Source organism: Alternaria atra, assembly GCF_907166805.1.
Source record: "Alternaria atra isolate CS162 genome assembly, contig: 26, whole genome shotgun sequence".
Lineage (NCBI taxonomy): Eukaryota > Fungi > Ascomycota > Dothideomycetes > Pleosporales > Pleosporaceae > Alternaria > Alternaria atra.
In genome coordinates this window covers 69,039-139,049 of record NW_025091324.1, presented here as the reverse complement: position 1 = coordinate 139,049, position 70,011 = coordinate 69,039, and the positions used below count along the sequence as shown (strand labels likewise).

General features: G+C 48.3%; 13 protein-coding genes across 13 annotated transcripts; 8 read left to right on the top strand and 5 right to left on the bottom strand.

The window, feature by feature from the left end:
* Positions 1-16,982: 16,982 nt before the first annotated feature.
* Positions 16,983-17,330, top strand: ALTATR162_LOCUS7013 (uncharacterized protein; the record flags this gene model as incomplete). Its single annotated transcript, XM_043314639.1, has 1 exon — positions 16,983-17,330. One exon carries the CDS (start codon positions 16,983-16,985, stop codon positions 17,328-17,330), a length of 348 nt encoding a protein of 115 aa, XP_043170574.1.
* A 489-nt stretch (positions 17,331-17,819) lies between these two features.
* Positions 17,820-18,410, top strand: ALTATR162_LOCUS7012 (uncharacterized protein; the record flags this gene model as incomplete). The annotated part of the gene is made up of 2 exons (XM_043314638.1): positions 17,820-17,858; positions 17,925-18,410. 2 exons carry the CDS (start codon positions 17,820-17,822, stop codon positions 18,408-18,410), a joined length of 525 nt encoding a protein of 174 aa, XP_043170573.1.
* Positions 18,411-21,596: 3,186 nt separating this feature from the next.
* On the top strand, positions 21,597-21,953 carry ALTATR162_LOCUS7011 (uncharacterized protein; the record flags this gene model as incomplete). The annotated part of the gene is made up of 1 exon (XM_043314637.1): positions 21,597-21,953. The coding sequence occupies one exon, from the start codon at positions 21,597-21,599 to the stop codon at positions 21,951-21,953; it is 357 nt and encodes a 118-aa protein (XP_043170572.1).
* Positions 21,954-21,998: 45 nt separating this feature from the next.
* On the top strand, positions 21,999-22,751 carry ALTATR162_LOCUS7010 (uncharacterized protein; the record flags this gene model as incomplete). Its single annotated transcript, XM_043314636.1, has 1 exon — positions 21,999-22,751. One exon carries the CDS (start codon positions 21,999-22,001, stop codon positions 22,749-22,751), a length of 753 nt encoding a protein of 250 aa, XP_043170571.1.
* A 290-nt stretch (positions 22,752-23,041) lies between these two features.
* ALTATR162_LOCUS7009 (uncharacterized protein) lies at positions 23,042-24,167 on the bottom strand (the record flags this gene model as incomplete). The annotated part of the gene is made up of 3 exons (XM_043314635.1): positions 23,042-23,622; positions 23,681-23,923; positions 23,984-24,167. 3 exons carry the CDS (start codon positions 24,165-24,167, stop codon positions 23,042-23,044), a joined length of 1,008 nt encoding a protein of 335 aa, XP_043170570.1.
* Positions 24,168-27,459: 3,292 nt separating this feature from the next.
* On the top strand, positions 27,460-28,249 carry ALTATR162_LOCUS7008 (uncharacterized protein; the record flags this gene model as incomplete). The annotated part of the gene is made up of 2 exons (XM_043314634.1): positions 27,460-27,535; positions 27,588-28,249. The coding sequence occupies 2 exons, from the start codon at positions 27,460-27,462 to the stop codon at positions 28,247-28,249; spliced, it is 738 nt and encodes a 245-aa protein (XP_043170569.1).
* Positions 28,250-28,510: 261 nt separating this feature from the next.
* Positions 28,511-31,154, bottom strand: ALTATR162_LOCUS7007 (uncharacterized protein; the record flags this gene model as incomplete). Its single annotated transcript, XM_043314633.1, has 6 exons — positions 28,511-29,213; positions 29,263-29,607; positions 29,658-30,027; positions 30,074-30,231; positions 30,284-30,962; positions 31,016-31,154. 6 exons carry the CDS (start codon positions 31,152-31,154, stop codon positions 28,511-28,513), a joined length of 2,394 nt encoding a protein of 797 aa, XP_043170568.1.
* A 663-nt stretch (positions 31,155-31,817) lies between these two features.
* On the top strand, positions 31,818-34,979 carry ALTATR162_LOCUS7006 (uncharacterized protein; the record flags this gene model as incomplete). The annotated part of the gene is made up of 4 exons (XM_043314632.1): positions 31,818-32,219; positions 32,293-32,773; positions 32,829-33,104; positions 33,157-34,979. The coding sequence occupies 4 exons, from the start codon at positions 31,818-31,820 to the stop codon at positions 34,977-34,979; spliced, it is 2,982 nt and encodes a 993-aa protein (XP_043170567.1).
* A 780-nt stretch (positions 34,980-35,759) lies between these two features.
* Positions 35,760-36,565, top strand: ALTATR162_LOCUS7005 (uncharacterized protein; the record flags this gene model as incomplete). Its single annotated transcript, XM_043314631.1, has 2 exons — positions 35,760-36,238; positions 36,298-36,565. The coding sequence occupies 2 exons, from the start codon at positions 35,760-35,762 to the stop codon at positions 36,563-36,565; spliced, it is 747 nt and encodes a 248-aa protein (XP_043170566.1).
* A 165-nt stretch (positions 36,566-36,730) lies between these two features.
* Positions 36,731-37,237, top strand: ALTATR162_LOCUS7004 (uncharacterized protein; the record flags this gene model as incomplete). The annotated part of the gene is made up of 1 exon (XM_043314630.1): positions 36,731-37,237. One exon carries the CDS (start codon positions 36,731-36,733, stop codon positions 37,235-37,237), a length of 507 nt encoding a protein of 168 aa, XP_043170565.1.
* A 991-nt stretch (positions 37,238-38,228) lies between these two features.
* On the bottom strand, positions 38,229-38,709 carry ALTATR162_LOCUS7003 (uncharacterized protein; the record flags this gene model as incomplete). Its single annotated transcript, XM_043314629.1, has 4 exons — positions 38,229-38,315; positions 38,388-38,397; positions 38,458-38,500; positions 38,601-38,709. The coding sequence occupies 4 exons, from the start codon at positions 38,707-38,709 to the stop codon at positions 38,229-38,231; spliced, it is 249 nt and encodes an 82-aa protein (XP_043170564.1).
* Positions 38,710-43,739: 5,030 nt separating this feature from the next.
* Positions 43,740-44,336, bottom strand: ALTATR162_LOCUS7002 (uncharacterized protein; the record flags this gene model as incomplete). The annotated part of the gene is made up of 1 exon (XM_043314628.1): positions 43,740-44,336. One exon carries the CDS (start codon positions 44,334-44,336, stop codon positions 43,740-43,742), a length of 597 nt encoding a protein of 198 aa, XP_043170563.1.
* Positions 44,337-67,206: 22,870 nt separating this feature from the next.
* ALTATR162_LOCUS7001 (uncharacterized protein) lies at positions 67,207-68,039 on the bottom strand (the record flags this gene model as incomplete). Its single annotated transcript, XM_043314627.1, has 2 exons — positions 67,207-67,633; positions 67,696-68,039. 2 exons carry the CDS (start codon positions 68,037-68,039, stop codon positions 67,207-67,209), a joined length of 771 nt encoding a protein of 256 aa, XP_043170562.1.
* Positions 68,040-70,011: the final 1,972 nt, after the last annotated feature.

Here is a 70,011-nt window from a genome sequence, read left to right as displayed (position 1 = left end):
AGTAATAGCCGGGGCTTGAACTTAAAATGATCAAGACCGCCGATATCAACATACGCACTCTACTCCAAATATTGTTGAAAAATGCATTTCAAGAACTTCATTATCTTCCTTGCAGTTATAACCGGGGCATCTGCTGATTGCACGGGATGGTCAAGCTGCCAGAAAACATGTACTTGCAGTTGCCCGGGCACAACCTTGAACCATAACGGCAACTCTGGTTGTAACCTGGGGTCACTCGGGGGTCTCGGAGTTACCTGTCCTCCAGGCCAGGGACCTATAACCAATACCGTGTCTTGTAATCAAGACTGTCCTGCTTGCACGTGCCCGAATACACCTACTTGCAAGCCAGGAGTGGGTCAGGGGTGTACAAACGCCATCAATAGATGCCAAGTCACTTGTCAGTGTCAGTAACAGTGGTAGGTGTTCAAGAATTTACTTGCAGATCCCATTCTTAACTAATATCACTAACACATCCAGACTTTTTCTTTCCAATCGTCGGCTTCTAGCTATGGCGGGCATTCCAAAATTGGGGGCTGAAAAGGAGGAATGCGATAATCATTTTTTAGGTCGATCCTGGGGACATTGGACAGGCCTAAGGCATTCAAACCATGCAATTATTCATCACTGCGCCAGGAAATAAAGCCGCTTAGCCGGTTTATTCAGAGATCTAAATCACTGGCCGCAGCCTGCTCAAAAAAAGTCTTTACATTTCAGCTCAACTCGGGTCAATAGTTATCAGCCACTATTCTAGCCATCAATTTAGTTTTTCAAATCCTTCTAGCCAAGGGAAGCATCGCTTGTTCTATTTCGCAACATGCCCTAACCAATTTGATGCAGGACAGCCCTACTCAGGTATTCCGTGTCGTGATACCCACTTTTACGAAACTAAACTCTTTTAGGAAATTCCAATTTGCGCTCGGACTAATCCGTAGAAAGTTTACTTCTCTCCCACAGTAGGTTGGGGCTCACTGAGTCTTTCCTCACGATAAGGCTTCTTGCCTTTTAGGTTTCTTCTTGCCATGGGCAAGGTGGAATGATCCAAAGTCGCCTGAACATAGACAGTCGATTCTATCCAAAATCGGGAGACCGAACGATAGATTGTTCGATTTTCAGGGTTGAATTTGTTAGGGACGAGATCTACGAGAACCTGCCGTACCGTGCGTGATCCCCCGACGACCCACCCCGCCATGATCACAAATCCATTCACCCTCCCTCTAGCTCACCATAACTCCACCAATATGGACCCAATTCAAGCTGTGATTGAAGCAATTGAATCGCGCGCTCCTCGTACATATTTTTCGTACAGAAAAGTCGCAGAACAATTCAATATCAGCCGCGCAACGCTATCTCGCCGGCATCAAGGAGTAACGCGCTCAAATGCAGGGGAAGCTCAACAACGCCGAAAACTCAGCCAAGAACAAGAATCTGAGCTTGTAAAATATTTCGAAGCTCTAGTTAGGTATAGTAAAGTTAGACTTTTACCGCCGTATAGACAGCATTTTTTATGCAGCCGAGCGCGACCTCATCTTGTCCTAGTTCGTTGATAATGCCACCCTGACCAAAGCCATTTGAACTGCAGTAACGATGGGCCGCAGCTAAGCAAGCCGCACTCTGGGCTGCTGCTGGAGATTTGCGGCCAGCATGTAGCTTTGCAAGCTCAGTGATCTTTACAGTATGATACCATGGCGTCGGAACGCAAGCCAATCCCGCAACGTTTCTCCCTAGCTCTTGGATCATGCTAGCACCACTATGACCAATGCTATCGCAGTAACGATGAGCCGAAGAGAAACAGGCAGCTGATTGAGTATTGCTGGATGGGCCAGCACAATTAGGGATCTCTGAATATGCTACATCGCCGTACCATGTAGCCGTTGTACAAAGAAGGCCGATTTCATCCGCTCCAAGCTCCTGGGGGTAAGCCGCTGAACCTTTGCTAGTGAGATAACAGTAACGATGCATCGCAGCTATACAGGCTGGCGAACGTGACTGGTGCACACTTGTGCATTCGGTGTGATAAGACCTTAATGGCCGATTCTGACTATACATCAACTGCAGGCCTTTAATGTCTAAGACGCTGAGTGATCCATCTCCATTCCATTGAGGGTTGCAGTAGTTCATTACAGAGTGCATATCCCAAGTTGTCACCATGAAATCTCCGTTGGTCCCTTGCGGTTCTTCTGTACAGACATCGCGTGGAGTATCTGGTCGGTTGTGTTCGTGGGAGAAGCTGAGAGCGTGACGGAACTCGTGCACTGCGATCGTCTTAATGCAGTATTCTTTTTTAGCCTGGCAACTAGTACTCTAGGTGCTGAAGTCGAAGTTCAGCACCATTCCATTGATGAGTCCGTCGAGTTGGTTTCCAAGGCCCTTAGTATGCGGATGAATGTCGGCAATTTGAATGTGGATCCCGCGATCACCAGGCCGACAATTGCTCCACCCGTTGAATCGCACAACAGAATTGGCCTCCCAGGTTCTTTCGATGGCGTCGATCACCTAGGTTCGTTCAAGTTGAAATTGATTCCCGGCAGCATTTTCCCAGCAGACAGGAATCTCGTTCTCCAGCCAGATTGGGGATTTTAAGACGAATAGACGGAATCCATCGTCTAACGGCCCAGGAGTTATTTGAGCCTGAACTACGGCGCCAAAAGCCGTACATAATAGAACACCTGTTGGTAGCAGCATCTTTATCAAGTCGTTTGAAATGCAAAGAATGAGGAAAGATCTGATGAGCTTGCGGATTGATTGAGCTAGGTTTAGCAAATATCATGCGGGTATACACGCATCTATAGCCCGATTGCTTTCCTATCCTAATATGGCTTCCGATCATCTAGGTTCTGCTATAGCTGAGAAATCATATCTAGGCAACGAGTTAACATGGTTGGCAAGCGAGCGGCCCACCCCACCAACTTTCTGCGCCTTGTGAACTCCTCCCTATTATGGCTCCTCCAATTCAAGCCCTACTAACCCCTACTAAGGCTAATATACACCTTGCAATCTTAGCTATTAACAGAAGCCAAATTCAGTCTGTAAGAGATGCTGCGCAGACATTTGAAGTCCCCCGAACAACGCTCCGACGCCGACGCGCTGGAAAGCCTGCCCGACGCGATTGCCTACCTAACTCGAGGAAGCTCACCCAGTTAGAAGAGGAGGTGATTATTGGCTATATAATCGATCTGGATCAACGTGGATTTTCGCCTACGTACGCAGCTATACGTGATATGGCTGATAAGCTGCTCGCTGCGCGCGGCGCAGGCCAGGTTGGACAGAAGTGGCCAGCCAACTTTGTCAAGCATACAGACAGTCTCACGACGTGTTTCAACTGAGCGTACGATAGGCAGAGAGCTCTGTGTGAGGACCCTGTGCTGATTAAGAGCTGGTTCGATCTAGTAGAGCAGACAAAGGCCAAGTACGGCATCTGTGATGATGACGTCTACAACTTTAATGAGGCTGGCTTATGATGGGCAAGATCACGACTTAGCTTGTCGTGACAGCGTTAGAGAGGAGACGCAGGCCAAAGGCTATCCAGCCAGGCAATCGCGAGCAGGTAACGGCGATCGCTGCGATCAACGCTGCTGGCTAGTCAGTACCGCCGTTCCTCATCTTTGCTGGCTAGTATCACCTGTCTGCCTGGTACGAGGAGGATATCCCACGCGACTAGGCTATCGCAGTTAGCGACAACGGCTAGACAACTAACGAGATAGGAGTTGAGTGGCTAAAGCACTTTATTAAGCATACTGAGGGCAAAGTAGTTAGAGCACGTTGGCTGCTTATCCTTAATGGCCACGAGAGCCACTAATCGCTTGAGTTTCAAGAGCTCTGCAAGGAGAACAATATCTACACGCTCTGTATGCCACCTCACTCATCTCACCTACTTTAGCCTCTTAACGTTAGCTGCTTCTCGCCATTAAAGCGCGCGTACAGCCGTGAGGTTGTGGCCCTAATCTGCCACTACATCAACTACATCACCAAGCTCGAGTTTCTGCCAGCGTTTAAGGCAGCGTTTAATCGATCGTTTACGTCAGCTAATATCTGCTCAGCTTTTCGAGGCGCAGGCCTTGTTCCTCTCCAGCCAGACGTTGTCCTATCAAAGCTAGACGTGCAGCTCCGTACGCCTACACCAGCTGCTCTACCAGAGGCTCCCTGGGAGGCTCGTACGCCGAGCAACGTACGTGAGCTTGAGGCTCAATCAACGTTAATACGTGATCGCGTTCGGCGGCACAAGAGTTCATCGCCTGCCTCTATTATTGAAGCAATCAATCAGCTTAAGAAAGGGGCTAAGGTTATGATGCTCTCGGCTGAGCTAATGCGCGATTGGATTACCAGCCTTGAGCGAGCTAACGAGGCAGCGTCAGCGCGTAAACAACGTAAGAAAAAGCGTATACAGAAGCAAGGGACCTTAACAAAGGGAGAGGGGGAGGATATACTCGCTCAACGCGAGGTTAAGCAGCAGATTTCTCGTGAAGAGCGTTAAGGAGGAGCGCGATCAGGCCTTAGCCGCTAGGTGTCAAAAACTTGGGGGGTGTAAGAGTTATCGTATTGTCAAGGTGAGACCTGGGACTAAGTACTGACGCTAATTAGTCATGCAACATCAGTCACATGATCACTGTCTTCATCGCCTATCTTGACACCAGGCTCTGGCGCGCTGCACGCACAGTCCGCAACAAGCAATCCAGATTGGTTTGCTTGCTTGACTTGCTTGACTTAATCAATTCAATCAAGTCAATCTGAGCTCACCTAAATTAGCAAGCAAGTCAAGCCGAGAAGTGATTTTTGATTGACTTGCTTGTCTTGCTTGTTAACTACAAGAGATTTATGAGGTTTCTAGAGTAGCTAGAGAGCCTATCTCACGATACCTTCTTGATGTTGCAGTTAGCCCCTGAAGTCTATCCTAAATTAGACTAGACCCGTCCGTGCACTCGTACTATGCTACATTACACAACAACGTGCTATCGTCTGCAGTACGCTTTTAAAGCTTCTACTGTTGTTATTATTGCCTATATTAACGCGTTTTTTTTTAGTGTTTTTAGTCGCTCGTAATAGCTAAGCGCTCTCGAGCCCTCTCTACTAGCACTGCTGCTACGCCTCCTACAAAACGTACGCGCCTATTAGAGCCCTTATCTTAGCGCTCCTCTTAACAATTACTATTGCTACAGCAAGCCCTAGCTACTGCGAGTTAGGCTACAACGTTTAAGTCGCAGTTCTTGGAGTCGCAGCTAGAGGCGGAGATCGTTGCGCCTACTAAGGGCAGTTACGCTAGGACGGCGGCAACAGCTAAAGCTGGCAGTGGCGATAGAGATAACGATAGTAATGGCGATAACTTTAACGGCATTGACTAGGAGCGGTTACGGCGCTTTATAAAGCCTCTTTTAACCTAGCGGCGCGTTAAAAGCTAGATATATTAATATAGCTATCGCGTTGTTAAGCAGAAGAACCTAAGTTAAGTATAGTTTGTATGTAAGTACTGCTATGCTTACAAGGCTATTAACGCTAGCGGCAGCGGCATGTTTAACGTCTTAAGGGCTACGACAGCTGCTGCTACTTATCTTAGCCTGCAGAGATAGGGCTATAGGCTTACAAAGAGCGGCATACAACAACAGCAACGGTCTAGTAGGCAGCTCTCTCTCTAGGAAACTCTAGAGGCTAGTGTTAAGGTCTCTCAAGAGGCCGCTAACGCGATAGGCAACTTTAATATACAACAGTTTCGATAAGCAGCTGTACTCTGCCTACTTGATAACAACCTACTAATTGTCACGGCGCTGACCTAGATAGCCTATTAGAGCGCGCTAAGCTGCTAAGCGAGCAGCTGCGCGATCGCTGAAATTCCTGCGCGAACGCGCCCTGTCGTACGCTCCTTGAGCTACGTCCTTGTCTTAGCCTGACCCCGTACTATTAGCGATATCGTAGTGAATATACTGATCACGTGCACCTACCTTCCCTGCCTGCCGACCCCGTGACATTACGTAGCTCCTATCTATAGGTGCCCGTCCCCGCGAGGCCCGCTATGGATCGCCCTGAACCTCCCGCAACCCTAGACTCAGCCGAAGCCCTTGTGGCTGAGGTGCAGAGAGACCCTAATGCCTGGCTGCTGTACCTGCGCAATAACTACTAGTACCTGCAGAGCCTCGAGGGCTCCCTAAGCGACGCGCGCACTACTGAGCAAGAGCTCTAGACCTCTGTTATCGAGCGCGATGGAATTATCCGCTACCAGAAGGAGCAACTCGCCGCCGACCAGAAGCAGATTACCCAGCTCGAGATCGAGAAATCTTACCTCGCTGCTGCCGCAAGCCCTGCTGTACAGACCCCCCGCGCCTCTACCCTATCCCCTCGAGCTACTACTGAAGCTCGTGCAGATAACCTAGCGAGACCGCCTACGCCTGTTACTGCCCTACATTCTAGAACCGCCAGCCTTAGCGAGAAAATACCTGACCTAAAGGAATTTGATGGAACTTAAGACGACCTTCGGCGCTTCGTCTAGCAGATCTATGGTAAGATGACTGCTAACGCTGACCGCTTCCCTCTAGCTACAAATTGGATGACCTACGTTGCTGGACGCCTAACTGGAAGAGCCTATCAGCTTATGCTACCTAAGATCTAATACGGAATCCCCTAGTTCGTGGACTACCCGCAGATGCTTGAATACCTAGAACAAGCGTTTGGGGACCTAGACCGTACCTAGAACGCTTAGAACAAGCTTTTTAACCTAAAGCAGAAGAACCTTGATTTTAGCACCTACTTCGCGGAATTCTAGCGCCTAGCACTAGAAGGAGAAATGTTAGAGAGCACCCTAACGCCCCTGCTATTCTAAGGGATATCTCGCGAGCTGCAGGATATGCTCCTGCACAATCTACCGCCCTCGCAGGAGTTCTCCGTGTATGCTAGCCACCTCTAGAAACTTAACAACTGCTACCGTTAGCACTAACAGCAAGTCTCCCGTAACCGCACCCCTATAGCTAGGGCGTTCCCGAGCAGCTACGCCGCAGCCGCTAAGCCTACTGTCTACTTAAACGTAACCGCTAAACGACCTAGCTCTCCCTGCTCCGGCCTACTAAGTCTAGCTCTGATGTACGAACCTATGGACCTCTCTTCTTAGAAGACGTTCGCACTAGGCAGCCGGAGGGAGAGAGGCGAATGTTTCCGCTGCGGATTAAAATCCCACCGAGTCGCCTAGTGCCCTGAGCCTAACACCTGCTAGTCCGCGGGAACGATTACTAACTAGCACTAACGCTACCCCAGTCCGCTAGCTGCCTACTAGGCTCTCCGCTCTGCGTCCCCGCAGCCTTACCGCCCCGCTAGCCCCCCTAGGTCTCTACTACTCCGCTGTGCCGCTAGCCCGCCCTCTGAGACGAACTACTCGTTAAATGGAGTGAGCCTGAACTAAGTCGCGTGTAGGCTCCTGAACGGCGCATTAAGAAATTACTTCCCTTAGTCTAATTATCCGCTGCGTCTATTAAGGGACTATTGGTGCACGAGGAAAGTGACCAGAGGTCTAACATGATTATCCTGCCTATTACGCTAGAGATAGGGAAGAAGGCGATACTAACGTACGCTATGACTGATTCTGGAGCAGAGGGTAAAGGATTTATAGACTAAAGCTGGGCTGATAGCCACGGGCTACCTCTAAGGAAGCGAAAGAACCCCTTTGGCATTGTTACGTTTGAGGGCGACATGTCTGTTAAGGGGATAGTAACGCACTATATAGAAACCACTATGCGGGTAGAGGACTACCTAGAGACGATCCGGCTGAACGTGACGCAGCTAGCGCACTACCTAGTAATCCTAGGAATGCCCTAGCTAAAGCAACATGACCTGAAGATTGGCTTCGCTAGCCACACGTTGACGTTTGAGAGCGAGTACTGCCAGAAACACTGCAACACGCCTGGAAGGCCAAACAAGATCCACGCTCTGCACGAGCTCCCGCCAAAATCCCGCCCGATTGACCTGCCCGACCACCTAAAGCTGCTGAGGAATTGAGATATCGCGAAGGTATCGCTGAACGCTTGCGCTGCGTACGCCTGAAGAAACTACCGTATGTTTACGATCACGATCGAACAGATAGATCGCTATCTGTCCTAGCCTAACACGCCTGAGTTACTAGACCCTAAGTCCCTACTGCTAGAGGAGATAAGGGACTTCTGGGACGTCTTCTCGCCTAAAGAAGCGGAGAAGCTCCCTCTACACTGCTCACACGACTATGACATCCGCTTACTTAATGGCAAGACGCCGCCCTTTGGGCCGCTGTACCCTATGTCCTGAGAAGAACTTAAAGCCTTAAAGGAATGGCTAGAGGAGAACCTGCGGAAGGGCTTTATCCGGCTAAGCTCTTCGCCTGCCGCCTCGCCTGTACTGTTTGTTAAGAAGCCGGATGGAGGCCTCTGGTTCTGTGTCGATTACCGAGGACTAAACAACATCTTAGTAAAGGACTGCTACCCGCTGCCGCTTGTAAAGGAGAGCTTAAATAACTTAAAGGGAATGAAGTACTTCTCTAAGGTTGATATTATTGCTGCCTTTAACAACGTACGTATGAAGGAAGGCTAGGAGTATTTGACTGCGTTCCGAACGCGATTCGGCCTGTATGAGAGTCTAGTAATGCCGTTTGGCCTATCTGGAGCACTAGCTACCTTTCAGAGGTTTATTAACGATACCTTGAGGGAATACTTGGACGTTTTCTGCACTGCCTACCTAGACGACATTCTGATCTACAGCCGAACTAGAGGAGAACACGAAAAACACCTGCGCCTAGTACTAACCGCGCTGCGAAAAGCCGGACTGTACGCAAAGATCTAGAAGTGCGAATTCTTCAAGGAAGAGACTACCTTCCTAGGCGTTATTGTTGGACGCGAAGGGATTCGCATGGACCTACAGAAGGTCGAGACAATACAGGAATAGAAAACCCTGTCCTGCCTGACTGACGTACAAGCGTTTATCGGATTTAGTAACTTCTACCGTCGGTTTATACAAGACTTCTCGAAGATTATCGCCCCGCTAGTCGCTCTTACAAGAAAGGGTATTAAGTTTGTCTGGAATAGTGACTGCTAGAAGGCCTTTGACTGTCTGAAAACCGCATTTACAGAAGCCCCGATCCTGGCCCCGTTCGACTGGGAAAGGGAGATTATCCTAGAGACGGACGCATCCGACTATGTATCCGCTGGAGTGCTATCTTAGTACGGAGACGATGGGATACTTCGACCCGTAGCGTTCTTCTCTAAGAAACACTTAACGACTGAGTGTAATTATGAGATATACGATAAAGAACTGCTCGCGATTGTACGCTGCTTCGAGGAATGGAGACCTGAGCTGGAAGGAACCGCATCGCTAATTAAGGTTATTACAGACTACTGCAACCTAGAGTACTTTACAACTACTAAGTTGCTGAACCGACGACAAGCCCGCTGGTCTGAATTCCTGTCCCGCTTTAACTTCTGGATTACATACCGCCCTAGCAAGCTGGGTGCGAAGCCTGACGCGCTGACTAGGAGGTTAGAAGATCTGCCTAAGGAGGGGGATGAACGCCTGCAGCACTAGAGCTAAGTCGTGCTAAAGAAGGAGAACTTTGATCTGCCTCCAACCCCGCTGGACACGCCCGCTACAACCCCCGTACTAGCCGCTGCCTGCCTTGTTAATGTACCGCTAACACCACCAGCTTCCCTAAAACCTAAGAAAAAAGTCTGCTTTGCCGTTGACTACTTCGTCCGCCTGTTCCCTATTACACGCGCCTGTGCGATAGGAAGTCCAGAACTAGTAGTGCTAGAACTAGCCGCTGAACCCGCCCGTCCGATACTACTACCTAGGAGAGCTGCACTGATACTACCGCTGACTATAAAGGATCTGTTTACGAAGGGATATAAGAACGACGAAGAACTAAGTTCTATACTAGAGGCCCTCCGTACTAGATAGAGTCGTTACAAGAGGATTACACTCGCCGAGTGTGTAGAGCGTGAAGGCTACCTGTATTATCGAGACCGCCTGTACGCGCCTAATGACCCTGAGCTATATGCTGAGCTACTACGGATGTACTACGAGAGCCCTGTCGCTGGCTACATGGGCCGATCCTGAACCTACGAGGCACTGTCCCGAGAATACTACTGGCCTGGAATGCTAGACTACGTCGAGTAATGGGTTTGGAACTGTTACACTTGTAGACGAATTACGACGTCACGAGAAGCAAAACAAGGAGTCCTAAAACCGTTACTAATACCTAACCGAGCCTGGCAAGATCTGTCTATGGACTTTATCACGCACCTGCCTAAGAGTAGTGGATTTGACGCTATCTTAGTTGTAGTAGACAGACTCACTAAGATGAAGCACTTTGTTGCTTGCTAGGGTACCTGCGACGCCGAGGAGGTATCGCGCCTATTTACGAAGTACGTCTGGAAGCTACACGGCCTCCCTAAGACTATCGTATCAGACCGAGGACTACAGTTTGTATCTGAGTTCTGGAGCTACCTAACCCGACGCCTAGGGATCCAGTCCATCCTGTCTACTGCGTACTACCTAGAAACTGACGGGCAAACGGAGAGAGCGAACTCCTTCCTAGAACAGTACTTGCGAAGCTAAGTTTCGTACCTGCAGGATGACTGGGCGAGATGGCTACCGCTAGCTGAATTTGCGGTAAACAACGCTAACAACGAGAGCACCCGCACAACGCTATTCTTCGCGAACTACGGCTTCTACCCCCGCCTAGGATTTGAGCCTGTTGATCTAAGCCGACAGCTAGCGGCGCAAGACGCCGAAAATCTAGCCCTAAAGATGAAAACTGTCTACGAGTACTTGCGCTCTGAGATCTGTGTCGCACAAGCCTAGCACGAGAAGTACGCTAACAGGAAACGCAAACCTGCCCGCTAGTTCTTTGAAAACGACCTAGTGTGGCTTAACGCCTGGAATATTAAGACCGCCCGCCCGCAGAAAAAACTAGACTGGAAATTCCTAGGACCCTACAGGGTCACCAAGGTCGTTAGCCCGTATGCTTACCGCCTAGAGCTGCCTGCTTTAATGAAGATCCACCCTGTGTTCTACGTGAGCCTGCTCCGCCTAGCTGCGACTGACCCCCTGCCTGGGCAGCGACAAGACCCGCCTCCTCCTGTCGAAGTCGAGGGAGTTGAGGAGTGGGAGGTCGAGGACATCCTAGACTCCCGCTGGGACCGCCGCGGCCGTGGAAGCCGGCCCTGACTAAAGTATATAGTGAAGTGGGTTGGATACGACGAGCCTACTGAAGTACCAGCCGACTACGTCGAGAACGCCTAGGAGATTGTTAAGAACTTCTACTGCCGTTACCTAGACAAGCCCCGTTGATCGCGTTGTCGGAGCTCTGCCTAAGGAGGGGAGTACTGTTACGGCGCTGACCTAGATAGCCTATTAGAGCGCGCTAAGCTGCTAAGCGAGCAGCTGCGCGATCGCTGAAATTCCTGCGCGAACGCGCCCTGTCGTACGCTCCTTGAGCTACGTCCTTGTCTTAGCCTGACCCCGTACTATTAGCGATATTGTAGTGAATATACTGATCACGTGCACCTACCTTCCCTGCCTGCCGACCCCGTGACACTAATAGAGCTGCTTACAAAGCCCTCCTTCCGTAATATGATTAAGTTTTTAAATCTAGAGGCAGAGGCAGCGTTGTAGGTAAGTTCTCGCAGTGTTACTACATACGCAATGCGCTTATTCTGTTCTATACAGCCTAAAGTTGTCTAGGCCCTGTTAGAAGCTGCTAGTAAAATACACGTAAGCTTTAACAGCTAGACGACAAAGGGTAGCAAGCGTAGGTTCTTTAGGGCCGTTGCGCACTTTGCTAACGCTTTAGGAGTAATACACGACTTGCCTATCGCTCTACTACAACTTGTAGGCTCTTATACAGGCGAAGCTATTGCACGTACGATAGCCTAAACGCTTAAGGTGTACGGCATTACTAGCGACAGGCTTAGTTACTTTGTACTTGACAACGCTATAAACAACGACACCGCTGTCGCTGCGCTTGCTCGCGTATACGACTTTAATGCTACTTATTGACGCCTCTGTTGTAGCCCTCACACGCTTAATCTTATTAGCTAGGCAATAATATTTAGTAAGGACTGCGAGGCTTACAACAACGCTACTAAACAGCTTAATACAGAGCAGTTATACATGCGCGAGTAGCGTAAAGATAGGCCGTTAGGCGTACTAATTGACGTTATTAACTTTATCAAAACACTATAATAGTATAAGCTTTTTAGAGAATTTTAAAGCGCTGCTAACGCTAAATTGCCTGCTAGAGAGCGCCTCTAAACGCTTAAGCTAGTTAAGCCTGTTGTTACTCGCTAGAACTCGTATTACGCCTCCTTTGCACGTGCAACTTGACTTTAAGCTGCTTATAACGCCTACGCTAAGCACTATATTAGTCGCATCTCTCTTAAAGATAGACGCGCAAATCAAGCTAGCAACAAGCCTTTAGACGCTCTAAGTTGGATAAGATCAGCTAGCCTTACAGCTGCTGATTAGGCAGTAATAACAGAGTACTAGGACTGCCTTAAGCCGCTTAAGGTTGCTACGGAGCGGCTTAAAGGTCGAGGCAAAGCAGGCAAATTTGGTGCTATATACGAAGTTATACCTGTCTTTAAGTACGTACTCACCTCACTCGAAGCTCGTACGCGCTAATACAAGCAAGTCGATTTTAACCACACCAACGCGCTAGAGGACTACCTTAATATCAACCTACGCGCTGCTTGGCGTAAGGCTAACGAGTACTACGATAAGCTTAATCGATCGCCTGCCTACTACGCTGCTGCCTGCCTCTATCTATACTACAAGTACTACTGCGAGAACAGCTAGGTTGACAAGCTAGAGTAGCTCACCGCCGCTAACGCTAGGTTTCAGCGACTCTGGCAGTCGTATAGACCTTAGCGTATACGCCCCTAACCTCCACTGACTTCAACAACGACTGCGCGTAGTATAGATAACGTAATTAGCGCCTTTATACGCCGCAACAACACTATGCATAAAGCAGCTTACGACGACGAGTACGAGCGCTAGAGGACTTAAGAGCTAGAGTGGAGCAGAGAGCAGTACTTAGGTAATAGTCACCCTGTCGTTTACTAGATACAGATGCGCTCAAAATACCCGTGTTTAAGCTAGTTTGCGATCGATATACTAACAATTCTAGCATTAAGCTGCGAGTGTGAGAGGCTCTTTAGTAAGCTTAGCGACCTACTTAAGCCTAAGCGACGAGCTATTAGTAGTGAGTTGCTAGCTGCTCTTTAGTTAATACGATCGTGGATAAGAGCAGGCTTTAAGACTTATTATAACGACGGGGACGACGTACTAGATGAGGATATTATACAAGACTATAATATAGACGAGTGGGCTGATAAGCCACTGTAGCTGTATACAACTTGATCCTTTAGCGTCTAATCTAATTAATCTACTAATTAAGTCGCAATTAAGCTGCCCGAAAACACTAACAATCAAGCAATAATTAAGCGACGACGACGTCGCTAACAAGCAAGTCAATCGACGACCTCAAGATTGCTTGACTTGCTTGTTGCGGACTGTGCCAAACAGTATTCAGGTCGCCTCTAGATAATCACTCGAAGCCTCACGATCCGTTTAACAGCGATCCTCTTTTGCTAACACTAGTTACTACACTCTCTCCTAATTTAGATACTAATTTACTTAATTAAGCCTTATTAGCTACTCTTAGTCGCAGCCCTACACTAGACCTCTAAACTTCTACTTAAACATTAAGGAAGCGTAAGCGAGACAACGCAGTTAACACGAATTATTTAAACGCTGCACGAAACCGCGAGCTAATCGATAGCAACCTACACGAAACGCATATCCTTCCTAAAGGATCAACACGAGCTTAAAAGCCTTCTCGCAAAAGCAGCAGCTTCTTCGTCAACAAATATTAGTCTGCCTTTGTAGCGGCATCCACTACAGCTTCTAAAACGCGATTTCATCACACAGATCTTCCCCCTAAACCTCGATTCTACTAGGATGTGATGAAGCTACTAGCCTAACACAAGCAAGGCTTTATAGCAGCTATGCACCGCGAAATATCTGACGTTAAGCGCAAAGGTACCTACAGGATTATCAACTGGAAGGACTTCAACGCTTAAGACCACGAGGTCCTGCCACTGCTCTAGGTATTCAAATACAAGCTTGACAGTGAAGGATATCTTACTAAGTACAAGGCTCGAATCTGCGTACGAGGCGATCTTCAAACCACGGCTGAGGATACGTACGCTGCCACACTAGCTATCCGGATATTTCGAGCTCTGATGGCTATTGCAGCCTACTTCAACATAGAGGTTTGATAGTACGATGCAGTAAACGCCTTCACGAATGCTCAGCTTGCTGTACTAGTATACTGCTATCTACTAGAAGGCTTCTCTAACCCTAACTATCTCTGGAAACTGCACCGTGCGCTGTATAGCTTGAAAACCTCGCTACTCCTATAGTACAAAGAACTTACAAAGACTCTTAAAGAGCTTAGATTGTAAGAAGTTAAAGATGCACTATGCCTATAGAAGAACGACAAACTAATAGTATTCTTCTACGTTAACGACATTGTTATCCTCGCTAGACTAGCTTACACAGCTGCTCTTAACGACTTTGAACGCAAGCTGCTGCGACGCTACGAGATTTGGTCGCTTGGGGAGCTAGCCACCTTCTGCGGTATACAGACGCATCGCTGCAGGTTAACTAGAACAATGTGGCTATTACAAGCAGCATACTTTGACAAGCTTAGTGCTAAGTATCTATCACTAAAGTCATTCAATCGACCTCTAGCTACTCCGCTTCTACTTAACGAACTGCTTCCTTTAGACGAACTAAAGAGCGATTCTAACAAACTTAGATACGCACAACTAGTTGGATTAATTAGCTATGTTGCCACTGCTACTTGACCTGATGTTTCTAAAGCTTACTCAAAATTGGCAGAATTTCTAGTTAATCTAGGTTAGCTTTACATTAACGCTGCTTACTAGACGCTTGCCTATCTATACGCAACAAAGGATTAAGCGCTCTACTACGATGCTTCTATATCTACCGACATCGCTTACATCGTTGATTACGATGAGCTAGACTTCTTTGGTGCAACCGACGCCTTATACGCAGACTATAAGGCTACACGGAAAAGCTCTTAAGGCTATATATTCTTCCTGTTTGGCGGCCCTATTAACTAGAAAGCGACACTTTAACGATGTGTTACTAAGTCTACTACTAAAGCTAAGCTTGTTGCTGCTTTATTAGCAGGCACTGAGCTTCTCTGGTGGTGGAGACTCTTCAAGGACATCGAATTCGATCTAGGCAATGAGCAAATACTGTTTTGTGACAACTAGCAGACAATTTGTCTAGTTACTACGGCTACGCTACGACTTAAGACCTTACTGCGACACGTCGATATACATCATCACTGGCTTCGCTAGGAAGCACAAGCACACAACATTAATCTTTCATACATATAGACTAAAAGCTAGCTAGCAGATGGTCTAACTAAACTGTTGCCTCGTTAGAGACACGAAAATTAGGTATCACTTTTGCATTTCAACACATTTCCTAAATTATGAGCTCTACAATGTACAGTACTCTTCCTGGTTTTTCCTACACGGTTTTTACAGGTTTAATGAGGCTGTACTCCTTACGCTCTTTACTTTTATGTTTGTTAGGGGTACTACTAACCTCTATACAGAGCGAGAGGCAATTAGATCTTATATGCTTTTGAGGACGCTCATCAGCGAGATCAACCAACACCGCGACGGCGGACGATCCCCACCTGGAACTGCTCTAATCAAGCGGCTACCCACCGCACTCAAACAAGCAGCTCTACCTGAACAGGGTAGGGGGTGGCCTATGATCACATCAGCTTCTACATACGTTCGAACCTGAGGGAGGTGTGTAAGCCCAGGGTACCTTGCATGGTCACGTGGATTATCCAGCGACCAATCAGCCCACTACTCTATGTATATAAGCTTAGATCACAGACCTCTCGGTGATGAAGAAGAATACACACAATCTACTTACAATGTACCTACTCAAAAGGATGCCTAGTCGATGAGTTGTTATTTTCACCCTCAAGGTACAGCAATCGACGAGTCTCTTAATTGCCTATTTCAGCTATCATCTCGAGTTGTATGAGACTGCGCGGTGACCATGTCATATGGACGTGTTTCCCTTCTATTGTATCCACTCTTCACTCTCAACATCAAGTCCAGCTTGACGTCATCAAGAAAGGGTTGAGTGTCTTCACCATAACCCTATCGTCTTCGATGGTTGATCGAAGTTGCCTGTTTGGGTAAGCCAAGATCCGAGCCATTAGGAGACGACCACAATCTCCATCCCCATATTTCAGTCGGGTGAGGTCCCGTCTCGATTTGCACCACGCGACACAAGTCATCATCATCCGTCTAAGCCATGAATGCTTCGCAACCATTATCTCACGGGATCAACCAACCCAATTCTTTGGATGATGTGACACAGAATCGACCACTGTTATTCACGGTGCGGAATGCTCTACCATCTAATAGCCCAGCCCTATTCATGCTTCTTTCTACTACGGCATCTCAAGCACTTCAACAACATCAAACAAGAAGAGGTACTCTTCGTACTGTCGCCATGTAGAACGGTGAGATCGCACCTCCGCAAGACGTTCCTTAGAGGTCTTTGTGGTGTGTCACATACCCCTCAAGTACAATGCGTAACCCCACCAGATACCTGTAGCGTAGTCTTTACAGTTTAAGTACAACCTATCGTTGTAAGAAAAGTGAGGTTGCACAGGCAGCTGCGAACCTCTTAGCTTACTGGAAGGTGAGACATCTTGCCGGCATGAGCCTCAACCGCACCGCGTGACCTGATGATCTGGGGACGTACACACGACTCATAACCAAAAAGAACACAGCACGAGCTCACATCACCAGCCCAGCTGATCGGAGACTTCTCATTGCCCAAACAGATCACTTATCCTTATCACTATCATCCAAAAACGTTTCAACAACCTTCACAACCTCTTCTCACACATTATGGCACATACTTTTCGGCCCGCGTCGCCTGCCGAACAACTGCCTGCATACTATCAAGACACAGGGGACGAAAACATCCAATACTGTTTCCGTGACTTTGACTCAGAACGTAACTTCGATCTCTTCGATCGGCAAACACGAGAGCACAAAAGCAGTAATTTCTGTATCGACTTTGGTGAGGATGACGCCTTTTGCGCTTTCGACCTCGACGCACAAGCATACGAGAAACTTTTCAACTCGCCACGACCGACCGAGCTACACACGCGATGGATCAATATATGGATGCCTTACAACCAGAAAGACCTCATTCGGACGCTGGCCTCACATTTCGACTTCACGCCACGATAACTGGGCATGATGCAGAGTGACCACATACCGCCCAGAAACAACTCAACATTGCGCATGAAGAAGAGCTCCTCAACATTGAGATCGATGTTGTCGCACGCATCTAGCAAGTCCAGCTCAATCAAGGAAAAGGTGAAACGGGCAAATGAAGAGGTTATGGACTCAGAGTCAGTGTGTCCATCAACCAAGTAAGTTACTTGGTTGACACCAGGGCTCCAAGAAAATGTGGACCCTCTGGACCGGCCGGTTCAACCGGTTGCTTTAACGTAAGCAGATCGTCTTGAAGTGATTGGGCGGTGTTGCACGTCGGTGCTTAAGGTTCCAACTAATTTAGTCCGGCCCACTGTAGTGCTCTAGCGCCCTGATGTCAACCAAGTAAGTTACTTGGTTGTTGGACACACTGCTCAGAGTCGAGTATCGGCATGACTGAGATGATGCAATCCACACAGCTAGAGTTGGTCCGGGACTTGAGTCACTACCAGCTGGTCGACAATGTCTGGCATTGGAGCACAGTGGACTAAGGTCGAAGATGTAAGTCGCACCTGGCTGACCCGAGGAGACAGGCTGATATTGCACAAGTTCTAATCACCGCCCAAGAGCTCTGCTAACGGTGCCACAGATATGTGCATAGGCTACAACTCACTTCACAACGTTCACAGTAAAGAAACGAATACCTACCCTCACATCGCAGACAGAAGCCGAGATGTACCCCACGGCAAGCGCGTATGGAACTGGCTTCTCCTCTGCGAAGACAAAACCGTAATTTTAATCTCCGAAGATCCCTTCCCCTTCGCTAACGGTCCCCTAAACAAAGACGACCTCAGGACGCTCTTCACATCCCGCCGCAACCTAGTTAACGTCTTCCGCCAACTAACCAAAGCACTAACCCCGCTCCGCGACGTAGCCCTTGCACAACTCCCCATCTGCCAACGCCTGGGCAGCAGCGACGAAGAGACAGCGCACCGTCCCACCGACGCCCCCGGCCTCCTCTTCTACTACCTCTTCGAAGACTGGGGCGCAACCTTCGATCTCATTTCCCGGCGCGACCACGGCTATGCCGCCGAACTCGACCGCCTCCGCTAGGAAATGCTGCAAAAAGCGAATCTGACTCACGTCGACCAACTCCACCACATCGGCTGCCAACTTGCTGTCTTGAAACGCGTATACTAAAGCTACGAGCTCATCATCGAGCGCGTCCTCAAGAAACAAGAAACTACCCTGGCTAGCCTGAAGAACTCTCGTATCCTCTCCGGCAACGCGTCACTCGTGTCGTCGCACCCTGTAATCAACGACGCGCCTGGTCCGCTCGTACCGGAAGCTGACAGTTTACTCGGCGTCGCACTGAGTTCCGCAGCGCGCGTCCGGTTTGAACGGCTAAAAGACCGTATCCTGCTGTACGCACTTTCCGAAATCCAAGAATGTCTCGACCAAAAGGAGTCGCTGGTGATGATGAACTTCAACTTCATCGCCATCAAAGAGTCCTTTTCCGTCGAACGCCTTACCTGGGTCACGCTCCTCCTCGCCAAGATAACAATCTTGTTCACGCCTGTGACGCTCATGACGGGGTACTTTAGCATACAATTCAAGGACCTGGAGTTTGAAATGAGGAGTTATTGGAACAGCTTTGGGATTATTTTCGGATTGAGTGTTGCGTTGCTTGTGTTGTTTAGCTGGGTTAGTGGGACGTTTGAGGGGAAGATTATTACGAGTTGGACTAGGGCGGTTTATGATGTTGGGAGGAGGTGGGTTGTGCATAGGCGGAAGAGGGGGAAGATGCTATGAGGGGTGTGCGCGCTTTAGTGATGGGATGAATAGATGGGCGGAAGGATTTTCGTCCATCTGGAAAGGCGCGTGGTATGTGTATGGATTTACAGCCTGTGAAGCCAAATGGAAAATATCGCTCCCTCAAGTCTCGATGATCCTTAGCATCTTCGGCGTAGTTTCGTCGTTCAATAGTCGAAGGTACCGCTCTGCACACCATTAAGATCGCGGACCTAAATGAAAACGAAGAAAAACCCGTCTGCTCACCTCCAGCTTGCCATCTTTGCCCCATCAACCTCAGATATTTACGCAGACCCCGGAGCCTCGTTAGGCTCTGCTTAGGCTCAATATCGCACTGTGCTCTCTTCGTCAAAACAACCGCAGTCCTGTACAGCAGGTAGGCGGCAAATGGCGAGACAGTTTGCCCCTCGCTAGCAATCCCATCCTGACTGAGCCTCCCCACGGACTCCAGGAGGCTGTCGATCAGACCTTCTAAGCGGGCAGCTGACCCGATACGACAGCGTTCCGTAGCATCGTTATATCCGCTTGCCATGATGCCGTTCTCGAAAAGGAGAAAAAGGCCACTAATAGAATCAGCGCAATGTACTGAGGAAAAGGACATGAGGAAGGGGGATCTGACGTATTAGCCAACACCAGACCGCTAGGAAAAAGTCCTGGCACTCGCGGTACCTCGCTCTCAACGACACGGATGAAGGAATCCAGAGTGCCTATTATGAGGCTTGCTTCCTCGATGTTGAAGGGCTGCTCGCCTGTAGGGTCGAAGACGGCTGTGTGGGCTTTGTCTAGGTGGCTCGACGCTTCGAACGCCCTGTGAAACGACAACGCTGCTGCGTTGGTATTGCTACTGGTGTGGATTTGGAAGCCTGGACTTGGACGGCCTCGCGTAATGGGCGGCCATTTTCCGTGTTCAATGGCTAGATACCTGGATTTGCAATCGCGGATTAGCGGGTATGGAACGCTACACTCTCACAGGTAACGGTAGCTGGTCATCCGGCCGCTCCACGCACCTGTCTAATATCGTAATGGCACGCCAAAGATCCGTATCATCCTCGCCATCAACATTAACTACCATGTCCAACGAGGACTTCAATGAGACCTCTTGGTTGCCGTAAATAGCTAACGCGTCTGCAGCTCTGATTGTAGCAGCTATCGATAGATAAGCCGCAGGGTAGAATCCATGAACCGCCTCAAACAGGGTGATCAAGACCCTTGATCTAACAATATTCGTCGAGATAATTCCAGCGGCCTCCAGCAAGCCAAACCAAGATTTGCTCAGCAGATACCTCGAAGTCACATCAGGCGGGAGTCTATTCTCCTTTCCTAATTGTTCTGGACGAGCCCCGAAAAGTAATATTGTAACCGCGAGAAAAAGCGAACTAACATCGGCATCACACCACGCTTGCGATATCTGATCACAGAGCGTGGATTCCGGTATGAACGCAAACCACGGATATACAGCTCGGCTGTATATCGAGGAAACCATTCCCGGCTCGAACTTTGTCAGCGCACGCATCATGGCTAATCTCACGCCGGCCGGCGAGAGCGCGTTCTCAACGTCTGGGACTGAAATGACCTGCGGCGCAGGACTTGTATACCGGCAGTTTTGAGAAAGCCTGCAAGCAATAAGTGAAGGCAATGGGTGGCGTTGGCCATACAGCGTAATCCGCCTTCTTACCGCTTGCATATGGAACATTGGGGCTGTGATCTGTCGCATCTTCTCTTATGGGCTTTGCAGCGCAAGCACGCCTGCCTTGCCGGATGTGGTGGTCTCGCTGAGTTGTTCATCCCGAAAGTCAGGACACGTGCTGGAGTGGTGCGGGAGGCGGAAGTCAAGATGCGGACGCAGGTGCGGAGTCAAGTGCGGAGGTGCGGGAGGGGCGCGCGGAACTTGAAACGTCATCAGCGGCGCCTGCTCGGTGCTTCCCTCAGACTACTCTTCGGCGACATTAAGGCGTGGTCGTTACAACAAAATTTGTGCCTTTTCGGAGCTACGCATGGTTAACAGAATTTCTGCCTTCTTTTCTAGCGGCATGGGTTGGGTTGGGCTCTGTAGGTTCTTTCTGTCATATGAAACGGGTTACACAGTTTTTGCCTCTTCGCATGCCCTCTCTCCATCGCGAGAACCAGTCAGCACTAGAGGCGACATACTGCGCTTGATGAATCACCTCTCCTGCACGTAACAAGACCCTCGCGATGGAAGTAAGCCGGGCGGCGCCTAACTCATCTAGTTTGTTCGGTCGTACCTGCAGCACAAGCCTACCCTTGTTTTGATGTATCCTCGTCCTCCCTCTAGGCCTGCTTCGAGCCAGACATCCAAGCTTCCTACCTACGAGGCACATTACTAATAGTCTTCGCATATTACATTCAGAATATTATAAAGAGCTTTTCGCAGGATGTTGAAGATGCACGCTTCCAGCTCTGAACTTCAACACCATTACTAGACCCGCAATAACACCATCGCCCCCACCCTCCAAACCAACATCCACTATGTCGACACACAAGGCCCTAGTGCTGGAAGCTCACAGCGCACCGCTTGTTGTCAGAACTCTACCCGATCCCCCAGTCACGATGGGTTCAGCTCTCGTCAAAATTCTGTACGCAGATCTCTTTCCCTACTCCCGCGACATCTTCAAAGGAAAACCTCCATACCCAAGCAAGACGCCATACACGCCAGGTACTGCTGCTATTGCCCGCATCCTGGAAGTCGGGCCAGATGCTACTTGTCTCAAGGCGGGGGACGTCGTGTGGGTTGATTCGACCATCACCGCCCGCGACGATCCAGAGACACAAGTCTTGTTGGCTCTCATTGAGGGTTCAACACCCGGTGCAAAGAAACTGAGTTAAGAGATCTGGAGCAATGGTTGCTACTCCGAAAAGGCTCTTGTTCCGATGGAGAATTGCTTTCAGTTACCTCCGTCTCTCTTCCAAAGCAAGGAGGAAGGTGGTCTTGGCTATCACTTCAAAGACCTAGCGATGCTGCACTTGCACCTCGTAGGCTTCGGAGGCCTTGAAGCTGCAGGTGTCGGACCGGGCAGCACCGTCATTGTTGCGCCTGGCTCTGGCAAGTTTTCCGGTTCTGCCGTCTTCACTGCCTTAGCGCTGGGCGCGAGGGTTGTTGCCGCAGGTCGGGACCTGCGGAAGCTTGAGCACTTGTATCAACTTCCTGGAGCAAGGCAGCGAATCAAGCTGGTCGAGCTTGTTGGCGACGTGGCCAAGGATCAACAAGCCCTACTGCACGCGACAGGCGGTAAAGGAGCGCACGTATACATGGACTTCTCCCCACCAGCGGCATCAGGACCGACGACAGCACCACACATCACAGCTGGTATCAACGCGCTCAGGCGGGGGGGTCAGCTTGTCCTTGAAGGCGGCATTTATACGGATATTGCACTTGACTACCGCACTATCCTCTTCAACTCTCTCACAGTAAGGGGCCAGATGGGATACACTAGACAACAGCTCGAGGCATTTATTCGCATGATTGAAAACGGCAATGTCATCCTGGGGGATGCGGTCGGTTTGAAAATTGCAGGGACATTCGGACTCGAGCGGATGGAGGAAGCGATGGATTTGGCGGAGAAGGGGACGGGGTGGGGCGGAGATGTGCTCTTGGCACCGAATGGAGAAGATCATAAGCTGTGAAATGGTGAAGTGGTCAATTGTATATTACGCCTGCTCGGTCATACGCCCAAACGTCAGTAGTTTGACCCATACCCAAAGGTTGTACATCAACATGATAACAATAGAATGTAGTTTCTTCGTCATCTATAACTCGCTACCTTGCATTGCCAACATAAGAAACAGACATAAGAAACCGGAAAAACCATCTAACATGATGACTCCAACAAATTTATAAGATATGGCAAACAACACAGCCCTAGTGTAATCAACTCCCAGTCCTGACGCTGATCATTGATGGTACTAGCGTAAATCTACACCATACTTTGGACTGTTGCTTTAGGTTTACTGTAGCTGGTATCGTGCTGTCCGAGAGATGACGCAGACATTCGAAGCTCGACTAACGAGGCCGCTTGACGTCTGTTGTATAGATCCGTGACCTCACTTGGGTGAATCCAATTGAGCAAGCACATGACCGTCAGCATGAGCAAGGCGTCGAAGATGTATAGGTAAGCCTCGTGGCTCAGAAGGTGACCGGCGTTCCCCTCAATGTACTCCGCGATCCTGAAAACGTTTCGAACAAGGATAAGTGCGCTTGTTCCATACAAAACATAGATGTGGCGCTTCCAAGGGAGTTCGTTGACGGCAGATCGTGGGAGGAGGGCGACGGCAGTGAATGAGGAGTCGACGCGCGAGTTTGGGCGGAGCTTCTGGAGAAGTGTCCGTGGACCATATCGCTTCTTGACAGGTATGTCGTTTATGAGTCGACGGTGGAAATCGCCGGCGACTACGACGAACAGGGTGAAGAAGATCAGCTGGAAGATCAGACCACCGACGATGATCTTTTCACCCTTGTGTACATCCTCCATCGTTCCCATTGACTGAATGCTACTACCTGTGACTGTGTTAGTATACCAATTCAACTAGAATTGCGAGGTTGTGTCTTAACTCACCAGCACCTTGCATAAAGAAGCTAAGAACATCTCCGGCGACAAAAGTCCTCGTTAAGCGCTTTTGCCGAACAAGAGAATACCTCTCGCCATCTACCATAAGCATGATCCGACCGAGGATGATGTATATCGATGCCGCAAAAAGAGCAGGAGCGACCAGGATGAGTAGCGACTGCATGATGTAAGGTCCCAGAGCCCAAATGTCCTTGTTCGAAAGAAAGCGGCCAACAAATCCTACAGTCTCGACTAGATAAAACATGTCAGCTTTTTGTGTATGGAATCAGAAAGACAGGGATATTTTCTCACAGATACCGCCGATGACCAAAGGTAGAAAATACCAAGTCCTCCGCCTAACGAGCTGGAAGACATGAAGACATGTCGTAAGGCCAAACGCAATGACGAAGATTATTGCTGCCACTTTCGAGGGCACATATCGATACAGGACGTAGGCGTTTGGGTCGTCTATTGAAGGATGGGGTTCATTGGCCATGATTGCGGATTACGGCGAGCAGGAGCGGCGGTGCAGGAGAGAAGAAGAAAGATGCAAAGAGAAGAAGATGGAAAGCCCTGATTTTCAGGGTCGTGGTGAAGAAAGTATGCTTTGATCGAGAAAAGACTTCTCTGTCCATACATATATATGTACGTGGTTTTGCCGTGCCCTACCCGAGACGTTGGGTGTATACCGCATACCCTAGCGCACCTCGCCGCACTAGTAGAGTGGAGGTCTGTGTACATCGTATCGTATCCTATAGCGTCCGAATCTGGAGGTTCTTTCGAGGGTTAGCGTGCAGGAGTCAGGTTAGACGCTAGAGAAAATACTCCAAATATACGCTTTCCGAGATCACGGCTTGCTCCGTGACGCATGTCTGTCGAGGCTGGTATATTTTCGTGTATGTCCCTTTGCGTTTGTGATCTAAATGGACGCACTGCATTCTTAGTAGTTTGACTACGAGGTTTCCAAGCCTCTGCAACTTGTACTTGGCAATCCTTTCTCGATTCATGCGACATTTACGACCCCCAAGCTCACACGGCATACTAGGAAGCTCGAACTCACGAATAATGATCGATTTTGTCTATGGTAAACCTGTCGATGCTAGTCTACGGATAGCTATGCAGTGAGAAAAAATCTGCTATACAACTCTGGTACCGTGGAAAAAAAAGTGGCTATGGGATTGAGAGTCCTAGGCGACAGCAGCCTGATATTCAACCATTAAGGTGGGGTAGGCATCGGTGCGACGCTCAGTCTTTTCGAATGTATGACTTGCCGTGGCCAATCTAGCCAATGCAGTAGTTCTGGTGCCGTAGTTGTCAACAGTCTCTCAGATGCATTGAGAAGCCATTCTGGCCACGCCCCAATCCACCACACAGGACGACCTTGTGCTAACAATGCTGCAAAGTAGCACAGAATAACGCACGCAATCGGTTCGGATGAGCCGATCAAGTCCATAAAGTGCTCCTCGATTCGCGTGATCCACCCGAGAACTAAGGAGTACTCGTTGCTTCGAAGAGACGCATGTCGGAGTCGCAACGATGCTACATGGAGTTCGCTAATAGCGCGTAGATATGACTCCTTGTCTTGTACGCTGCAGCCAGTATCCGTCAATCTTCTCAGATCTAAGATCTCCGAGACATGCTCGTTCTCAGCATGCATATCGAGAGTCTCTACCTCATCGCCCTCCGCTAGATCTGATATCTGCACAAATATCTCACTGTCTTTCAGCTGATCCCAGAATAAATTGGAGACAACTTGCACGCCTGCCAATAGCCGAAAACAGTGGTTGATGGTAGCGATAGGATCTTCCGGTTGCTGGAGCTGGGAGGAGCTAAGATTGTAAGTGAACAGGACTGCAGACATCATGAACATCGGGACTGCAGCCTCGAGAGATGGTGAAGCGATATGCGACCTGTAGGTTTCCAAACCTCGTGAGATGTGGGAGTTTGCTCGATCAAGATACAGGGCTTTGTCTAGGTTCGAGTCGGAATCAGCTATGTGTAGCGCGGACATGGCCAAGTAGCCATGTAGGAGGAACGGGTGGTCGAAGGCGACTTGTAGAAAAAGATCAGGCCAGTTTTTGTCGTCAACGAAGGAGTTTGGACGCATTGCCTTGCAACCTTCTGATGTCCAGTGGTTTAGCAAACGTAGGTCCAAGAGCGAGAATTCTCTCTTTGTTTCTAGTTCAGAAATGCATGGAACTTCGGACGACAACTTCTTTAGAATAATAGAAGTGTAATGATCGGGTACATGACGGACAGTCTGAGGAGGGCTCGATTTTAGATCTGGCCAGGTACATTGGACGTTTGACCGTATACAACCCGCACACTTTGGCCGCCGTTCGTTACACTGGAACCAATCAGCATGAATCTCTTGGGCGCTTGTTAGATTTGCACGGTAGTTCAAGGCGGCTTCTAGTAAGCTTGCACCTGTTATCAGCGCACATATATTGGTACAACTTACCTTGATGTGCCGCTTTTTACATTGGAAGCAACCAGATCGACTTTTTTTGTGTGATCTCCTTATGGCTACTCGGCTTGTAGGCTCAGTCATGACCGCTGTTGGCAAACAATAGTTACGCGAGATGTACGATTGCTTGAGACCGGATGGAAAAGCACCATACGGCAGTTTTCCAGATTGTGTCAGAATCAGTCTTAGGGGTAAGACTAACTAAGAACGGACTGTCAAAATTTACGAGAGTCTGCCGAATATAGATAATCATTAGCGAATGACACACTTCGTAACTAAAGTTAGCGTAGTAAGGAGATTATCGAACATAGGCCGACCACCGGCATAACGGCAGCAAACGCCTGCGGCGAGAGAAACCAAATCATGCTTCGCAAGACGGTCCCGTTTCAGTCTCTGTCTTTCGCGCTAGTAGTAAGGATACCCACGAGAAGGGTTTGCGAGCATGACGTTATGTGATGAAGAAGGGTTGGCAACTGCAGCCACGATTCGGATAATTCTGAGTTTCGCCAAGATCCGCCAATCCGCTTTAGGTTAATAGACCTATCGCCAAACAGATGCCCCCGAAACTTCGGAAACCTCAGGTGGCTCGGGTCTCACCCGAGAAAATCCTTGAAAAACGCGAGCCTGACCTCGCAGAACCCGAGACTTCGCAACGTTGCAGCAGCCCTCACACCCTTAGCATGTCGCCATCGCCAGCACAGACTCCGGACGACTCCACAGGGGCATGCACAAGACTCCAAGTCCGTTCGAGTTCGGCAAAAAACAGGCGGACTCATGCAAAGTCGAAGTTGGGTTGTAGTACGTGTAAATCCAGGAAGATCAAGGTATGTAACAACATTGTGCTATACTCTACACCACCATTTGGTAGAGAAAAAAAAATCCCTGACGTTCCCAGTGTGATGAGCAGCGACCATCATGCCGAAACTGCATCAAACACGCAGTCATTTGCGACTTCTTGCGAGGTCAAGCTTCTGACATAGATCTCTCCTCTCCCGCGCATCAGACAAGCGTTCAATCACAGTCCTCCCCATTAGCGGGAATCAACTTAGTCTATCAAGCAGGTGACCTCAATATGATCGACTTGGAGCTCATGTACACCTTCACAACTTTTACCCACACCACTCTTTCAAATGATGCCACAGTTCGCCATTTATTCAGGACAACTGCTACACGTATGGCGTTCGGCTCTGAGCTCCTTATGCGGGCTATATTGGCTGTTTCCGCTTTACATCTCGCACACTTACGTTGTGATAAGCGCGAGCTTTACACTAATATCAGCATGCGACACCATCAAGTCGCTAATCGCTTAGCCGTAACACTTATGAATAACGCGGAAAATCTGAAAACCGAAGACTGCGAGAGTTTGCATCTGTTCTCAGCCCTTACTTCTTTTTTTGGTGAGTTGTTCGCTTCGACTCATAAGAGACTAGCGATGGCTGACGTGCTCAGCACTTGGCTCCCCTAAGAGCGGATACAAATCTTTGGTCATCGGCGAATCCGTGATCCCTGATTGGCTGTCTATGCTCCGTAGCTCCGAACCTTTACTGAGTATTCTCAACCCTGCCAACTACGACGGTCCCTTGGTACCTCTTTTCACTTTCGGTAGACAGCAGTGGCAGATCTTACATGGCGCGTCCCGTCCTCATAGCAAGACGCTCCTTCAAGATCTACAGGCGCTTGTGAACAGCTCATGCACGGAGCCTGAATTGCTGCCCATCTACAACAATACCATCGAACTTCTACGCCGTGTCTTATCGCTGGTGATTCTGAATAGCGTCGACAGCGAGGATTATGGCAATGACGGCGCTGCCAGTAATCCGTTGCCATCAAGCACTAGCTATCCGACGCCTAGACTTGAAGCATGGGACGCTTTGTTATTGCTCTGGGAAGTTTCCGGAGACTTTATCCCGTTGCTCAAAGCGCCAGTACCAAGACAGGAGGCAGTGGTTATATATGCTCATTTCTTGATTCTAATCAAAAAGCTAGAGCAGAGTTGGTGGCTTGAGGGATGGGCCACACACATGATGGAGAGGGTTTGGTTATCGTTAGATCATCAGCATCGAATGTGGATCCAGTGGGCTGTGGAAGAGATTGGTTGGATTCCTCCTTGATACAGGTTTTATATGTTCCTGTTAAGAGTCAAGACGGCCTTTCATAGGAATTACTTTGATAACTTGAGACATAATGTTGTATGAACACAATCCATGGTACGCTGCACTGAAACATTTTGTCGGTTCCCGATACCGATATCAAACGACAATGGCCTCTTTATCTTGAGCGGTCGACTCAGCATCTACTTGAAGGATACCGGTACATCAATCGTCTTACATTTGGAGCAGCACTCCCTACTTTCTATTCTATCAGCGTCGACATCATGCCGTTTCTCTTTGCTGAAAGAGCTTGAAGGCATTGACGACATTCAGGACCTCCTCTTCTGTAGCATGAAGCTCTCCAAGGTATGCGCTCTCTGCAAGTTTCGCCGCAGCGATCTTTCTTCTCATCCGCGATTTTGCTGCGTGACGAATGCTTTTGCTTATACCCTGTCCAGAATAGCCCACGAGGCCTATTCCTGCGGATGCAAGCTTACTCCCAAGACCGAGTACACCCTTACCAATGCCTTTGGCCACACCGATGGATCCTTCCGCTTTTCCATTCGCGTACGACTGCATCCAAAGTCCCGTCACACCATCAGTCACGCCATACGCAAAATTCTTGCCCGCGACGGCGAATCCACTGCTCCAGTCCTTGACATTCCCATGATCCCTAACTTTCTCTCCATATAGCGTGGGGACCGCATTGAAACCCTCAGCACATGCAAAAGGAATGTCGACCAAGCCTTTCACAATGCTCATGTTGAACCTTCCAATCTGCTTAGCTGATGCGGTAGCTATGCGCCCCGCGGTGGCGCCTCCATTTACTCCTTCGGCGATGCAATGTCGTAGTTCTAATATCGGCGAGCTGACGACGCCGACCAAAGAATGGGTCATGTCATGAAGCCAAGAAACGTAAGCCGAAGTGGTACTTGTTACGGGATCCCATCGATTGTTGTGGATGCTGAATGGTCGGGTTTGATGTCTGGTAGTCTTAGTCGTTGTCAAATCATGATAGGCACGCATTCACTCACATAGTCAGATTAGCAGAGCATATGAGGCCGTTGTCCAGAAGAATTTGTGCGGCCAATTTCGAAAGCTTGATGTCGTATTTTCGACATTTCCATGCCGCAGGATGATTCTTCATCAAGTCGCATTGTATCATAGTGTGTGAGAGATTTGCGTGGAAAGACTGTGCAGCCGCTTTTACACCATTCTCCGTGAACATCTTGTGCGATATCATCTTCGCAGCAGTCTTGGCCTCTTCGGTCAAGCAGAATGATATTGCTTTTGCGAGATTCTCGCTGTCAAGTACCTTTTGTGGTATAGGCTTCGGACCAGTGCCAGCGGCGGCAATCATGTTTCCCCAAAACGCTTGGCTATCAAACAGCATCAGCTTAAATCCAGATGAGACAATGAAGCCACTTACTCTCCAAAAAAAGGAACGACAACAGTTGGACATGAATTCGATAGTCCACATGCGGTGGTTCCCGCTCCACCATGATGCACAACTGCTGCAACGCGCTGGAACAACCATTCATGTGGGCAGCCACCAACAAATAACACATCAGCAGTCGATGGTAGTCCTTCGCCTAGTCCACTCCATCCACGTGAGATAATCGCACGCACACCAGAAATTCGGATAGCTTCAAGAAGCATTGTTGTCATCTTCACAGGATCCTGAATGACAATGCTGCCAAACCCAATGTAGATTGGAGGGGAGCCATCCTGGAGGAACTTCACAAGCTCTGGAGGCGGAAGATAATCAGGAGGATCCCGGAAGAAGAAACCGCACACATCTGTCATAATTAGATGATATCATGCGCAGCTATGCGGAGGACTTACCGATGTGCTCTGCCCAGTCAGAAGGCTTGGGAACAAGTGCAGGGGACCAACAGTACGTAAAGGGTACCTTGAGGGCTTCCGCAAGTACAGGCCCCACTGTAGATGGAATTGGTTCAAGATCCAAGGCGTGCCTCCACTTGTTGATGATGTCTCCGAGTCTGACCTCAACATTAGTAACAGCACTCTGGAATACCCCTTGTTGCGACTCACCCTTGCCAAGTCAGCCATTCAATGATGCCATAACTGACCTGATTTATTATGGCAGGTGATATCTCACTGGCTCTGAAATTTGCTAGTGGATGTGGGAAAGCCTTAGTGCTACTCCATGGCATTGTAAACATGAGATGGATTAGTATACCCAAAGCTTGCGCGCAGTGAATATGCGCAAAACTTGGTGGGTTAGCAATTATTGCGTCAGCGACAAAGGGCTGGCCAGCTGTATTAGGCTCGATACACGAGCTCCAACATCCATCTAATAGCTCGGCAACCATGGCACGCTTCTTCTGGATGTTACCTTGACGAAGACTTTGCGTGCTCGGGAGGAGTCCCGGGTTCTGCACCATGTATGCCATCAACTCCTTCGGATTGCCACCAATAGGATAGAATTCGAGACCAGAATCTTGGACAAAGGTTTCGAAGACATTGTGAGTAGCTAGTCGCACTCTATGCCCATACCTTTGCAGTTCCTTCCCAAGAGCAACAAAAGGCTGCACATCGCCACGACTCCCGACTACTTGCACAACGATGTTCAATTTGATTTTCCACGCTCGGTGTACAGAGAATCGCCTACTGAGAGTATGTTGACTCTCCGTAGTGCCTCGCTTGCTTGCTAAAGTCAAGAGAGTTTTGGTGAGCGGAGAGTCGAGATCGATGTTGACCCGGCCGTCTTCTGAAAAGGGTTAGTGCCCGTCTTCGGAAAGAAATAATGTCAATGGGTATTACCTGAAGTCTCGGCAACGACGGGCGAGGGCGAAAAGCCCAGAGATTTCTCCAATCCAGAGTCGGAAGCAGAGCATTTGAGATTACTATTCGAAAATCGCAAATTCTGATCATCGCTGCCGGTCCTTGCGCGATGCGCCATATCAACGTAGCAGTAACGGTCAGAAACGGGAATTTAAGAAGACAACAGTTTCCCAAATACAATTGTACCATGTTGAAGATACTAGATCTGCACTATGATCTAATTCAACTAAGCTTGATAAGGGCAGACTGGTGAATTCAGGCCGCGCATTAGTCCGGTTGTTACAACATGGAGCTGATTGGCAAAGGTGAACCGCCGGCATTCCCCGCCCGCCTTCCGAGGCAGAACTCGCATTTCTCGGGTTTGACCCGAACCTACGGGCCATGGCGCATTACGCTAAAGACACTACGTAACTGAACTGCGGGTGGCGTAATGTGTTTAGATATCCCCGAGATTTGTCTCCACAAGGATCGCTCTCCACAAAGGCGGTTCCTGCAGCGATAACTCCGGCGATCTTATGCGCATTTTTTGTTCCGTCGAATACAGCACTGCGTAACCGTAACCATTAGGACTGACTCAGCTAGCTCATCATCGGACAATAATAACGACATCGTATACGGTTCCTGCCCAGGCTTCACAGAGAGCCTGAGCGAGGCCTTAGCTCTTGTCCTAATGACGGGATGACCATAACTGGGAGCATGTCGCCATGCTCCTATAAAAGCGTTGTCTATCCTAAAAGCTTCACGATCATAGCCAAAGAACTCGACAATACACTGGCTAAACATGCGACATTCCATTCTTCCACTCGTTCTCTCTTCTTTTCTCACAGCGAGGGCTGTTGGTCATATCCTTGACGACTTTGAGGATCCACCTCTGGAATACAGGCCAAAATTCCGATACTGGCTTCCTGATGCTGAGGTTGACATCGATTCTGTCAAGAAAGATGTTGGCCAAATCGCTGCGGTCGGCAGTGGCGGTTTGGAGTTCCTTCCATATTACCAATTCGGTGCCCCATCGACCAACTGGTCAGAGTATGGATTTGGATCCGAAGCTTCTCGTACCGTCATGAGAGCCGCCATGAGCGCCGCCGATGAGCTGGGAATCTTCTTCGATTTTGCCGTTGGTGCAAACCAAGGACAGGGTGTCCCGGCCGAGGCTGGCAGTGTGGGCTTGGCCTTGGAACTGGTTCGTTGAATCCTTCCGTTTTTCCTCTAGCTCTTGTATACCAAGACACTGAAAGCTAACTTCAACTTTGTAGGCATATGTCAACATTACTATCAATCATGGACAACACTTCAACGGGACGTTGCCGCTTTCAACGCAGCCGAGCGACGCGAATTTGGAGTACTTCATGCATCCCCTACAGGAGTTTGGTCAACAGAACTTGACAACAGTCATAGCAGTAGAAGTCGTAACGAACTCTACTTCAAGTCCTCACGTGGTCGATGTTGGTCGTATCATTGACCTGTCAGAGGAAGTAGACTTGACATCGAGGCATCTAGACTGGCAACCCCCGAAGGACTCTTTGTCACAGTGGCGGATCATGGCATGGTATCAGAGATACACGAACCAAAGATCCATTAATGGAGGACCAGACGCTGTCAACTTCGTCCAAAATGGATCGTGGATCATTGATTGGTTCAGCCCCGCAGGCGCTGAGCGTCTGACGAAGTTTTTCGACGAATACCTCGTCCCGGAGCAACAAGACCAGGAGCTGTTGTCTAAGGTTGGACAGAATGGTGAGTCTAAGACCCCTTATATGCTGGATCTGTGAGATTCTGACGGCAATTCTAGCATGGCAAGACAGTATGGAAATGAACTCTGCACTTTGGTGGACACACGGATTCTTCGAACAATTTCGCACCGACCGAGGATACAACATCCGCAAATGCCTGCCTCTTCTCATCCGGACCGACACTTTCTGGGCGTCTCAAACTATTCCCTACGGAGAGACCTTTGAATCGCAAAACAGCACTTATGGTGATCGCTGCAACGACGATTACCGGATTGTTTTGCAGAAAGGGTATAAGAAGTACATGGGATACATGAGTGAATGGGCCCACTCCAAAGGTCTTCGGTACTCCAACCAGCCCGCCTATAACCTCCCGTTGAATCTGGTGAGTACCCGTATGCCATATTAATACTCTGATACTTACTGTTACGCTGCTTGATTCTGTCGGTCTGATCGACACACCTGAGGGAGAGTCTTTGGGTTTCAACGATGACCCCGATCTCTTCCGCTACATGGCAGGCCCCGCACATATGGCCGGGAACTCTATCATATCTTCAGAATGTGGTGCCAAGAAGACGGCTGGTTATACTCAAAGCATACAAGACCTGCTCTGGCATGTGCGACGTGGCATGGCGACTGGCATCACCATGAATGTCTTCCATGGATATGCGTACTCAGGACCCGCTTTCAACACAACATGGCCTGGTTACACGGTCTTTGCCTACACAATCACCGATATGTGGGGGCCGTGTATGCCGGCCTGGACGCACATGAACGACACCATCGCGTACGTCTCCAGGAACCAACTCCTTGGTCAAACAGGCACACCTCAAGTCGACATCGCTTTCTACATGCATGAGGCGTCCTTTTCAGGAACTGCTTATCAAAGCAACAACCTGGAGCATCTCGGTTTCACATACGACTTCCTTGGCCCTCGAAGCATTAGCGACAGCAATGCGACAATCGACAGCAGCTCGCTTACTCTCGGAGGGCCTTCTTACAAAGCACTAGTTTTCGCCAACCAGACGAAGTTGACGGTCGAGGTGGCAGAGCAAATGAAGCTTTTTGCAGAAGCCGGATTCCCAGTCTTTGTGATTGGCCGAACAGATTTCCACAGCGCGGGCATGAAAGGCAACGAGTCAGCCGTCGTGTCGCGTATTATGGAGAATGTTCTGGCAACACACAAGAACGTAATAGTTTTGTCTTCTGCCAAACAACTCCCGAATGCCCTGGTCGCCAAGAAGATACGCCCAAGGACCTTGATTCGTCATCCGAGCGAGAAGTCGAGGTGGTACTCGTTCAGGAGGAACACGCCTAATAACGAGATCGTCTTTCTCTACAACGACGGGGTTAACACAGAGACTATTGATGTTAAGTTTGAGGGTGTGGCTGAAGCAGTACCTTACGTCCTCAACGCGTGGACCGGTGCTGCCACTCCATTGGTGCAGTACACTACCAAAGCCGACAGAATCATAGCTGCGATTACACTCGACGCCAACCAGACAATGTCTATCGCTTTTACCAGGAAGACCGAGGGTACCACGAACGTATCGGGTCTACCGCAGCCACCACGTCATGTGGTACGTTCAGCATTGGGCCATGTCGAGGGCTTTTTACATTCGGATTGCGGTGGCAATTGCAGCGAGATCCATGCCTATCTCTCTCGCGGTCACTCCAAGATAACCCTCTCGAACGCCCGGACCTACAAATTCGACGCCGCCCCTCCTGTCGCAACACCATTAAAGTTTTGGAACATTACTATCCATGATTGGCAAAGCGACGATGACCAGTACAGCATCAAGACCAAGATCACGCGCCACGAGTTTCCTGAGAGTCCGTTGCTTCCATGGAAGGACCTGAACGCTACTCTCCTCGAAGACGTGAGTGGTACAGCAGACTACATCACCGAATTTGCCACCCCAACGATGGAAACCAACCAGGCATTGGGAGCTCGCTTACACCTCGGTGCTATCAAGGATTCCGTACGTCTTTGGGTGAACGGAGCCAGGGTGTTTGTAGACCCGACGAGTGCTGCGGATATTGTTGTTGACATCACAAACTACCTCAGCCCGTCAGGCATGCCAAACGTGGTTTTTGCGGAGGTAGCGTCGAACCTTTACAACCGGGTTCGGGCCGACAGTAAATCTATTGAGTCTCTCGGCATTAGCGCATCCTTCACCGCTGGAACCTATTATCAAGCGAACCCTCCTTAGGCCTACGGACTTGTTGGTCCTATCTCGGTAGAATGGGTTGAAGTCGTGAAGCTAGATTGACGTCTATCTTGAGGCAGGGAGGCAACCAAAAGTTTTCCTTTGTTGATGTTGAAATGTGGGAGGCTGGGCACCAACCACCTCGTGTATATAGGGGCGTTTCGCTCATCTTCATTCTTTCGCTAATCTCTTTATTTCATCCTCTTTCAAATAATCGACACCAGAGCAGCCTTGTAAAAGCATATGAAAAAATGTATCGCGGGCGCACTACAACAAGTCTCCAACACTCTGCTACTGCAACTTCACAAGATAGGCATGATAATTGCCACTACTATTGCATCCCATCGACTCGTTATTAGTGTAGCTTCTGATTCAAGTTTCATTGTCTACATAGTCATACACCATGTTTGTGGGCACATCAACGGTCGTCTTCGGCACCATGCGCTATCGCATTACGCACTTCGTTGCAACTAACACTCGGCGAATTTTAATCTGATGCAGATCCATCCAAGATACCCAGATCTTTCTACGCGCTAAAGAAAAGCTGGGGCATTGCAGTGGCTTCGCAGTGTGCTTTGACAAACCCCATTGTGGCGAAGTCCCTGAGAGCGCGCAAAATACGAAAAGAGAGAGAATACGAACAAGAGAGAAAAAGAGAAGTGATACGAAAACCACTCCGCACCAAATCTCAACATCATATATAAATATGTAGATGCCGTACACGTTTGATGTATACTAAAACAGTCATTCCTTTTGATTTCCTTCTGTGCCCGGATTTTCATCATGTTGCGACTCCTCTCCCTCGCAGCGCCCGCTCTCGCAAGCGCAGCAGCAACACCACCATTCTGCCGTTCAACACCCTCAGATGCATCCTGGCCCACGCCATCCGAATGGTCGACTCTCAACGATACAATTAGCGGGACGTTGATACGCACCGTACCCGTTGCATCGTCCTGCTGGCCCGGCACTAACGGCACCTTCGACTCTCCCTTGTCCTGCCAGGAAGTCAACGACAACTGGTCGAACGGAACCTGGCATTCGCAGCAGCCAGAATCGATTGACTACCAGTTGTATGCAAATAACTCTTGTCTGCCAGATGAGGTGGGGAGTTATTCGAAGGCGCAGGGCTGCAAGATAGGTGCGCTGCCGCAGTACATTGTCAATACGACACAGGAGGCGGACGTGGCTGTTGCGATGAAGTGGGCTGCTGATCGCAATATACGGATTGTGGTCAAGGGGACAGGTCATGATCTGAACGGACGGTACGTATCACTCACTTCGAGCATGTTGAAAATGGGAAAACTAACGACAACCTGTATAGATCAAGCGGTGCCTTCTCACTATCCATCTGGACGCGCAACTTCCGCAATTTAACCCGCGACGCCACCTGGAAACCCGCTAACAGCTCTTTCCCAGCAGAAGACGTCTTCATCGTGGGCAGCGGCCAGCAATGGGGCAACGTCCTCAAGTTCGCGACAAGCCAAGGCCGCATCGTGACAACTGGCCAGGACCCCAGTGTCGGGTTAGGCGGCTACATCCAAGGCGGAGGCCATGGTCCACTGGCATCCACCTACGGTCTCGCATCTTAGCACGTTCGCCAAATGACGGTTGTAACCACCACGGGCCGCGTTCTCATCGCCAACGAAGCCCAGAACCAGGATCTCTTCTGGGCGCTGCGTGGCGGTGGTGCGGGACAGTATGGTGTTGTGACGGAATATGTGATTAGGCATCATCCCGCTCCAAGTAACGTGATTATGGCAACTGTCCAGATCAAGCCTCAAGGCAGCACGAATGCCAGTATGGAAGCTTCCTGGTCCGCGGCAGCCACTTGGCTCAGTGCCTTGCCCGACTTGATAGACGCCAGACTCGCGGGCGCCGCAACGTTGGCAGTAGGCAGCACGGCAGGGAAATTCTTCCCAGACATCGACGTCTCCTCCGGCCCATTCACTGGCATCGCAGTCAACCAGGTCTTCTGGGCCTTCAATACCACGCCCGCCGCCGTCGAAGCGCTAGTCCAACCCATCCTGACAAAACTGCTCTCAGAGTGCAACAACACCAGCAGCACAAACACCTCCCTTATCAACACAGCAATAACAACCTCAACCTTGGCAAACTATACATCCTTCTTCGCCGTCATCTCCGGCGACAACGTCGCAGGCGGCGAATCGCTAACTTCCTCGCGCCTCCTCGGCCGCCCAGAGCTAACCCACACACCCCACGCGCAAATCGTGTCGTACCTAGAAACCGCAATGGCGTCCTAAAACACTACCAACCCCGGCAACTACGCGACTATCGGCCTCTCCGGCGGCCCCGGCGTGCACTCTACCCCGTCTGCCCACTAGGGCGCTTTACACCCCGGGTGGCGAAGCGCATACCTGCATTTTATCGCGACGGGCGAGACCGTGGATTCCAAGACAGCGGGGTCCGCGAAGAAAGCGCTGAAGATAGGAGCAGATTAGCATGCGAGGGTTAAAGAGCCGATGTGGGAGAATTGGGCGCTGGGGTTAGGTGCGTATATGAATGAGGCGAATCCCTATGTAGCAGGGTTCTAAAAGGTGTTTTATGGTGGGGGCAGCAATTATAAGAGGTTGGGCGAGGTGAAAAGAAAGTATGATCCGAGTGGCAGTTTGTACGTGCTTGCTGGTGTGGGGACAGAGAGGTAGGAGTATGATCTTGATAGTGGGAGGCTGTGTCGGGTTTAGAAGGGATGCTGGTTGTTGTTCGCGGTGTCGCTTATTTGTGAGTACGTTGTTTGTTTGGGGAGTTGAAAGGTGAGGAGGCGGAGAGGTGGTAGGATGGGGAGGTTTGGTGATTTCAGTACTTGAAGTGGATTTTATAGGAGAGACGTTTGATAGACTGTATTTTTATGTTGATTCTTTTTTTTTGGATGGCGGGCAAGGTTTATGCTTATGCTAGGCTATTCATTGCGTCTCGGCGGGTCCGTGGTGTAAGTTGTTCGTCGTTGAGCTATCAGCTAAATGGCGTTCTATAATGGATGTCAGCTATTATGGGAAAAGCAGGGTCGGCTGCAGGTAACATGTTTCTTGTAATAATGAAACAACGGTGTTTGTGGATTATGGTTGATTGGATTATATCGTTTTGATATCGCAAGATAGCTCACACTGCTATTGTCCCATTTCCCTTGCAGCGCTCTATCCCAACACGAGCACGATGCTCTAGCGCCTGGCGTCTCCTTGTAGCCCGCAAGGAACAAGTCTCCTATTTCGAGCCCGTGGTTCCTCTTTATGTTACTTATTTGTTGACCTTCTTCGCCTCCTCCTGCAACTCCTTGATCTGCTGCTGGGTGTCCTTGCTGGTCTCGGAACGATCCGCCTTGAGCTATACTCTCCGTTAGCCAATGCCCTCACAGCCTAGTTCTGCCTTACTCCTAGGGCGGAATATCCAACTTACAGCGCTCTCGCTGTCACTGGCAAGCTGCTCCTCCCAGTGTCCCTTGTTCTCCTTTTGCTTCTGCAGCTACTCCTGCTTCTTCTTCTCGACCTCCTCGGCACGGTTCTCGGAGTCTGGTCATTTGTGTCAGCTTAGATTCTCTATTTTCAGTGTATGTGTTGGCACGCGTTTAGCGGTGTGGAGGCTAGGCCGAGGTTGGCGGTGCGGACGTACGGAGAGCGGACTCCTTGCTAGAGGAGCGAGCTATTAATTGCGAGAAAGCCGCACGCTGGACGAAGACAAAGGGAGTGCGACGGGTCGCGAAGGCACGGATGGCGGACATGGCTGGTTTCGTGGTAGGTGTTTATGTAGCGGTAGGTATTTGCGGGGTTTCGGCGCTATAGCTTAGAGCTTGTAGCTGTTGTATATTTCGTGTGGTGCGTGTATCTCAACAAGACGGAGTCAATTGAATTGATGAGGTATTTCAAAAGTATAGATAAAGCTTGCAAACCTGGCAGATGGGTCGAATTCAGAAGAGAGGGTTGGTTTGCTGGAGAAAACACACGTTCCTCGGTTAGTGGACGTGACTAGCTTCACGACACGACGTCATCCTTTCCCCGGCCGGCAATCACCATTACGACAATTGGCCCATGTCTGCCTTCAGCCACTCGACGGAGCCTCATTAGTCATGCACTGCGACAACTAGCTGATGCCTAGATCTGAAGAAGATGCTCTCTCCACGCCTGTCCCTCAACTCCAGCGCACGGCACTAGGCGTCATCCAGAGCTTCGAGTCCTCTGCTCTTATACCACCTAGTTCAAAAACATAGGCTACACCTCAGCGCCTGGTCCCGGCTCTGGCGTCGCAGTCCCCAATACCTGCTTGCCTTTCTCGTGCCACTCGCATCCAAAGCGACTGATGGAAACGCACAGACCAAGACCTGCAAATCCAATGGCTCCAGGGCTGTGTGCATTGCGCCTCGGTACTCTAGTTCCACATCGGCGCCGCCGCGATGGACATTTAGTTCAGCTGGGCTAGCAAACCAAAGACCGATTCTGTAGTCAACCACAATGTTGATCAACTTACGGCGACTCCCTGCAGCTCGGCGGAAGCGCTTCGAAAAGCACGAGGGTCAAGACCCTAAGGCATAAGAAGCATAGCGACGTACAGTTGAACCGATAGTTCTCATCCGCCGGCCAAAAAAGCAATAAGGAAGCTGCCTACAAGAAAAAGTCACCATAGCGCATGTCATACAATCGAGGGTCTAGATGGTGCATGATGAACCCGTGGAGACGGAAGCCACAGCATTAAGTTTAACAAAGCGAGGAATACGCGACCGCTAGCAACGGATGCGCACCACGGATCTTCAGGAGATATTGCCAGGTAAAGAAAAAAGAGATACCCAAGGTGGCTTAGCTGACAGCAGCCGGGAAAATGAACATACTCGCTACACCGAGCATGTCGAAGAGGAATCGCTGCGCGCGCGCCCATCTCACTGCTATCGAAAAGAATCCCTCCGTGCAAGGTAAACATGGAAATAGTGACTATACATTGTTGTCGTGAGCTCGATGGCAGTAGTGCCAAGCATTCAATCCTACGCTCGACTAAGCCTCGATGCTGTATCTCAAAGCCGAAATGCACGATGCCCTTCCTCTGCTTCCCGGCACTTGACGGACGAAACGCGAACATGGAAGGTGACATATCAGAATCGTACCCAAGAGCGGTGATTACTGTCTCATCACGATAAACTCTATTGCCTTGCGAAGCAGGGCTATTTGGCTTAGAACGTATGAGATGAGAGCGGAGCTTGTAATTAGCAGATTAAAATGTAGAGCATGTATTGGATAACGCGCGGCTTCTAGGGTCGCTAACGAGCTAATCGACAGCTCGGCAGGATAGAGAAGGCTCGGCGAAGAACCCACAAACCCCATCTAAAATTCGGGGTTATCACCGACCGTAATGTAAGCTGCTTAGAGCAGTAGTTATGTTAGGCTTTGCTTGCGGCATAGCTATAGCGTTATCTAGCGAAAGCAGGTACAGAAGAAGTACGGAGAAGCCAACGGCTCACGATACGTCCGAACACGCGCTAAGCAGTCCAACAACGCGTTGATCTTATGTCAGCTTAGTTTAGTGCTATTTTAAAAATAAGACAATGTCTTAGCTTACCTCCTTGCGGTATAGGAACAGCAGGGCAACGTACCTAGATTGGCACTGCAACTCGATCTACGGGCCATATCGATAAACCGGCGAGATCGTTGGAGGGGAGGCTAAGCAGACTTTCCATTCTACTCTAGCTCCTAAACCGTTCAACCTAGAAGCCACGATTTCTATCAGGATCTAAACATCTAGACATCCGAACACTTTCGCGCGTTCAGGCTCTTAGCCTTGCAGTTGGAGTCTAACTGGTGCGAATTAGGAACGGAGGAAAAAGATGCCCACCTCATTCTAGCATTTTAGGCGTATACTAAGTATTTAAACAAAGCTAACTCGAGAGAGAGAAGATCGTTGTGGGTCGGAGGAGGTACAAGGTTGCGAAAGTAATGATTTGTTTGGCGAAGTTGGAGAAGTGCTAGATCATCTTCATCTTTGGCGTCCTTGAGATCTGGAAGAAACGAGATGATCGCTAAATGCAACTCAGATGCAAGTCGCAGAAGAGGCGGTAAAGTGTTGGGTGGTGTTGTGAGCAACAGCGAACTCATAGTTGCAACTATCGACTACTATAGTAATTAGGAAAGTTAAGGTTGAGGTAGAGAGAGACAAAGTAACAGCAAATATTTGAACTTCTCGACACAGACGCTGCAGCCTGCTTGGCAGTGCGAGGTGGAGATTGATCACATTTTATCTTGTCGCAGGCCAAGCGCTATCAGCGCGGATCCCAACAGAAAGTGAGGAGTCGTCGCATCCGCAACCCCGCATCCCCGCGATTGTTAGAACACTTGAGGGTTGAACAGCAGCAACTACCTTAAAAGAAAAGAAGACAATTATGAAGAAACAATTAACAAAAATCTACCATGTCGGCAAGAGAACACAATCTGCCGATGCTCAACGCTCGCAGCGATTGGATCGATTGGTACAACCATCGAAGATCTCGCTAAGCGTAACGAGGTGTGGAAGTACTGCGATCCGCTTGGCATTGAGAATCTGGTAAGTTAGGGACGCACCTTATTCTTTAAATTTTGAAGAATCTTGATTTAGCGGCCGCGCGAATTTAGCTTAGGCAGCGGGCTAGGCGTGTCGTCTCTGAGATGCTTGCTGCGAGGAAAAGAGCAACTAGGCAAGGCTGGTGAATCATGTGTCGCACGGTTGGGTGCGGGTATTGTAGACAGAATCATTAGAAGAGAGTGTATGTATTGTATTGTTTGTAGCATCCTAGCTCAGCTGGCTGGCGTGATTTGTCCCCCGTTTTTGAGATTTGTCCCCCGCCGAAGTACCGAATTGCTTTGCCCTTACGTATAGCTTATGCCGACGAACACACCCAGCACTAAACCGCAATCAGCTACCGATACAGCTATCGTGCAACTTCGAGGCGCAATGTAATTCACGATCATAGCTAATGCGAACGCTTACATGCCATAGAGACAAACCGTCGCGCCGCCCTCCAGCTCCGCAGACCCGCCGTTAATCCCTCGTTAGATCTATCACGTCCTTCTCGAGCACATTGTAACTGATCTAAATACCAAGCAGTGGCAAATTCAGCAATCAGAGTGAGTATTAGGTGGAAGAACGCCGTTGATGCAAGCGCGTACAAAGGTGGAAAGGGTCTGCACATCTTAGGGATAATGTCTATCCCTACGTAACGGAAAGCATCCTGTGCAAGAATAGAATCTCCACAACAGCATCGCATGTTTTTCCACACAGTTCTTTCAAGATACAGCCATGCAGAATCTTATCTCTACTGTATCGTCTGTCGTATTTCAGTCTCTAACTCGAGAATTACGTAGTTCTAACCTAGACTTTTCATGGTTTCGTTCAAGGGCTCTTATACCAATCCACATTTCTACCCCTGTTAGGCCATGATCGAAGACAGCGCTACGCAGCTTAGAGAGTCTAAGAGATGAAATACAGGCCAAAGATGCAATCTTAGCATATAAGGATTATCCTATCCTGTTGTGGCGTGCTCTGAAGTCTCTAAAAGGGTAACAGTTTGAAGCCTCGCTTACCCCGAAACAGCGTACGCTTCGTATAAAATACAATACCATAAGCTCATCCCCAGAACGCCTACCTTTCTAGAAGCATCTATAAACAAAGCGCTATTTCTGGTAACTAAACCTACGCGCACCGTGTGTGGCTAGTTGCTGGTTCCCGTTGCACTATGATTAACGCACGATTGACGCACAATAGACGGACGATAGACGCACGATCGACTATACAAAGTACGAACAACATCATGGATAAAGCTAGCAAGGTCCCGGCAGAGGCCCTCTAGAAGTATGCGGTACATGGGCTGCTATAGCAGACTGGCGCGATGTTGCTATTACGACGCTGTACAGTCAGGCCCACAGACGGCCCTTAATAGAAGATAAGGCACACGGCTAGCAATACCTTACCGTAGAGAAAGAAAAGGCTCTTGTCGCGTTCTTGCTACTAATGCGTAGTTTTAGATAACCTGTCCGCATTAAGTATATGCCATCGCTTGCCTATTGCATCGCCTGCTAACGATTGAAGGCGAGTAAGCCAATTAAGCCGCCGGGCAAGAACTGGCCACGAGGCTTCGAGAAACGCTATCTTAAGCTCAAGGCGAGAAGAGTCCAGTCGATAGACTAGAAACGCCATAAGACTCAGATATATAATAAGGTCACAGAGTGGTTTATAGTGATTAGCGAGGTGTTGCAGAATCCAGCTATTCTGCTAGGAAATGTGTACAACATGGATGAGACAGGAGTTATGCTCAGCACAAGCACTTGGAAACAAACATCACAGAACCCATCAAATACGCAACCTATGATATTTCCGCATCAAATCCTCTTCTTTTCAAAGAACTCCCTATCTTCTAAACTCTCTTCCCAACCACCCCCTAATCCTCTCTACCACCGGCCCAGGGTTCTCATATGTCACCCAATGTGCTGCCTCTACCATCTCCGCCTGCTCTAGGCGCGGCAACAACCCCTGCTGAATACTTGGGATCAGTGTTTCTGGTCTACACACCAAGTCTTCCGTAGCGCCGATATACAACACGGGGATGTCAAGTTTGTCAGCTGTATTAGGGAGCACCCTGTCACTTTCGTATTGCACGTTGGTGATATTAGCTTTGTACCAATTGAAGGGTGCGGCCATGCTGTCGCGGGTGAATCGGGAGAGAAAGGCGGATTTGAAGGCAGGTGATTTGGCGTAGGGACGTAGGCTTATGGGGGTCTTAGCACTATTAATGATGTACTAGTTTGAGGTTAGCGGGAGTTGTGGTAAGTCATACATGACTGTGTAGTTAGTTTGGTCTTGGTGGAGGCCTTTTGCGATTTGAGTAATTCGTATAGATGTAAAGTGACGTACCTCGCGCAATGCACCTGGCGTGCAGAAAAGGTCTTTCATTGTTTCTCCTTGGCCATGCATAGCACTATATAAACGCTCTAGATTCTTGTCTATGATTTCTGCGCCGTCGTCGGCGGTAAAAACTTCCCAGTAAGAGAAGATTCGGTATCCAAAGTGTTCCTTAGTCGTGTCGTTCATCATTTTGAGGTCGAAAGGTTGGCAGAATAGAGGAGTATATGGTACATTGAGATTGATGAGTCCGACGACTCGGTCTGGGTAGTGTTGGCACAATCGACTGGCGGCAACGGAACCCCAGTCGTGGCCAATGGATACCACCTTCTCGTGTTGCTCTGCTTCGATGATTTCAATCAAGTCCTTGGCCATGCCGTCCCAGCGGTATGCAGAGGTATCAGTGGGTTTGTCAGTACCGTCGTAACCTAGCATGTCTGGGACGATGATAGGGTACTTTGAGGAGCGAAGGGGGCCAGCGACGTCCGCCCACATGGCAGCGTGGTCGGGCTATCCGTGTAGGAAGAAGAGGGCGGGGAGACTCTTGTCGCCTGTGGAGGTGTAGTAGGTGTATGTGTAGCCTCTTGAGGTCTTGAGAGTCTTCTTCTTAAAAGCGTCTATGGTTATTTTTGGCACTGGGAAAGTGATAACAAGATTTGGGAAAAAGAGTACAACGAAGGCAGAGTAGGAGATTTATACTTGCGATAGTCTACGTAGGTGACTTACGGAAGTCGAGTCGAACTAGGCCTTAGAAGTACTAGGGACAAGCGGAACCAACTGGGTTTTGCGCCGTAACGTCACCAAACCCCTGAAAATCAGCGGTGTCTATTCTGCTCATGCAAGGCTTATTACTAACTAAATGTCCGGCGGGAGCTTGCTGAACACGAAAAGTGCGCTATACTCGCCGGTAGCGCTGTTTCAGGCACCTGGATTGTGCACCGTAAGTTCACTTAACACTTAGAAATCAGTACCCTTTGTTCCGCTCGTGCAGAGCTCACTACTAATTGCAGGCCAAGAGCTTACACATCAGGGAAAGTGCGCCATACTCACGGGGTACCTACCTAGCTGTAGTAGACAGCTGTCATTGCAAACCTCAAATTGTTCTTTTATAGCATTGCGGAATGTACTTCTTTGGACTGAACAGTCTCTCGTGCGACGTAAAGTTAACGTGCTGTTATGAATTCGATCGAGGTGAAGTCAGTAAGATGTCAATCACCTATAAATGATTGTATGGTAGGCAGCCGTCATTCAAACTTCAAAAAAGTCAACACTCGCGGCGGTCTTAGTGATTACTTTCTGACAGACGGTGATAAGGTGATGTACCGCGGCACAACGAGATATGATGACTGATCATTAGCCTTAACGTTACTGTTTCTGCTGACCGCGCCTTAGCGCCCGCTTATCGGATGACAAATGTAAGTTACGCGGAAGTGATTACGTGGCCTACTAAGCTAGCTGAATGTAGAGCTCGCTTAGACTGGAAGTACCGACTAGGGTAGCGACATTGGATAATTTGTTTCGCTACAAGTGCCCTAATGCTGGTTCAAGATAAACAGTTAAAACGCGCAGAAATGGACGCTGCCTACGAGGCTAAAGTTGAAAGGAAACGTGGTTAGAAGGGCAAGGATGCTACGCAGGAGGCAGTCGAAGCTACGGCGACAAGTACAGTGAGACGTGGTCGGAAGCGTAAGAGTACTGCGCTGGCTACAGAGGCGGCGGAGTCGCCAGGTGTTGACATTGGGCCGTCTGTGCCAAAGAGTAAAGTCGCAAGAGTGAGCAATAATAAGGCAGCAGAAGCTGCAGGAGTGCCTTGGGCGGCCCTAGTAGCAAACATGTATTAGGAAATTGCTGAGTGCTTATGCTATTTAGACGCATGGAAGCGCGGTGTATTTACGCCAATTGCACACCTCGCGTGCTTAGTCAACGTCACTTCGAAATGTGTTGCTTAATTAGTGTCATTCTTCGCAGTGCTTCCTTGTAAGGGTGCGATGGGTTGACCATAAGTGCAAGGTATAACAGTAATGAATTCGATAGAGAAGCTACACTACGCTTGCGCTGAGTCTATGTATCACGTAGTGCTAGGTTCCAGAAACTTCTAAGGGTCCGTGGAGCGCCGATGAAGCCCCGACAACGCTCCGAGGGTTGCAGCCTATCCTAACCAGCTATAACGAAGGCCACAGGCCAAGTACTACTAACTAAGGCTTCAGCCTCTTACACATCAAAAGTAGGAGAATGCGGAATGCACGTATACTGTCGGCATGGGGGCTTTTTGACTGGGTTAGTGGTGTTCAGAGCTATTTTCGACGTGGACCACGCTGACGTATTAGTTTGGTACTTCTAGTGTTTGTTTGAAGCATATCACATGTTCCGAATGCCGTTATTAAAGGACCCACCTGAGATGCTGTTTCCGGATCCCTTGACAGACCCGGGCTTCCATGATGAGATGTGGCTACGTTACCCACTCGCCACGTCGACCGTGCCTGCCTATTACGCTCACACTATCACCGCAAGGAGACATCTCAGTCAGATCAAGAACGATGTTGTTTACAAAGTTTGAAGTCGGAATGGATTTGAAGATCCGCTTCTATTTAGTACTATACTGCAAATAGAGAACAGACTAAAGAATTGGTTTCAGAACCTGCCGCCGGCTATGCAGGCGAGGAACATCGTTTTTCCACCGCAGCTAGAAGTTTAGTAAGTAAACGATTATGCACTCTAACTATTGAAAGCTAAGAGATGCAGCCTTGAATATCACAGCATCATTGTCGAGCTGTTCCAACGAGGCAGAACCGGGGCAGATAGATCCCTGTCTGCGAGGAGGATTCTCGAATCGAACATTCGAATGGAGACCATCCTGCGAATTTATTACCTCCGTCATAGCTTCGACTGCTTCACTAATACCATGATGGTCTTCATGGTCTACATTGGCAACTTAGCTCTTGAAGGCCTTAGCAGCAATCAGCTGGACAACGCTAGCGTTGAAGCCCTCCAATCAACCCTCATTCTGTGCCTCAATGGTCTGAAAAGCTATAGGAAAGCATTCCACGTCTCGAAGCTCGCTTATTATGCTTTAAGCATGCGAATGTCTCCGCGTGACTTACGACTGCTACAGGCGTATTCTGGCCTAGAAGACAATGCTGTAGACGAGCAAGCATTAATAAGCCATGTTCATAGGTATGCGTGTATATTGCCCACTACTGCACTTATTTGTTTTGTAGTCCTGTTAGTTAACAAATGATAGCTCCTGGCCTATCCCTATCTTCAACGTTAAAGATAAGGATCCCGAGAAAGCGAGGTTAAGGAACCTGATTGAACAAATTAAGAGAGTCTCATTAGCGGATGATTTTAGCTTTAGTAGTACACCTAAGCTGCGATGAACAACCTCTTACCATGTGTGACGCACCAACGCGCACTTCGAACATCTAAACAGCCCTACAACTTGCGGCTGTAGAGCCTTACACAATAGCTATTATCGCGAGATTTTTTGGTAGAGAGATAAATAGAGGCTAAGAAATATATCGCGCTATCGATATCGTGTAGAAGGGTTAATGTTGCGGCTACGTCGTGACCTGAGAGGTACTGCGCTTGCAACAACACCTTGAGGCTCTCTACTACCCGCAGGCCTTACAACAGCTCTTTTTTTAAAAAGCAGTTTTTGCAGAAGCCTTAAGGTTGCGCTTCTTACTCTTTTGCAAAGTTTTAAGAGCTTGTTGAAGTCGTTTTGCAGTCCTGCGAGCAGCTGCCCTAGAGGCCTGTTCAGCAGCCCTTGCCTGACGCCTATTCTCCTTCTCCTTCTCCTTTGCCTGCCTAGACTCCCCACAAAGTCTATTTATCTTAGCCTTTTGGCGTTGTAGCAGCTCCTTCGCGCGCGCTCCTACAGACCGACAATTATTCTTGAAATTTCCGTTCGCTAAATTATGTTCTAATTGAAGTTACTGTTAGATGATATTACTGTGAAGCGATGTTAACATCTAAGATATTGGGCGCACGGATTGGGAGAGTTGCGTTGGATTACTGACAAACATAAGATAACTCGCTGCTCGGTGATGTAGCGATTCGTAGATATCTACACAAGGCACTAGGCCTACGCTGACTCGACGTCCTGGCAGCTACTAGCATACATGGGCAAACCGTATAAACGGTCGAAAATTTCTCAAACGGTTGAACGGTTTAAAAATATTGCAAAGGGGCTAAACGATCGAAGAAAGTTTTAAAACAAAACGAAGAACGACTTATAGGGGTAGAAAATCCACAGCGCCTACTTCTCTTACCAGTCGAAATAATGCCCCCCATCACCCCTAACATCCTGAGAGTCACCTTTCCGGCCGTGGGATTCTGTTTAAAAACCCATCCCGTTTTTCATGGAGGGGCCCGTATGATCCACGCGAATTGCCGTACATTCAATCATCTCGATAGTTTTACATGTGATTCGAAATTTCACCCCATGAACATATCCTTCTTGCCCTAGAAAACGCCCCTTTTCCGGCCCGATGACTCCGCGGGGATAGACAAAAATTAATCGCTATGCGGTTAATTTTTGGGTTTTTTTCCTTTTCTGCTGTGGTTGACACCAAAACCCCCCAGAGGCGTACAATCCGGAGGGATATCTGTTGCCATACCGTTAATGAAGCTAGTAAAACCATCACTAACCCCTCGCATTAATAGTCCTAACCTCCAGTTTCCCTTTTAGTTTTGCGAGTTGTTTCCCGGGTTTTTGGTTAGGGTGGGGGGGGCATCGCCGTAGGAGTAGAGGGATTTTCCGGGGGTCCGTGATTAAATTCCGTTTGCCAGAATGCTGTGGCCGAGGCAATAGTATCTTCGTGCCTTTCCCTTTCCGGGCCTTCGGGTTTGGATATACGCGATGCTTTTCCCGGGGATCAAGGCGCTGGGTACCCGTTACGGACCTGGTGGATCTGGATGCGACGGGATGATTGTTTCTGACGTGTTTGGGCAGCATTTACCTTATGGTCGTATGGGGATCTCGACACACGGTGCAAGCATAGAAGGTTTTCCCCTTCCAGACTTGCGTCCGCGTGTATTTGAACGCTCCTTCGTGATCTACATAATTAAGAGTGTAGGGTGTTAAGTTTGGGAGAGGAGGCCCTGCGCTGCAACTATCTGAGGTGGGGTGAGCTTCTTTTTAGATGACCGTACACGACCCATCTCAACCCCCCGTACTAGAGTGGAGGGAAAGGGCCCAAACCGTTCAGAGAGGAAGTTTCGGTAATCCATTGATATCTTGGGGGTTTCCGTAGCATCAATAATAGACGATGTGTCAGATGACATATTGAAAAAGGAAAAAGACGGGGTTTTGGGGTTTTTGGTATAAGGGTTTTGGGAGCCCGATATCAGAAACATGAAAGATTTTCGAGAAAAAGGAAAAAACCCGTTTAACCGTTTAAACGGTTAAACGTGCATAAACAGTTGGAACGAAACGAACGAACGAATGAACGGACGGAAGTGCCCATGTATGGCTACTAGCCAGCCGCGCCCGAAGCCGGCTCGAGCATTATGGATTCCGGGGGGAGAAAATCCCCCGGGACGATAGTATTGTGGGGCGAAGCCTGAGACGGGATCTGCTGCAACTTCTCCAAAACATATAAGAATGGTCGCAATGGTAACGAAATTAGGCTTTAGGATATATTGGGGTGCGCCCTAGTTTATAGAAGACGTGTCATTGAATTTGCGGCTAAATCTTCGTTAGACTGTGAAGGATGTAATGTTGTCGCCCTACACAACCTGTCGAAAGAATGTATCCCTACACCTACTATTTGTTGTACATGATAAATAGTAACTGGACGTACAACGATTGAAAAGCTTTGCTGAGTATCACGCGTAGTGTCGAATTTGAGGCTTCCGGCAAACGGCTGTATGTTCAGCGACCGTTTCGAGTGCCGCATCTCAGACTTGGGAACAAACAAATCCAATCAAATTTCAACCTTATTTTGATCTTGTTTGAATGGCGACTCTCGCAATATTGTTTTGATTTGTTTTGATGGTGTCGTATGCTCGTTTTGATTTGGAAGGTTTGATCGTTTTTGTAACGGTTTTGGGGCCCTTTGGGCCCAGATCAACTTTTAGTACGAGTTGGGATAGCTCTTTACGGTCATCAAATTTTGTAGCTTAGCCCACCTCAGATAGTCAATTCAGCGCAGTCCCCCCCCATCTTAAACCCCGTCACATTTTTGGGATCGTTTTAATACGCATAGGGGGGGGTATATATTTTAAAGTTCCAAAACCCCGGTTTTAAGCGATTTGGGTAAAAATACGCCTGATCTCAGCATCGCTCACAGTCTCCATGGCTAGCTCCGTTGCCGCTGTTTCTAGTGGAGTAAAACCAGCCGCCCGCTAGCTCTTGATACACTGTATTGCCGCCATCAAGTTAGAGCCAATATTACGCCTCCGAGACTCTAACAGGTCGCCTAGCTCACTAAAGAGACGCTCACAATCGCAACTACTTGCTGGGATTGTAAGTACGTCAATAGCAAGCTGCGCAAGTTCTGGGTACCTCGAGCGTATCCCAACCCAGTAACTAACAGGATTGCCACCTTGTTCGAACTGAGTAACAGTCCAGGCTGGCTCAAAACGACGCCACCGTTGTAATTGATCGTATTGGGTTGTGTCGTCATCGCCGGCAGGCTCTACGTTAACTAGGGCTGTTATTATATCCCGTAAGCTGCTCATGCGAGGCTGTTTTGGGCGCGGTTTCTCAGGAGACGGTGGCTTATACGATGCCCACAACTGCTGTAAAGCTGCGTCGTTTTGAGCGATCCAATCGGGCTTATCGCGCCAACTGTTCGAGCAGTAGTTCTTGTAGTATGGGTGGAGGCAGCAAGCGGCGTAGTATACGAGCGAGGCGTCGAGTTTGCCGTAGTAACAATCTAGCTTCTTCCAGGCAGCGCGTAGGTTGATCGCGAGGTGACCTTCGGGCGCACCATTGTGGTTAAAGTTGACGTCTTCGTACTGCTCAATTACAGTCTCGTACAGCTTCAGTATCGCTTCGAACTGTGGTACGACCTCGTATATAGCCCCAAAGCCGCCCGTTTTACCGCGAGCCTGGAGGCTATCGGTCGCCTCCTTCAGTGGCCGTAGCGCTTCGATATACTCCATTATGACTGCCCAATCTGCTGCTCGTAGCCCATCTGATCTCATCCAAGCTGGGGCGTCTGGTAACTGCTTGTTTCTACCCCGAGCACGCGCGTCGTCGCCGTATTGGCGGTCTATATGATCGGCTGCGTATTTGTCAATAGCGTCCTTAAGTGTAACAGCGCGCTCAAAGGCGTTGAAGTAGCTATTCCAGCGTGTAACAACGGGCTTAACGGGCTCTAAATACTTGTCAGTGTTAGCGTGTGGGAAGCTGTTGCTGGCTCGTTGCGCGTCTTTAAATCGATCGTGTTGTGTAGGCGTTCGAATATAGCTAACAATGTCAATAAGTACGCCTAGAGGCCCGTCTTTCCGCCATTCCCTCATGTATAGATCTTCAGTTGCGATCTCCTCCGTGCTATTGTTGTAGGCGTCGCCATCTACACCAAACATAATAATCTGCCCAACGAGATTAAACGTATGAGGTGCACAGCGGAGGCGACGATGCGCGGCATCAAAACCGTATTTGTTTGCAAGATGGGCTACAGCAGCGTTGTTAGCAGCCGCGTTGTCGAGTACAAAGTAACCAACAGTACTAGCAGATACACCAAAACGTCTAAGTATCTCTGCTACAACTTCAGCAATCCGTACGCCTGTATGAGCGCCCGTAAGTTGCGGGATAGCAAGGGGCAGGTCCCTAACGATGCCAGCAGCGTCAGCAAAGTGTGCTATTATGCCAAAGAAGCCTCGTTTCCCCCCTTTAGTTGTCCATCCGTCAAAACTAATGTGAATCTTGCTAATAGCCTTCGACAACAACCTAACAACGTGAGGCTCTATACAGCGATATAGCCGCATAATATACGTCGAAACACTGCGGTGACTCACCCATAGTGCTGCTGCCGCCTCGGGGTTTGCGTACGCGATCATCTCCTTGAAAGCAGGAGTTTCGAACTCGCGGAGCGGGTGGTTGTTGCTAATAAGCCAAGTAACTGCGGCGTATCTAAAGCCTTGTACGTCGAAGTTACCAATCGTATTAGCTGTGTTCTGGGTAACTGCATGGCCTCCGCGAACCATCATATTAAGGTGTAAGCCCAGGGTACCTTGCATGGTCACGTGGATTATCCAGCGACCAATCAGCCTACTACTCTATGTATATAAGCTTAGATTATAGACCTCTCGGTGATTAAGCAGAATACACACAATCTACTTACACAAGGGTATACTGCCCGTTTCGCGCTTGGACTGTCGATATAGGCCTGCCTTTGCTGTCGCGATTGTGAAGGGCTTTGTTAATCGCTATATGCTTTAAGGCTCCGCTTGTTGATCAAGTCGTCTCGTGTATAGGCTTACCGCCTGCCCATTTGTTCTGGTGACAAGCCCGGCATACCTAGAATATACGGCTTATGTCTTTGATCAGCGCGACGCGATAACCGTAGTCGTATACCCAGCTTTTCTTGTGTTTCTGTGTACGCGCAGGCTTACAGTACTGTGGCAGGCGGGTCCAATCAATTCCATCAAAATTATTAGCTATACGCTCGTCTATCACTACGCTGGCTTCCTTGTCGTTATCCTTTCTAGCGTCGTTACTTTCGGCCTTAGTGGCAGCTTTAGAAGCTTTAATGGGCGGGATAATCGCGTTGTCAGGCACTAAATCAAGCAATTGTGATTCGAATGGGCGCTCTTCGGTGGCCTGGCTTGCAGCTATAGCTAGGGCTTTGCGCGGGGAGGATCGTATAGCCAGCTCGGGCTAGGGCGACTCAACGATGATAGGGTGGTTGACATTGCCGCGCGTTGTTTTGGTGCGCTTACTGGGCGCGATGGCGCCTTTTAATCCGCGTTTTTTCGGGGCAGGAGGCATGCTAGGTTTTGTAAGCGCTCGAAAGTGCCCTAGATAGAGGTATAGAGTGTTGCAACTAGTTGCGTGTGTAAGAAGTAGAGAGGTGTATCACGTGTACGTCGGACGATAGGTAATCTTTAGCCACTCTAACTTACTAGTACTCGCGCACGGGCCCTATCGTCTGAAAATCAACATACTTCATAAGATATTATTACAATTACATCGTTGATATTTTCAATATTAAGACCTAGGAGGTTATAGTATAGCGAATTCTGTACAACAAGATTAAAACGTTAAATCAAATCAATTAAATTACGGCTTTAATTTGATCTTGTTTGACTATTTTAAAGGCTCGATTCGATACTAATTTGATTTGCAAAAAAGATCTAAAACTCAATCAAATCAAGCTCTTGATTGTTCCTAAGTCTGCCGCATCTGCTTGAGCTATCCTCGTGGTGGGTAATAGTCGAATTGTTGTTGTTGCTGTTGTTGTTCTGGAGGGTATTCCACATTTGAACCCTGCCCACTATCATGACTGTCTTGTGATGTGTTCACATGTAACAGGTCTAGGTCAAAAGCATTTAAATATCCTGGTTAGTTCTACAGGCTTTGCATGTTCACAAGTGATAAACTATAGTTAAAGTTTGTAAAAAATAGATTGCCAAAGGGCATCGGTACTATAGGTTCGCCCGGCAGGTAAAACGGGGTCGAAGCTGTCTTGATGTCTAGGAAAGGATTGTTATGGGTAGTACTGAAAAGGGGGCCGAGGGTCGAAAGTGCTACTAGTATCTATTAATTTCCGGCGAAAGTTCTCCTGTAGCACCTCCGCAGTTTGCTGGGCGTTGTATGGGATATAATAATGTTGGTAAGTATTAGGCCCCAGAGTTTCTTCTTTTATACAAGTCGAGCAGTTCATTGGGCCTAGGATTGCAGGGGCCGGAGAAAATCTCTTAAGAACTCCCTTAATAACATAGGGGCTCGAGCGGCGAGGGGATTGTTAGTCGCATTGCACGTAACTAGCAAATTAGTTTTCTAATAGAAACGACCATGCTGGGCCCTTAGAGCCTCTATCTTTTGTTCCTGTAGGTCATTTCAATATTTTGGGCAATTAATTGCATGACTAGGACGGATAAAATTAATTCATTTTATTTTTTAGCATAGCAAAACTTTTTTTAAAATAAACAATTACCTACTATCCCCTTTTTTGGAGTAGATGAAATCAAGGTCCGGCCTGTTGGGAAATTTTTTAGTTATTTCTGGTTTAACGGGTTCCCGCGTTTTTGTTTTTGTTAAACTCGACAGAACCCTTTTGCCCCTCGTTACGAATGGCCGCCCCATCTTGCAGAGACATAGTCGTGTAACGAGCATCTTAGTGCTCTAGTAGTCTGCCTTGGGGAACTGTTCGCGTTCAAGGCCCGTCATGTGCTTTTGGGCTTAACGACCTCTAGGTAATGCTGCCTTCGACTATTCCTCGAGCTCGTTGGGCAGTCCTAAGATACTTCCTTAAACTAACTATGGGGACCCACTTTTAAAAGAAAATAAACGCAAAAAAATTTAAGGGAAAAAAATTGTTGAAACATTTGGGGGGAAGATTAATACAAAAAAAGTAACTGTAATTTTAGCTTCACATACAAAGTTAGTTGAAACACGTACCCCTTTTGGGGCCTAGCAGCAGTTCGAGGTGAGTACAGCTTGGGGAAAGCTTTTTAGAGATAAATGCAAGTTTTTATAATTTATAAGGAGGGGATCCGGCCCAGACCCCGCTGGGCCCCTCCGGACGGGAGCTGTTTTGTCGTGGTGCGGCGAGTCGCCCCTAGTACCCCCCCCGCGCGGGTTTTCTCAACCCCATTCCCCCTAGGGGTTTTGTTGTTCACCTGGGGGGTGCGTAGCAAAGATGCTGTGCAGTCCTCGAAAGCGATCACAGGTAGTCTTCTAGTGATCGCAACCCAAATAGAGACCCCAGTAGATTGTAAACTCCACTAGGTGCGCAAAAGCAGTTCTTTTTTTGATTTTTCTGTTTTGGGGTCTTTATTCCCAAATAAAGACTAAGAGCGAGGCTCTATTTATATTCCAATAGTAATCTATGCCCTGCTTACATAGCCATTACTAGGGAAATAGAATGCTAAGGGCCGGGTTTTAGGGGTTCTTGGGTTTGTAAGGTTTTTAGCTGCTTTAAAGGGTAAAGCTGGGGTAACCCTACCGCTTGTACAAGTCTAAGGTCTAGCGCTAAAATAATTATAACAGTGTTCTTCAGGCTAAGAAGACGCACGGCCCTAGTCATGTATACCAAATAATCGCCATCATCCCCCTCTATTCAGGCCCATAAGATAAGAGTATTTTGGTTTCCCATGGCCAAAAGCAAATTCATTTTTAAATTCGCATTTTTAGGGGACCTGATAAGCAATTATGCCTTAGCGGCCTAGGTACTTGCGGGACTAGTCTGCAAAGGTTTGGGGGACCTGATAAACATAAATACTTAGTTAGCAACAACAACAACTACTAGCATTTAACTATGAGGAGCTTATAAGGGGGAAAGGGGAAAGGGTAAACAGTCTTAAAATAGCAGTTGAACAGTTTTTCTGCTATATCAGGGTCCGGGGCTTCGTAAGGATCGACAAAGAAAATCCGTTTCCGATGTCGTCGCTGTCCAGGTAGAACGTAGTGTCGTTTATATACCCCCATTAAGCCTTTTTCTTGAGTGCTCTTGGTTTTCCCTCCCGACGGTCATAGAGAGCATCCGGGGCGCTCACTGGCAGATCTCGTGTCGAGCCTTTGTGGGCCGGGTTGACCGTGGCCCCTGCTCCCGTATCTTTTGGGTTTTGGGGTTACTACAGAGCTACCTTTAAAATTCAGAGTTTAGACCAACATAGCTAGTAGCCCTCAATTCATGATCACGCATTAAGTCCTCTGAGATAGTCGAGATCCCCGTTCGAACCAACCAATGCGGGCACGTGTTTACTATGTGCTTCGCCATCCTTATCCTTACTAGTAAATAGTTTTCCGCTGCGCTTTTCCCAAATTGAGAGACGCGCTCGTCGCATGTGAGAGTATGTCGTCGGCAGCCCAGACGAAAAAAAAAAATTAGTCATGCACAACGACGAGTAGAGCTAGATGTAAAATATAAGAGCAAGCTTACATGTTCGAGAGCATTTTAACCTTTTCTTGTTGTTATTGTTAACGTGCTCGCTCAAATCCTGGGGAATTTTTAGTGTATGGTTTAGCTGTGTGGCCCATACGCTTTTAGCAAGTGAAGACTCGGGTTTTTAGATGGTCATACCCCTTTGACGATCTCTCTGAGCTTGCTTATAGATACAGTTGGGTGACTTGAGTTGGCAGTTAGAAAAGGGCACTTCGCTAGGGAAAATTTGATTTCTAGCTGAGTAAGCAGACAAAATTTAATGTAGTTGCAGAATAAGGGGGACCAACTTTTGCTTCGGGATGCCATACGTTTAGGCTCTAGAAGATCATCAGCACGGAGGCAAAAAAAGCATTGTTGACTTTTACAACGTACACGTAGCCCTTTTGCCCTCCCCATTAACATGGGTAGGGGGACGGTAGTAGAGCACGCTTGAGCCTAGGGGTAGCTATCTTGGGGCCCTGGGGAGCTTCCCGCTCTTTAGAATCGACCCGCATAATGACAGTGGCTGCCTCGCCCGTATAGTTGAGAACTCTCTAGTACGTACTTAATAATAACGTCATATTACGTGTTGTGTTTCGGGCTTGTAGTGACTGCGATAGGCTTGCTGCTGTTCCTGCATGCGTACTAACAAGACATGCAAGCGTTATAGCAGGTTGAAGATAGAAGAACCGCAGGCCGCCTAGAGGAGACACAAATTAGGTCGTTGTTTTGGCTGTGAGGCAGCTGCCACTAATGATAGCGCTGTTACATCACTAGCTATGTGCTAGTTATATCTAGGCCTCGGCTACGTCTAGTGTCTTGGTAAAGAGTTCCGCACCAAATCATAAGGGGTGTCTCTCGATACAAAAATGCCCAACTAACACGGGAAGCATTAAACAGGCCGGGAGAATAACAGGGAGATAATTTTAATGTTATGAGCAATCTACACATCAGAAGGTCTACATCAACTAACCCGAACGACAACTTTATCTTCCCTTGCTCACAGGATACTTATAGCCGACTAGCAGTCTAACATAAGCTGCATTTTTGCTTTTGCTTTAACTCGCACCCTCGCCGACAGAGACGAACGCACGTAGGTTAGCTTTCAAGAGCAATTACTATGTGCTCTTAATTGTAACATTACTAATTAGCATTTTGCAGCATTATCTGACATACTAAGTAGACATAGCGACGGCATCGCTAGCGAACGCAGCCCTGTAAATAGCCAAAACTTGCTAGATGGGCCCGAACGCAGCTTAGCTAATATTAATGTGCTATACTTATTAAATAGAAAGTTTACATTAAATCTGGATTGCGATCGGCTTCTAAAGCCCGACACGAACCGACCTAGCATATACACATCCAAATCTGCGGAGGAAGTCGTGGAACATCTTTAGCTTAATACACTCTTACTAGTTCCTATTCTAAACCAAATCAAAATTAAGATGTTTTACACTTGTAGACTAATTAAGTTTAATAAAGGCTCTTGTCTAAGGGCTCTTTAGAGCATTAGCGACTAGTTCGTAGAACAATTTTAAGAGACTAGGAAGTCTGCTCAGTACGAGATATCGGACTGTGGCAGGGAAGAAGATTTGGGGCCGGCGAATTTAGGGGATTTTTAATAGCACTAGGAAGCAAAGAAAGAGAAGCACAACACCGTAGATGATAAACAGATGCTTATTTACGAAGACGGAGTAGTTTTAAAAGGCATAACGAGGGTGCGCCGCTTAGTAGAGTTAAAAAATGTTCCGACAGCGGGCAGAGCTAAGCTAGGGTCCCTAACAATAGTAAGATCTAGGGACTAAAACAGCTTCACGATAAGAACTAGATACACGAAGAGTTAGTCTGCTAGGCGATGGACAGAGGTGTTGTGTCGACCGGAATCACACCTTAGACAATTCCTGGTAGAAAAACTGGCCGGAGAGTCTCTCCTATTTGTCCTAACCAAAGCTCTCTAATCTTTAGAAAATGTCCCTAAAGCCTTTTCACAGAAACTACCTCGAAATATATTCCTCTATGCTCTCGTAGCCGTATATCTCTCCTTAGACGAAACTAACGAGTTCGCCGTTCGAACACCGTTCTCCTGACCCTTACCCCCTTTACTATAGCTAGTATCTTAATAACACGTGATTCCCTTATGAAATGATTAGCTAAGTGATTACATAACAACACTAAGAGCAACTGTGCTCTGCGGAAAGAAGAACAATCACAACTTAGTTCAAGCTCTTAGCGCCTTAGCACTTAACTGTTATCACTCTGCCTCCTACCTCAAGCCACCTAACGCACGTTTCATAACTGTATTTAGTTGTTTGCTACGCCCTACTACCGTATGTAGGAGCTTCCTCTAACGCGTTGCTAGAGGTGTCTAAGTCGTCGTTAGTAAAGCGACTGAGTATAACGTCAGGGTTGAAGGGGTTGGTCGGTTGGTTAGTTGGTTAGTATTCATTTTTCGGCTAGTTGATAGGGATTAAGTCTGCTATCTCGCCTCCCGAAGGGCATATAGGACGTGCTAAGCTATGGAATTACAGTGCTGCTACACTACCTTAGAAAGCATTTCTTGCCTGCGCGGGTATTGCTACCGTTTTAGAACTACAGCTCCCCTTCTAGTTGGGGAGACTAAGCGATGTATGTACATTTGTAAACATATAAGGAGGAGGTTAAGGAAGTAGTTGGTTGATTGATAGAGTCTATCGAAGAGAGCGAATATATGTCCTTATGTTACATAATCAGTGATAAAACGCATTATCTCTACGTAGGCGTAGATGCTGACAACATTAGGGTAATTTCCTTGCATTTTAAGGCATTAATGCGCTAAGAGAGAGAGAGAGAGAGTGTGTGTGTGTAGGGGGAGGGGGGAAAGAGGAAGAGGGGTAGGGAGTATTGCAGCTATCGTACTGGACCTAGTTCTGCTAGGTGTTGCATTGCCTGTTGCTGTTGCAGGGCAGGAAAAGCTACTGGGGACAAACCTTAGTGTAGTACTGTGTGAGTTGGGTGAAGGCTTTAAAGGCCTCTAGATCCCCTATCAGCACCGCAGTATACGCTAGACCGTCGGCCTGGCTAGATAGCGGTGTAGGTAGTCGAAGTGGCTATTGGCTAAAGGCCTCTAGGGTCTTGCGGCAGAGCGCGAGGTGCTCTAGCGTCTTGTCGCGCCCGCATAAGCAGGTAAGGTTTGCATCCTTGTAGTTGTACTTTCGGTAGTACTAGGCAAAGTCCCTATGTCTAGATCAGATAGAGAGTAGTCTAGCTAAGGTGGCTCTTAGTAGGTCTAGCTCCTTTAGACTGCTGCGTAGTGCATAGTCTAGGTGCTAGCTTTTGTACTATTTCGAGAGCTTAGTCTTCTTGTTAGACTACCAGATCTACTGTGTGTGTCGTAGTGTCTTGCGGGCTATTGTCTTAATGCCTGAGAGTATAGGCACAGCGGCTTGTCTGGTTGGGGGTAATAGATGCTAAGCTTCTAGGTTAGCTAATCTGTCTGCTGCTTCATTTCCTTTAATGCCTAGGTGTCCTAGGGCCTATTTGATAGAGACGTCGTAGGTCTCTATAGCGCCATAGCACTCTAGGAAGCACAGTCTGCAACAAGTAAGCAATAGACAGATTGATTACCGTATTAGGCGTAAAAAGACTACAATCTGGCTCGTGCCACGCCTAATCCGGTAATCAATCTGTCTATTGCTTGCTTGTTGCGGACTGTGCTAGGAAGGCCTATTGAGACGTAGGGGGTGCATCGCCCCTCAGGCACCATATGACTAAGTTGCTGTCTATGCACAGCTAGATTCGGCGGCTATTAAGCTCTAGTTGTCTTATGGTGTGCTGGAGGCCTCTCTATGCTCTGATTGCCTTAGCGTCAAAGACGTGCGAGGTAGAGTTAAGTGACCCGCGTCCAGTCTGCAGTTGCTTTCCGTTCTGATACACTGCGAAGCCGTAGGTGACCAGCTTTTCTCCTTCCTTTGTGTACTGTTTAGAGCTATCTGAGAAGATAGTCACGTCTAGTGGTAGGAGGTGGGCCCACTATATATTGAAAGCCTTAGCTGCAGTCTTCTTGTCTATGCTGAGCGTTAGGTCAGTTCGGCAGCTAGTTGAGTAGTGACGGGCTGTGAGTATAGTCCTAGGGATCTCTGGTAGAAGAGATGCTATCTGTTGGACTTTAGTCTTAACCTGCTAGGGTTGTCCCGTTTTTACGCCCTTATTTACTACATGTACTGCTGTGCGCCTAGTAAGGGGGTAGTCTGTGTCTGTAGTGCGCAAGTGGGTTGCAAATCTAAGTTTAGCTTCCTCTAGTGCTACCGCTGCAGACAGTAGTCCGGCGTCTCGGAAGAGTGCAGCTGTAGGGGTTGTTCTCCACACTAGTAGAATGCCCCTTGCTGCTATAGCGAGTGTCTTATCTATAGCAGCTATATGCCATCTAATGTAAGCGCTAACCTCTTGCGGCCTGTCTGGTTTAAGTGAATGTGGCTGTTTAGTGCGGCCTCTGTACTAGCATTCCGTCCCATACCAGGGTTGGGTGGATATATCCTAGTTGCCTCAAAGGACTTTCTGATGGTTGGAGGCTTAAAAGTTCTACAGTAAGCTCTCCAGAACAGCTCAAAAAAGTCTCCTTTCACTACTGGGAGGACCCCGTGGCTGCGGTGAAGGTAGTTTTCGAGCTCCGTTGAGTAGGCAGATGAGAGAGGACCAAACATCACAACATCAAGCGGCTGAAGCGTATAGGTAGAGTAAGGTGGCAATACAGCCAATAGGATCTTGTGTTCATAGCAATACTCTAAAAAATCCATGGATAGGTGGGATGAATGGCCATCAACGAGTAGTACTCGATACCCAGTCCGAGCGCACCGACCGGTCTCCCTTTTAAACACCTCTTTAAGCCAAGATAATCCTATATCGTCGTTACTCTAGCTAGAGGGGGATGAAGTGACAAAGACTAGGTGCTTTTTGGGATCGATCGCCTCAACCCAGGACGATTTTAGAGCTCCGGCAGCTGACTTGAAAATGAGAGATAGAGAAACAGCTGTACTATCCGAACAAATACAAGCTATCACCGTTATCCACTCTCTTAAACCATCCTGTATAGCTGCAGTTACTCCTTTTTGCCTATAAACCTCCTTATCAAAGACTCTTTTCGATCTTCCAACTACTCTAATCATAAAGCCCTTTTCATCCATATTGAAGATATAAGACAGCTGCACCTCGTACTCCTTCATCTTATCGTGTAACAGATCAAAGTATAAGCTGTACTTAGCCTCTGAATCAGCTTTGTGACGCTCCCTGTCCATCCCTGTCTGCTAGCGTGATATGAGATGGGGGGAGTTTCTGCGGAAGAACCGAGAAACCCAGCTATCCAAGGCTTCTCTACTAAGTAGGGATAAAGCAAAGTTGCGTATCATTGTACGGGACGGTAGAGTACGCCTCTCAGTAAGCGATTTAATATACTATACGAGCTCCATCTCATGTTGTAGATCGAGTGAGTAATAAGCGAGTTTGTTGGGTTGGGTTTTGCCTTAGTGTCTTCGAGCGAGCGTAGTACGCTCTACATCATACTTTTTTGCAATTTGTGAGTACGAGAAATCATCTCCTGGTTCGCGCGATCCGATTTCTACAATCGTTTCCTAAATCAGGTACATATTAGTGGAGTTATGACGCGTTTTGTGAAGTTCGAAAAGTTGGTGGGGTAGGCATCACATGACCATGGGCATCACGCTCACAGACACGGTAGTAATCATGACCCGCGACGCATCAGCAAAGCGCAACGTCTATACAAGCCTCAGCTACACCAAGGCTCTCGAGGAAGGACTCCGCGATAACTACAGACCAGGTGAGTTGTTCATGCAGAATAACACACCAATACACACTGCCCATCGCTCGAGGGAGTGGCTAGAGCTTCTCGATGTTCATACCATCGATTGGCCACCATACTCACCGGATCCTAACCCAATAGAACACTTGTGGTGGAGTCTCAAAAAGATCTCTATAAGCGCAATCCTCATCTCGATCCTATGGGAGGTTCAGAAAGTAACTGGGCTGAGTATGAGATGGGCTTGAAGGAGGCGTGGGCTGCCATACCCAAAAAACTGGTGCGCAGCCTCATCACATCTATGCCGCGATGTATCACCGCAGTTCTTCCAGAAAGAGGCTACCAGACACGATATTGAGGCAATTGCAATCATTTCTGTCGTTTCAGAATTTTATATGGACCTACTTTGATGGAGTTGCGTTGAATTGAAATGTGTGAGATTTTCTGAGTTCGTGGCCCGTGCGGCGCGGGCGAACAGACTTTTGGCGTGGAGTACCTCGACCCGCTCATCAATATGGCGCAACTGCACACGCTCAACGTCACTTCCGAGTTCTTAAAGGACGCAATACATAACTACAGTAGCCATCTTGAGATCTCTCGGGATGGGCGCAAGATCCGATGGAAGGGTGGCCGTGATGTGACCATGCACAGCGGCGAAGGCTCGTCGGAGCATTACAGCGCCGCACCAAACGATACTTGTAAGCCTAGGACCACATCACATGACTGCTCTGCAGGCATGACTAATGCGTCCGACTACTTAAGAGCTCAGATCACACATTTGTACATACACAGAAGAATACACTCATTCATGTGACCTTATACTACTACCACCTTATGCTTACAATACTAGCTCCGTGTTTTCATTCAAGCGTATCAAGACCGGTACCAGTAGCACCAGCAGCGACCTTTCTAATAAGTCTGGACACGCAAAAAAGCCAGCTCGAGTCCAGCATGAGAAGGAACAAAACAAATTTGCCTACAAGCTTCTTTTCTTTTAGGAGAATGATTCTGAGAACGAAGATAATTTCTACGGATTCGACGCTGGGTCTGCAGCCAACTACTCTTATCAGCCGAAACCCACTAGCAACTCTTCGGGCTTTAACAGCTCGATTATGCAGGCAATTCGATGCAACGGTTCACTCATAGAACACATCATCTGCCTCAAGTGACCACGCGGAGCCTTAGCGCTTGACGCAAGCTCGTTCATTCGCACTTGCGATAGCAATGCTAACCTTTCAACCAGAAGAACTACGGGGGGATTATCATGTGTTGCCTTTAGATTGTTAACGATCAAATTTTTTGGGGTGCCAGCGCTAGGCCCTAACAAGTGACGCTTTCGAGTTCTGTGAGAGGGCTGATGAACGTTGTCCATCTTCCAGATGCTCTTTTTTAAAAGATTTGGTTAGTCGACGACCTTAGGATAGTCGCAACGCGAAGGCTGAACATAAACTTAAATCGTCGAAAGCCATACCCTGCTACCATATTTTCGTCGGCCTGGCGCTAGGACCAGGAAAAGTTTTGGGCTGATGTTAATATCTCTGCTCTCCATACCAAGACTTTACTGCCTTTACATCATAGAATCGATAAGATGGTTCTAGACGAAAAACCTTGGATCGTATGCTGTAGCATTTACGCCCAGATAGTGACTCTGCATATGACCATGCGAGGTAGGGAGTTGTCTAATCAAATGTCCTACGATCTGTGACTGTGGCTGTAACATAGGTGCCTCGAAAGGATAGGGTGTTGTGGGGTTGCTTCTAGGAGCAAAATTAGAAGAATGCGTCGCGCTGTGTAGAGAGTCGTACACGGACAGATCGACAACACGTGTAGTAGATACAGGGATCATAAGTTGCTAGATCGTATTGAAAGGGAGTTGGGTGCCAGTTAGACGGAGATACGACGGATCAGGTCATTCGAGAACATAGGAGAGCAAAGTTGCAGCAGAATTTTCCGAGAAATCGTCGCCGACATTAGAGGAAAGCGTCCCCGAGTCAGTGGCATTGAGGCTGAGTATAGGTGCGGGAACCGTATGGGAAAGGCTCAGTGATCGAGGAAGCGGAAGGTTGGGCAGGATTTCGGAGAGCTTGGCCAGAAGAAGAGGAAGATACCGAGACTGTCCTCCACGGATCGTCGATATAAAGGTCAAGAAGCGACACACGTACTCGCAAGGACTTAACGCGAATGCCTCCGGCGAGAAAGATGTGCAAGCGACTACATCAATGAGACAACAAGCAATATCAAATAACTTCTCAGTCTGCAGCGCTGTTAGCTAATGTTCGACGTAATAGGTATGGTAAAACGTCGCAAGGTTGCATGTGCAGGATTGGTTACATAGGGCAACTCTGCTAGTCAAGGCACGGACGTCAGAGAAGGACGTTGTCTAGTGGTACGCTAGTAAGATCGAAGTGTAGCAGATTGTTGCATCAAGAGATAGGCTCGAACGTCGATGAACTCTGAAATTGAGAACGAATGATGCGTAAGAAAAACCTAATCTACTTACCAATCCTGCGCCATGTGCATCCAAGGCTTGCTGGGGAAATTGATGCGAGATCGTAAGAACAGACTGGTCATCAATTAATCAATCAATCTAACGCCGTCTAAATTGATTGATTGAGTGCTTTTTTAGGCTCAGATTGAGTTGAGATTGATTAAGTTCTACACACAGAGCCGAAATTGAGTTAAGTTGAATGACAAAATTAGAACGTAAAGTTAAGTTAATTAAGATTAATTAAGATTGATTGAGATTAATTAGGGACTAATTATAAGATTGACTTTGACCTATTAAGAATTAGTTAGGTGTTTTGCCTTTAGGCCTATTCTTCTCCACGATCAAATTAACTGTAAGGCGCTAAGTAACTTAGGCTTCATATTAAGTCGTCGTACACTAAGCAGATCTCTAAGCTCACTAAAGATTCTCTCGCAGTTAGCTGAGGCAGCTAGAATAGAGTAGATATTAAGGGCTAGTTGGGAGAGAACTAGGTATCGAGAGCGCGTAACCAGCCAATAGTTAATTAGGTGCCTTGCGAGAGGGTCGTCTTCCGCTAAAGGCGCCTCGCGCTTCCAAATATCATACTTATCGTCCATTGTGCTAGCTACCTGCTTTTGGCCTGCCTTGATAGAGCTCCGAAGGAAGTCATCCCGCCCTAACGCTCTACCAACGCGCTAGCGCTTATGCGGTCGCGCGGCTCCCTTAGACGACGACGGCCTACTAGCTTTTGCAGCTACCTTATCCTTGTGTGACCTCTATAATCGTGAGAAGGACTGGTAGCCTTGCTCTAACTAGTCCTTAAATAGATGAGGACCCTCTATATCTTTGTTATAGTTGTCTAGTACTTTCTATAGGTCTTTAAGCGTGTATTTGTACGTAGGGTAGAGTATAGTTGCTGTAAAGTAGATAGGGGAGTCTCTAAGCTTGTTGTAGTACTTAGAGAGCTTTGCGTGGGCGTTGTTAACGTTCGTCTTAAGATAATCCTCTGGCGCGTTAGGGTCTTCATAATCAATACTCTGTAGTCTCTCTTTTTAAGATTTAAGTTGCGCAAGTAGCCATTTAAAGGTAATAAGAACCTCCTAAATAGCACTATAGCTACTAGAAGCGCCTCTGCCCTGCAGTAACATGGTAGCCTCTTTGAACGGCTTAAGCAGCTGCTTATACTCAGTTATCGTTGCCCAATCCTTTGCGTGCATTCCTCCTTCTTAAATAAACTTGCGTAGCTGCTCGCGTGGCTCTTTCTGGCGAGTAGCTGCAGCGACTTAGTATTCCTCTATTTTAAGTTGTATGTAGGCGTCAAGCGCTGTGTAGAGCTCGCATGCGCGATCGAAACAATCGTAATAGGAATTCCAGCGTGTCTTGACAGGCTTAACAAGTTCTCTTAGCTTAAACGGCTCCTTACAGTGCTTTGTATTAGCTTCTTAAAGCCTCAGAAATAGCTCTCGGTTCTGTGGCGATGATGTAGCAGAGGTAATCGCGTTAAAGAGTACAGCAATAGGACCGAACTGTCGCCACTCAGCTATAAACTCCTCTTCTTCCTGTGTACGTGTTAGCGGAGTAAGTACTACACAGTAAGGTAGCTTACATTAATATTAAGCCCCTTGTTTTTAAAAGAGTCCTTATCCCGACCCTATATAATCTCTTGCGCAGCGAGGTTAAGAATGTAGCATGTACAGCGTAACTGGCGATAAGGCGCATAGAAACTGAGATCTTCTGCGAGGAACTCTACTGCGACATTATTGTTCGCAGCGTTGTCTAAAACAAAGTAGCCTACGTGTTCTTTATTAATCTCAAAGGTTATAAGCGTGTTAGATACAAGAGAGCTAATATTCGCGCTAGAGTGTTTTCCGTGCAGCACGGGTAGGCTAAGTAGGTAGTCTACTAGCTTAGCAGCCTCGTTAAGGTGATGTACGCAGATTCCCGTGATAGCTCTCTTGTTGCCTGTCGACGTCTAATTGTTAAAGGAGAAGTGGATAAGACTAGTTGCTTTATGGAGGTAGTCTACAACAGCTAGTATAAACGCCTTATATTTGGTAATAATATGATCGCGAAGGGAAACATAGCTCTTCTACAACACCGACTTAGCTAGCGGATTAGCAGCCTTTATTAGCGCGCGGAAGGAGGGGTTTTTAATCGCCCGAAGAGACTAGTTGTCGTCTGCAATCTAGCGAGTAATTGCCTAGAGAAACTTACTACAGTTAAAGCTTCTTGCTAGCTCGTTGGCTACGTCCTAAGATACCTTAGTCCCACTAGCCTGCATAACAGCGAGTATTAATGTTTAACTAGCTGGGGTCTTTGTAATCTTGCCTAGTTTATCGTAGCTGTAACTAGGCTTAATCTGTGCTAGGTGGCTTGCTGCAGAGCTAGTAGAGAGATGAACGTTGTATTCTCTACTTATTTTCTTAGCTGTGTAGCAGTGTTTACAAAGCTAGTACTTCTTCTGCTGCCCCCAATGCCAGACTGGCCAGCTGTACAGATATATCTAGCTTAGTTTAGACCCGCGCGCGTGTTTATAAGGCCGTTTCTGTAAATGAGGTACTCTCTTCTAATTCAGGCCATCGTATGTATCGTCGTCGATATCAGATACCTCGAGAGGTAGAAGGTCAGAGTCGTCATAGACTTCGGGCGCGTCGACCTTAGGGTATACGGAGGTAGCTACTAGAGGTAGGCACGTATTATCTGCGCAGGCAGCTGTTTTCTCAATCGCCTTAGGAAGACTTTCGCTTATTATATGTAGAGGTAGGCGTGAAGGTTGGCGGTATTAGTGAGGTAGCTGTTAGTAGGAGTTGTTGTGTTAAGTCGCGACGTAACGCGCTAATAGTGCTTACTAAGTAGGTTATTAATAAGGAGAGAGTCTAAGCTAAACAGAGTACAACCTGCAACTACCCTTTGATAATAAAAAATAGTCTTGCAATATATTTTAAACACAACCTAAACTTAATTAATTAATTAACTTTATGTTACTAAGTTGAGTTGGAGTTAAGTTCTAACTATCCTAAGTTGAGTTGAAGTTGATTGACGAACTCAATCAATCAATCAATCAGATTGAGTTCAAGTTGATTGATGACCAGTCTGCGTAAGAAGGTCTCTGGCTATCTCGATTGGATACTTATACGTAAGGGAATTGTCATTTGAGACACTGCTCACTAGGCCCTGGCAGACACTCAGCTGCCATGCCTGTGACCGCAACCATTGTTGAGTTATGCGAATCTGTATTCCCTGGACTTCAGTACACTCGAGATGTGCTGGGACGGCTTCTGAGAGCTGGGTTTGCACCTGTGTAATCCATGCAGCACTTGCATGCGTGTTGTGCACTCGATTCCAAAGGTTGATGAAAGTGTCGTCAATAATCTTGAACATATTGATCATGACTTCGAGTCCAACAGCGATAGGTCGATCGGAAGGTACCTCGTCCAGCAAAGGCGGATATATGGTTGGATACAAGGAGATTGGGCGGTGTTTGTGCAACGCATAAGTCCTGAGAGCAGTTAGTGAGAGCCTTGAGGACAGGTCTTACGCCGAGGATACCCATAAACATACCTTTCAGCTATGAAAAGAAGCCAGTACAAGACTCGTTTCCTTGATGTATCCAGAGGGTCATGCTTGTACGTTTCCTCGTCATGCATGCCTAGCAGCTGCGCCTGCGTTGTGGCATCCCGAAGATACGTCCATGCTGTGTTCTCGCGTGCCAGTCCGAAATAGCAGCCACTGTAAAACCACGAAGTAAGCACACTCATGTGGGTCGGGTTCTCGCGATGATCATAGCCCTGTCGTACATGAACCGACTCTTCCAGCAGCACTTGGCCGATGCCGACGTTTGGCATGTGAGCCATTTCTTGACGCGGCAGCACGTTGACCAGCGGTTTATGGTTAGCTTGGATCATGACGTAGGCGCATAGTGCGACGATCATACAGTATGCCTCTGTAGAGCGCTTCATACCAACGACTACTTCTTGCGCTCTTTGCCGATGTAAGACGGGCTCTGAAGGGGAGACATGCGTGAAGAAATGTTCTATGCAGCTCTCAACGAGGGCGAAAGGCAACAGGCCTTGAGTGCGAGCAAACGTGGAAGAGATTGACCGTCCATCGAAGCCGAGATCGATAGGGGATCCGGCAGCAAGCTGGGCCTCACGAAGTTCAGATAGGACTTTAGCGCGGCTACCCTTGGGACCTTTCTTCTGTGGTATTGCATTGTATGTGTAACGGGCTAGAGCCCGGATGCTATAGTGATCCTCGGTGGAACCTTCGGAGCCTCCTCGGCATTCTAGAAGCTTCAAGATGCTACGCGTACGATAAGCTAAACATATATAGATATCGCAGCACCATAGATAGGTTTTCTTCTTTATCGAATACAATCCTGTTACCAGGCATCGGCATACTTTGCGCAGCCCCTTACAGTATGTACATGCAAGACCAGCGGAAACGCAGTTCTTGCAAGGACCCGTGCCTTTACCAAAGCACTTGATCTTCCTTCGATGACAGCTACGAATGACAGAGTGAGTCGTGTGGCTTGTGGGAGTGTACCGACGATACGTACCTGTCGCAGGCTCGCTTGACCGGAGTAGTTGTGGTAGGATTGGAAGCTATGGAGAGTAGCAAGCTAGCGTGGGAACGTCTCGTCATGTACGTGATGAGAAATGCAGTCGCCGAGCGGATCCGCTGGTTCCTATTAGTACAACGAACATGTTGCGCCTACGTTCGGGGAGTTATCTTTGGAAATTGCTTGTGTCACTGTGCTCCAATGAACGCTCATTCGCACCAGTTAACCTAGACAATTCAAAAGCACAAGCGTCGAAGTGCACAGCATTACCGGGCCAGCCCGGATGGGGGCGGTGGCTTGCTAATTCCAGGACATAGCATGGTGAAGCGTCGCAGGAGATTAGCCGAGTCCCTGCCAATATCGCACATGTCGACTGATGAAGATTTCTGTCTTAGGCAGCGGAATCAGAGAGATCGATCGGCGAGATGAAGAATGTTGTTGGAATGCTTCTTAGCCTTGTCGGGACGGCAGACGGGTTCTTGCAAGAACGTCTAAATTAGCTACGTCCGCGTAACGTGCTGGCCGGGTCGATATGGGCGCTGCCGTTTTGCAGCAGGCGTTGGATACTGCCACGTCTCACATCTTATTGGTTGATGAGGTAGACGATCTGTCCCCTGGAAGGATCCTACAGTAGCTTATCACACTTATGGAAAGCACTGACATGTCGGGGGTAGCGGATGAGGTAGCGGTGCAGATCATTGGCTTTTTGGTGGCTATGCGAGCCGCGGAAACGCTCTAGTCTCCATCCTCCGCGCGCACGTCCCCGCAACCGAGTCAGGCAATTCCCCGGTTTCTAAACCCTCCTTGTCGTGAGTTACTATAATCTTGTTTCGTTTCAACCAATAATGCACCCGAGCACACTTAGTCACTACGTAACTCTCTGCAGCCAACTTGATCATGTTAATAGCATTTGGTCACGAGCTGAGGTCTGCGTGGAGGTTAAGAAAGTTATGGAGAATTCAGATACTGTACTAGGCAAGTATAGCACACAGGAAGGCAAGGCCCCATAACTCTACGACACATTGTGTGGGACGGAGGGTTAGGTGGCGGACGGACTTGGATGGTCCGTAACCGCATTCTAGCAACATGAACATGAGCATCAGACTCTCGCTGTCCACATTGCCGTCCTGCGGCTTAGGTTGTTAGAAGTAAATGGTCTTCCACTCCGGCTGAGAGCCGCGGAGCCTTTTTGAGCAGCGATCGGGAGAACGGCAATGATCCTGCTGGTCCGTAGACCTAGATCGCAAGGATGATGTCTGGCTGCGGTGCTGTTGGGCTGATTGGATATCAAGTCGCTGGAGACTGTTCCCGAAAGC